Source organism: Emys orbicularis, chromosome 3, assembly GCF_028017835.1.
Source record: "Emys orbicularis isolate rEmyOrb1 chromosome 3, rEmyOrb1.hap1, whole genome shotgun sequence".
In the NCBI taxonomy this organism is placed as follows: Eukaryota; Metazoa; Chordata; order Testudines; family Emydidae; genus Emys; species Emys orbicularis.
In genome coordinates this window covers 10,216,645-10,288,733 of record NC_088685.1, presented here as the reverse complement: position 1 = coordinate 10,288,733, position 72,089 = coordinate 10,216,645, and the positions used below count along the sequence as shown (strand labels likewise).

The following is a 72,089-nucleotide window of genomic DNA, read 5'->3' as shown; positions in this document are numbered from 1 at the left end:
CAGATGAAATAAAAGCAAAACACATTTTAAACTGATCTTAACACTTTCAATGCCCTTACAAATTTAGATGCTTCTCACCACAGGCTGGCTGGTTGCTCTTCAGCCAGGCTCTCCCTTTTGATTAGTGCTTCAGTCGCTTGGTGTGGTGTCTGTAGGCGTAAGTGGGAGAGAGAGAGAGAGCAAGCATGGCAAACGTCTCCCTTTTATCATGTTCTTTCTTCCCTCTTGGCTTTGTTCCCCCCCCCCCTTCAGAGTCAGGTGAGCATTACCTCATCGTAGTCCCAAACTGATCAAAGGAAGGGGGGTGACTCACTGGAGAGTCCAACAGATCCTTTTGTTGCTGCCCAGGCCTGTGTCCTTTGTTCCTGTGAGGCTGGGCTGGGCTTGTCCCATACATGCCCTGATGAGGTGTGAACTGCCTCTCTGCTCTTGGAGAGTTTTTGCCTGGTCTTATTTTAAGCCATGAAGACACATTTTCAGCCTCATAACTATATACATGAAATTATAACCTATAACCTTACTATAACAACAATTACTATAACATCACTCTAACAACAATGCTCAGTGCATCATGAGCCTTCCGAAGACACCCAACATGACAAACTTTGCATTGGGTACCACACAACCATTTTACAAGGATGAACATGGGGGTGCTGGGTGTTCCCCCCGAGTTACAGAGCGTCACAGTAAGATCCAAACTAGTGTTGACCTGGTAATGTGGCTGGCCCTTTGGGGATGGTCTAAGTTTACTTGGTCCTGTCTCTGCAAAGGGGGCTGGACTTGATGACCTCTTGAGGTCCCTTCCAGCCCTACATTTCTATGATTCTGTGATACATTCCAGGAAGCTGGGGAAGATGAAATACTACAACAGGAATGTGTAACGGTTCCTCTCCCGCTGAAAGTGGGAGACAATGCTAATTTCAGTCTAACTGCTTGAGTAACAGTTATGCCATCCACAAAGATGTTAGGTCATAACCATCCCAGGGGTCAGTCTCACTGGGAAGAATAAAAGACATTTATTCAAAGCCAAGGGGCACACTGGCTGTTCCTTGAGGACAGCTAGAATATTACCATGCTCGGTGTGGTCAGATGTAACTCATGTCCATATGGACACGGATAATGAAAAACTACAAGGAAAGAAGCTCTGGGTAGTGGATTCGCCTCAGAAGCTGAACAGGCTACCGGAGAAGGAACTGTTCTGACCGTAGTTAATAGATCATCCAAAAAGAGGCACAATAATCATCTCATCTGTCATGAGGCTACTAGTCATCTCTCTTTCCTCGACTCCTGGGCTCTATTCCGAGATTTGGGAAAGGAGTGGTCCTAGTGATTAGAGCAAGAGATTGGATGACAGGAACTGGAGGACTCCTGGGTTCTATTCCCAACTCTGGGGAGGGAACAAAGTCAAGGACAAGTGGTTACCGCAAGGGAATGGACATCAGGACTCCTGGGTCCTATTCCTAGCTCTCCCACTGACCTGATGTGTGACTGTAAATCACTTAGCCTCAGTTCCCCATTTCTAAAACTGGGCTAACAAGGTTTACCTACCACAATAGCATGGCTAGGTGTTATTTATTGTAAAAAACTGCAAGTTGCTCAATCGGCATGTGCTAATGGGGGAAGGGATAGCTCAGTGGTTTGAGCACTGGCCTGCCTAACCCAGGGTTGTGAGTTCAATCTTTGAGGGGGCCACTTAGGGATCTGGGGCAAAATCAGTACTTGGTCCTGCTAGTGAAGGCAGGGGGCTGGACTTGCTGACCTTCCATGGTCCCTTTCAGTTCTATAAGATAGGTATATCTCCATATTTTTTTATTTATAGAAAGACAGGTATTATTTATCACATTGTGTTGCAACAGAGTGACGATACACCAACTCTAAATGTGATTTTGTGCACTCTGAATATCTGTGGCTAAATTGCTATATTCTCAGCAGGCTGGAACCCTCTGTGAAATTCACAGGGAGGAGGAATCCACTTGAATGTATCTGTGCCAGGTGTGAGCATGTCTCAAGCCTTTGTTCTTCAACACTGCCTGGGGAGGAAATGCTACTTATGCCTCTGGAATGTGAAATAGTTTAGAGTAGAAAAAATTAATGCTGATCGCTAGTGTTGTCACTCAGCCGAAGTAAAGGGAGAAAGTATTTGCCGTTGTGAAAGCTATTCGCACCGCTGCTAGTGGAAATCCTAGACGTGTGGGGCCTTGCGGGAAGGGGTGGAGTGGGGGTGGAGCAGGGGTCAAGCACCCCCTGGGAAATGATAAAGTCGGCGCCTGTGCTTCTGTTGTCCCCAGTTCACAGTCTGTTGAGGAAAACATGAAGGGGGCAGCTCACCGCATGGCACCAATTCGTAGCCCGATGTGGCATGGCAGCTCTCTCCCTCTTCGGGCGACGGCCGCTTCCTTTTGTGCCGTGGCCCTCCAGCCAGGTCAGTTCTGAATCTCTCCCCTTCTGGGGTAGGCCATAAACCAAACACAAATAAACCTGGTTAGTATGTGAGCGGGGGAAATGCCTCCCTCTCAGGGTCTATCAAAAGCAGGTTCTCCCTTCCCTCAGGGAGGGACCTTTAGGCAGTTGTGGATGGGAGAGATCCTGGCTTCCCTCAGGCGTTTTCTCAGGAGCTGCAAGGTGAAGGTCCTTTCTTTTCCCTGGCCTGCCCCCAAGCGACCTGTTCTGCTCCCTTTTACCTCCCCCTGCAGCCTGTGCATCTCTCGCAGGTGTGGTGGGGCAGGGCTGGCTGAGCCCAGAGCAGCTCCTTACCCCGTTGCCCAATGTAGGGTTTGTGTACCTCGTCACTGCAGCAGAAGGCAAAAAAAATCCCAAGGTCCCTGCCAGTCTAGCCTGGGGGAAAATTCCTTCCCAGTCCCAAATCTGGGCCCCTGAGCCTGTGAGCAAAACACACCAGTCAGACGTCTAAGAAAGAGGATTCGCTGTACCACCTCAGAGCCCTGACCTACTGTGACTCCCTGTGTGAGAAGGCAAGGAGCTCCCTGGTATCTAGCAGACAGTCTCAGCTGTCCTGGTCACCTCAGTACACCCCAACTCACTATTGTTATAAACTGCATAGGCACCGACCTATGGGTGGGTGCTCCGGGCCTCAAGCATGCACAGAAAAACACGCACGCTCAGCACCAGTGCTCTGGTTCCGGGGCCCTGGGGCTGGCCGCTGATCAGCTGTTCAGCGGGCCCCAGAACTGGCTGCCGATCAGTTGTCCGGTGGGCTCTAGGGGCAGGAAGAGGTGGCACGAGGGCGGGGCCTTGGGGGAGGAAGCAGAGTAGAGGCAGGAAGAAGTTGAGAGAGGGCAGGGCCTCAGAGGAGGGGCAGAGCAGGGGTGGAAAGCGGTGGAGTGAGGGCAGGACCTCAGGGGAAGAGGAGGAGCGGGGCCGAGTGGGGATAGAACATCCACCGGGGAAAAAAAAAGTCTGCTAAATTGAATCTAAAATGTGTCCTGTTATGTCACTGGAAAACAACTCACTGATCATTAATATTCTCGCATGATGTATGTACGGTCAGTCCACAAAGGATTACACATGTGTGCTGGAATTATAACTAAAATGTGTTTAAACTCGGCATGCCAGGAGAATTGATTCAAAAATTTTTTTTCCAGACAAAGGGATGTGGTTCCAGCTGCTTGAATGTATCAGAGGGGTAGCCGTGTTAGTCTGGATCTGTAAAAAGCGACAAAGAGTCCTGTGGCACCTTATAGACTAACAGACGTATTGGAGCATAAGCTTTCGTGGGTGAAAGTGGAAGTGGGTATTCACCCATGAAAGCTTATGCTCCAATATGTCTGTTAGTTCTATAAGGTGCCACAGGACTCTTTGCTGCTTGAATGTGTATCCAATGTAAATTGAGCAAGGTGTGACCAAAGACAAAGAAAAGCACGTTTGCATGCCAGGCGAACAAAGCCATCAGGACAGCAAGTGGGGAAAAGTGATCACTTAACAATCTCACCGGGGGATGGTGACCACACCCCTAGGAATTCTTCCTGCCTCTTGAAGCAGGGTCAATGAACTCTGAGAGAGAGACTTTTCAAAGGTTTCCTGGATTATAAAAAGAGAGGAGCAGAGAACCCTTAAGGCAGAGGTTCTCAACCTTTTTCTTTCTGAGGCCTCCGCAACGTGGTATAAAATCTCTGCGGCCCACCTGTGCCACAACAACTGTTTTTCTGCATATAAAAGCCAGGGCCAGCGTTATGGGGTAGCAAGAAGGGCAATTGCCCGGGCCCCACACCATGGGGGCCCCTCTGAAGCTAAGTTGCTTAGGCTTCGGCTTCAGCCCCGGGTGGCGGGGCTTGGAACCCCAGGCTTCAGCACATGCGGTGGGGCTTCGGCTTTCTGCCTTGGGCCCCAGCAAGTCTAATGCCGGCCCTGTTTGGCGGACCCCCTGAAACCTGCTCAGGGACCCCCGGTGGGCCCTGGACCCCTGGTTGAGAACCTCTGCCCTAAGGGATCCTTCACCTGAGCCGACAAGGAAAACCAGCGCCTATCCCTTATACCTGAACTCACTTAAAACCTCTCCCTTTTTGATTAAATAAACGTTTTACTTTTTATCGAAGCCAGCCCTGTGCTTTGATTGAATTGAAATGATTAGTAATGCTAGTCACGATAGCAAGCTGCTGTTTCTGTCTCTTTAAAGGAGCAGCAAACTTAACTTCTGGGAATGTACAGTGACAGGGGCTGTGCATCACAGAGAGACATCTCGGAGGAACTCGGCCTTGAGTTCACTGATTGTTACCTGCTAGGCAAGTTTTGGGCTGGCACAGCCCTGAGGAGTTTGCTGGCGAGGCAGACAAACTGGTATGTCAGGGAGCTGTCACACTACTTAGCTGCAGCAAAGTTCCCACTTCCCGAGGCTGAGAGGGGTAGCACAGAGCTCCCAGTTCTGGATGTCCTGAACAGCATGTCACACCCACCTCTTCCAGTGTCTCATTTCCAGCTGTGGCCAATCCCTGGTGCTTCCTGGCCACCTAGTGACAATGCTGTGCATGAGGGAAGGAGGAGGTATAATTTCTTCCTGATTCCAGTGAGAACAATGACTCACCCTTCACTCATATTGAAAACTGGCCTCCACTCAAGACTTGGAAAGTCACAGGAAAGCTTAATCTCCCTGCTCTGGTGGAACAGCCACCGCCAGCTCCCCTTCCTCTCTGCTAGCAGCGGGAAACCATTCACAAGCTCTTCATTCCCAACAGCAGCAATTTGTGATGTAACTCCTCACAAGCCCTGCCAGCCTGGAACTGGCAAGGCACCCTTGACTTTGGAACTTCGCTGTGGCGTTCACAGGGCATAGAAAGAAGGGCCAAAAGCTTCTAAAAAGCTTAAAGCTGATCCAGCTTCTCATTTTACAAGTGGTGAAGTAGATATTCAAGTCTGAAGATTATGACATCATAACAACATGAACTCCAGGCTCTGGGATCTCTCATATCTATCTGCTGACCCTGCTGCTTGCAGTTTTTACCAGTTGTCTTTGTAACCAGGACATAATCAGATAGGAGAGCCTGGACAAACAGGTGTGTCTGGCAGCTCTTTGAAATAGGAGCCTGGTTCATACTTGTGTTTCTGCATTTTAGAGATCCACGGTCACTACTGAAAAAGATCTACCCCCAGCATCCACGAGCTTCATCCTTTGAAAATGCTAAGTAATAGCATTGCTACCTTGCAGTAATATGGGTGAGCCAGATCTGAAAAGGAAAGCAACGTTTTGCCGTAACATATGTAATATGATAGGTCTATATTTCAATCACCTTCCATCATATAGTCAAATATCCTGCCATCTTTATGGGACTGACTAGAAGAGCGTCCTAGAATCAGGCGCAGTAATAATGCTCCTGGCTTAGGAGCCAGCTACCTCTGCAAGAAGGCAAACAGTGAAAGAGGCCAAGTGAAATTCCAAGAGACATTCACAGCATGGGACTGAGGGGTTTCCCTGTGCCATTGACAGACACCAGCTAGGTCAGTAGCAGCCACTCAAAATAAACTCTGTTTACCAAAGAGCTTTGAGATCTGCAGATTTGTATAGTGGCATCCGTTCCACTTAGAGGCTTGGGGAGAAAGAAATGGAAAAGTAGGGATTTGTATGCACGAGGCAAGTCTCTGATTTCCAAACACACGGAGCTTGTGAACCTTCAGGAATCCTGTCCAACTCCATTCATCTCAGAGAATTTCTGCAGAGAAAATGCCTGCGCCCTGTTCTCTTCAACAAGTTACACAGCTCAAGGAAAGCATACATGGCCAATTTCTGTAGGTCAGAGCCTTCATTTCAAACATCATAGATTAGCTAATCCATTGAGTGTTTGTCTTGAACTCTTGTTTTTTGTAACAATTTACCATCCATATTTAAAAACAACCTAAAAAAAAATTCCATTCTGAAAACTGACTCTGTAAAAGTGGCACTCCCTCATATCCATCACTGCTCATTGATGTCTGTATCAGATTTGCTTAGGTTACAGGTAAAAGTTTTTTTTTTTTTTTCTGAACTGCCAGCCCTACAGATTCACTCTGGAATCAAAGTCAAGCTGGGTACTTTCAGGCATACTCATCACCAGGCAATAAAAGTTCTGCATCTTGAACGTAAGTAACAGTTCTGTTGACAGTTACCCAGAAGAGAAGCCAGTTCACTCTCTGACACTCAGAGCTGTATTGCCTCTGCCTGGCTAACAGGAAATACAAAGTATTCAGTGGGCCCCATTTGTATAATCTGCTCCATGCAGGAAGACCTTTATGCCTGTATAGAGTCCCACTGAAATCAGACTCAACACAGGCATGTGGATTCATCTACATGGATCATATTTCAGGACTAATGCTTTAATCAGGGAAGTCAGCAGATATGGCTCTGAATATATTGGGAAGTAGGATGGATGAATAAGGAGGTGTCATGTTTACATTGTCCCTTTTTGGACTAGAACCACAATTTACACATTGCAGTGGTGCAGCGCCTAAAAAGTTAAACACTTCCACAGAACTACATGATCCGAGCAGACAGAAGGAATGCTGGAAGAGCAGAGAGAGAGCTGAATCAGACAGAGGGAATCATTTTCTTTTACAAACTGTTCATGCAGAAAGAGCCTTGTTTTATCAACATGAGGCTAGAAAGACAACCCAAAAGCTAGAACATGTGAGAATGGCTCTGAATGAGTATGGTGTAAGTAGGTATATGACTAGGTTATATACTATCATCCAGGATGGTTTGGTAGGTGGAGTTGTGGCAGATGTGGGGCTGAGGTGGTACGTAACAGCTGACATCTAATTATAATGGTATGTGTATCCAGGCTGTGATACCTTATTTACTTACAGTATAAAACGCATTGGACCAGAGCCTCAGCTGGTGCAATCTGGGATAACTCCATTGAGTTGTTGGAGCTACGCTGATTTGCACCAGCTGAGGATCTGGACATTAAGATTTTTGGTTGTTTTGTTGTTGTTGTTTTTTAATAAAGGAAAATCCAACCATTACAAAACCCTCTTTGTCAAGGCACCTCAAAATAACTTGACTCACCAGAAATTAGAGCTGGAAAATACCTATTAAATCATCTAGTCCAGAGGTTCTCAAACTGGGAGTCATGACCTCTCAGGGGGTCACAAGGTTATTACATGGGGGGTTGCGAGCTGTCAGCCTCCACCCCAAACCCCGCTTCGCCTCCAGCATTTATAATAGTGCTAAATATTTTTTAAAAGTGTTTTTAATTTATAAGGGAGGGGTCACACTCAGACACTTGCTGTGTGAAAGGGGTCACTAATACAAAAGTGTGAGAAGCACTGATCTAGTCCCATTTACTAGGAGCCATAGGAGGATTATTCCCTACAGAGCAGTCTCCAGTTCTTTGTACAGCCAAGTTTTAAAGTGTCCGAAGTGTTGGGGCTTTCATCCCTTCCCTATTATATTCAGGTTATACTGTGCTCATCACTGTAGTATCTGAGTACCTTCCAGTAGTGCATTAAGCATCTGTGTGACTATATGTCATGTGTGCTTGGGTAGTGTCTTGTTTTGAGAGGGTGTTTGGGGGGTATATTTGGTAAATATATATGTTGCTCTGTATTTATGTTAGAGAAGAGGAGGTCAAAGAAATGTGCCTTGCACATGAAATGGAAGGTGGTGAGGTTTGTGATGGTCCTTAGTTCCTGAGGGAATTCATGCCACAGTTTCAGACCAGCCCCCAAGAAAGTTCTGTCTCCTGCACATATGAGCTTTATCTTTATTGTCGAGAGTTCCACTGTTCCAGAGAAGCAGAGCTATTGACCACGGTCTTCATCCCAGAGCTTTCAGCTCTTTTAGATATCCTGGTTCCGGCCACGTAGCTCTTTGACAATAGGGACCGAGACCTTGAACTTAATTCAGAATAATATGGGAAGCCAGGTTTGAAGTGCTTGCAATAGCCTGTGTTGAGGAGATGCACTACAACGTTCTGTACTAGCTGGAGTTTCCTAAGTGCCAAAGTCTTCATAACCAGGAATACTGCATTGCTGTCATGCAGTTGAGAAGTGACAAAGGTGTGAATAACTGAGGCCAGGTTATTATTCTCCAGGATGGGATGGAGTCTCTTAGCCAGAAATAGTAGAAAGCATTACTTGTGGATGCTTCTATGATAGAGCTCAGAATCAGCGAAGAATCCAAGAGTACTCCTAGACCAGTGATTCTCAATTTTTTTTCTGCCAAAGACCCCTTTGGCATCTGACTAAATTTCCTGCACCCCTTTCATTTTTGATACATAAGTTTCCTGTTATTATTATTCTGTTAATTAGGTTAGCTTATTATTTAAAAAAAATGTAATTAAAATAAGACTCACAAAGGAAACAAAAGTAAACAGTCTGCAACAATTACAAGTTATTTATTTATTTCAACCATTAAACTGTGTATCAAAGTCTAGGTAGGTATTATCATTAGAACACTATGGAAAATGCAGTCATAAATCAAACATTACAACCAAGAAATCAGAGGTATTGGTATAAAAATATGAAAAAATAATACTATGGTTAAAACTAATTTAAATTGAAAACAAACTTTAAAAAAGTCCCGTGTTACTCAATGTGATGGGTGGACTTGCTTTTGTGAATGCAGTTTTGACACATTCGGCACAATAGTTGAAAATTTCAGCCTAAGATCTTGCTCTACATCGATCTTGTGTCTATATTTTTATTTTAGTGAGATGAGTGCCAAGAAATCACTTTCACAGAAACAGGGAGTGGCGAACAGGATTTAAAATGGCACAGCTTGGATACTCTGACTCTGTTGCAGCCAAAACTGGATCAATGAATGCTTTTTAAAGTCCATCTTCGAATCTCCATTACACAACAGTTCAATAAGTTCCTCCTGTTTTTCAAAACTCAAATCCTTTGATAGTTTCACTTCTTTGACAAAAGGATATCAAATCCAACTGTTGGCATCAGTCTTTACAGGAAAGTATTCTCAAAAACTGTCCTTCAGGTTTACCAAATGCTGAAGAATGTTAACTTTTATATTTCCACCGAGAGTCAAATCATTTTCACACAAAAATTAATCTACTAAAGGCAAATAATTGAAATTGTCATTTGTCACATGATGGCACCACAATTGCAGCTTTTTTTAATCACAGCATCTACTTTGTCTTGCACATCAGACATGGTTACTGATATTCTCTGGAGACCTAAATTTAGTTAATTTAACCAAGAAGATACACTCTGCCAAGTAGGCCATCTGTGATAGCCAAATATCATCTTTAAGACAGTTTAAAAGAAAACAGTTTCAATGGAAAACAGCAACATCTCTGGCTGAAATTGGCCTTTTTCTTCAAACACCGTTACCCGGGATCACCGATGGACTTGTGTGTGTAGAAGTAATGTTGAGTGTTAACTTCCTATGTCACTGCAAAGTGTGTTAAATATGCAAGAAGATTAGCCACACCAGCAACATCTGTCAATTTGTCAATTTGCAAGGCAATATACAGACTCAGCTACAAGCGAGACACCAGTTGTTTTTTCACATTATCGCTCATGTCACTATTCTACTCGATACCGTATTGTTTGACCTGGAAATAATTTCTAATTGCTTTCCTTGATTTTCTCCTGGCATTGTGTTTCCCATGTCCTTTACTGCTATAAGTATTAGTTCTTCAGCAATTGCATGTAGTTTTCCAGCCTTAGCAATTCTGTAGCTAACTTTAGATGAAGCCTTGAGAGCTTTACTATTGACATGGGTTGTGTTAACAACACACTGTTTTCCAGTCTTCAATTCACTTACTTTTCATTTGAAAATTTGTACAGGCTTGTTTTTATACAGGATCTGCTTTGTGACTAAATGATGGCTGAGTTTGCCTAGTGTTAAACACTCATTAGAAATCACTTAGTAACATAACAAACACTGTGGCAACTGTATATCTTCTTAGATGGCACAGGTAAAGCCAAATTTAATGTAAATCTCGTCCTGCTTCCTCGTCTTATTTGTGCTTTCATTAAGTTTGTCACCTTCTGTATTTTTATCTTTCACCTCAGTGACAATTATTGATCAAGGATTCCCAATCATTAACTACACTTTTTTGTTGTTACTGTGATCCTTGTTGGCCCAAATTTCACATTCTTTTTCAATAGTTGATATATTTATCTTTTTAAGGCTTTAACTTTTTAACCACTGATCCAGTTTTGTCACATCACCCTTATTTTCACTTTAACTAAAATGATTTTGAGTAATCTTAGCTATGGAGATGTTATGATGCCTCTAAAAATACACACACACACTCACACACACACCGTCTAGTGGTCTCAGGATTTCCTGGACTCAGTTCCCAACTCCACCATAGAGTTCTGAAACCCTATACACTTCACTTTGCCTGTATTTCTTCCCCCCCGCTAAATAGGGGTATTACTTTCCTGTCTTGTAGAACTGTTGTGAGTCTTGACATCTGTGGCAGAAAAGGTACTTCTAAAGCCTCACGGGGAGCATGTCATCCTGAATGGGCAAGCACCAGTTCTACCAGAACACCCCCACCAGTGTGGGAGCGTCCCCGCCAGCTGGACTTCTCATGCTCGGTGCTTGCGAGATCACGCTGTGCAGAGGATCTCATTTTGAGAACAAAATGGCATCCTCCAGGCAGCAAAAGTCCTGGAATACAATTCTGGCATGTGCTGGCCCTGGCTTAAGGGATGGATCCTAGTATAACATAGGGTGGGGGACCCCACTTTGGGAAGCACTGTCTTAGAACGTGGACTGAATTGACCGATGTTGGGTGTTTATCTTCAAGCAAAGGAGACTGCACCATGACTGCATAGTCCTCAAAATACTTTCCTCTGCCCACCAGCATCACCTCTGCCTTGCTCGGGTTTGGCTTCAGCCAGCTGTTCTTCATTCATGACCTGATCTCATCCAAGCCCTGGGCCATCTTGGTGGTAGTTGTGTTGTCGTATGTGATGAAGGATAAGTAGAGCTGTGTCTCATCTGCAAATTGCTTGCCCTTGAGTCCATGTCATCTCACCAGGTCACCTAGGGCTTGCATGTAAATGCTGAAAAGGACTGGAGAGAGAATCGATCCTTGGGATAGCCACACAAGTGAGGGATCTAATGGCAGAGATGCAGTTTTTCCTGAATAATCTTTTGGTGCATCCCTCTAGAATGCACTAAAACGGTTTGAGTCCTTTCTCGTGGGCCCATGGTACCTCACTGGGGTGAGACAGCAGCAGGGCCAGTGGGAAGGATGTTTTGCGCCCTAGGCGAAACTTCCACCTTGCACCCCCCCCCGTCCCCGAGCCCCCGCCCTGAGGCGCCCCCCCGTGGCAGCTCTCCACCCCCCACCCTGAGGCACCCCCCAGTCCCAGCTCACCCCTGTCCCGCCTCCTCCCCGCGCACACCGTGGCTGCTTCACTTCTCCCGCCTCCCAGGCTTGCGGTGCCTAAGCTGATTGGCGCCGCAAGCCTGGGAGGTGGGAGAAGTGAAGCAGCTCACCTCTGCTCCACCTCCTCCCCGAGCACGCCCTGCGTGCGGCCCACCCCTTGCTGCAGGTGGCCCTCCCCGCACTCCACTGCCCCAGCTCCCTCCGCCTAAATGCCGGCGGCGACCGGAGATCCGGCCGCCGCAGTCGCTGCCGAAGAAAAGGCGCCCCCCAAATCCTAGTGCCCTAGGCGACCGCCTAGGTCGCCTAAATGGTTGCACCGGCCCTGGACAGCAGTCATGGTTGACTGTATCAAATAGCTGCATAGACATCCAGAAGGATAAGAATTGATGTCTGTCCACTATCCTCTATCTTTAAGAGACTATTCCACAGTAAGATATGTCACTGGAACAGGGAGTTTTCCTTGATATTCATCCTACTTTTTTTTTTTTTTTAAATTTAATCCCTTTGTAATTTGACTTGGACCCCAACCAAAAGCCCACACTCCAACACCCCTGAATGTAGAAAAGGAAGTTTGAAGTTGGGTCCTGATTTTGAAGCTCTGTTGGGGACAGAGCTCAACTACAGCAATAGACTTCAGAAAATGCTGGAAAGTAAACAGGGGTTCTAGTAAACTCTAGGCTCTGGATCATCATTAAAATGAATTTTAACATGTTTTTGAATAAACGATAATCGAGGCCCAAATTCAGCCTTCCAGATATGTACATACAACTCCCATAAAAGGTAACAAAAAATTTGTGTATCAATCCAAGGATGGAATTTAGAAGACTTTGCTGATATGAATGAACTGTTACTAAAATGAAAACATAGACGAAGTGTCAGGAAAACTTTCCCTACAGTAAGGGCTATAAGACTGTGGAGCTGTCTCTCCAGGAAAGTAGCGTAGTCTCCCTAATGACATGAGGGTGGAAACCTCATTGTTTAGGACAATTAAAACTAAACACTAAGAAATATGTTGTAGAGAACAAATTCTGCACTGGGTGATAACTCAAGAGCTGCTCTGCAGATTAACATAAGAGAATAATAATAGAATTTAAAGAAAGAAAAGATCTGTGATATCCAACAGATTACAGTAGCCGACTAATTAGTAATTCTATTAATAACCAGTTCTAGATACTTTTGGTTTCCATGGCTTCCAAACAAGGTATTGTAGCCAGGGAGAGTCATTATTGAGAGAGAGAAATTAAGCGGTAAAATGACAATTTGGTAAACCAGAAGGTGAGGGGAAAAAAACAACTTTCCTCCAATAGCACTGAAAAGCTTTAGCTCTAATGTTCATGGTATCTGACAAAACTAACAAACGCTGTGCTCATACAGGATGAGGGATCACACTGCATTAGCAGCCAGGCAGAAATAAGTCAGTTTAATTTCCGCTTAAAGGATGATAGGCTTTGCATTCACACCAGAATGTAATGCACTATCAGAGACAAGGATCTCTTCTGAAACAACCTCTCCTCAGGAGATATTGACCTACAAATCCTTCATTTTAATTAAAGAAAAACACAGCCTAGGTATATTTAGAGGTTGCTCCCCCTATTAGCACTGCATTTACTGTTAGAATATAGATATTCAGGCCTGCCTGCAAAGGCCTATACTTTAAGAACTTAGGTGTATTTTTATCACTTAGCTAGTTACAGGGGTATAAAAACAAAGAATCAAAATCACAAGTCCACATGTGTATGGGCCTTCTCTCACTAGGATAGTCTGAGGCCTTGTTCTTATGCTAAGGCCTTTGGCTAAGTAGCAGGAGCAGCCATAAACTGGGAAGTGTACGGTCACATCCTCACACCCCAAGCCAGTCACATTGAAATCAGGCGGTATTGGGCTGTTAGTAAGGCTAGGTCTACACTACAGCGGGGGTCCGACCTAAGATACGCAACTTCAGCTACGTGAATACCGTAGCTGAAGTTGCGTATTTTAGGTCGGCTTACCTGGCGGTGAGGACGCAGGAAAGTCGACCGCTGCCGCGCTGCCGCCGACTCCGCTGCCGCCTCTTGCCGAGGTGGATTTCCGGAGTCGACGGCAGAGCGATCAGGGATCGATTTTACCGCGTCTTCACTAGACGCGGTAAGTCGATCCCCGATAGACCGATTGCTACCCGCTGGATCGGCGGGTAGTGAAGACAAAGCCTAAGATGATCCTGTCCTTATAGTGCCCATCACCACCAGATAAAGAAACAGCTCTTAAGATGGTTAAAGAAAACTTAGTTTGATAACATCCTGTCTGGCAAGAAATCACTGATCAATGGTTTTATCTTTATGGCCCCCACTTTTCTATTGTTAATCTGTCTGGTTCTCTAATTGTTTCTGTCTGCTGTATAATTAATTTTGTTAGGTGTAAGTTAATTAGGGTAGTGGGATATAATTGGTTAGAGAATGATGTTAGGATTGGTTAGTTACATTTCAGTAAAATGATTGGTTAAGGTATAGCTGAGAATATTACCACATAAACTGGGGTCAAACAGGAAGTGGGGGGAAGGGAAATTGGAATCATGTTTGCTAAGGGGGGGGGGAAACGGGAACAGGAAGTAGGGAATGGGGAGAAGTGGCACAAGCAAGGCTCTGCAGCGTCAGAGCTGGGAAGTGGGACACTGGGGAACAGACTCTATAGGCGTATAGAGAGAAGCCCGACTGGTGTGAAGGGCTTCAGAATATGCTTGCTTGGAAACTAGCCCCAATAAACATCGCATTGTCTGCACTTCGGATTTCTGGTCTTCTGCTTTCTGTCTACGTGACTAGAACCAGGGGTGAAGGGAAAGCCCTCTAACATTTACCTCAATGATCTTATTTTTAGTGAGTGCTCTCTGTGAACTAGCGTGCCTCTTTTTAAATTTAATTTCTGGGGTCATTCCAGGTCTCATGAACTTCTGCAGCGTGAAAACAGGCCTCCGCTCTATAAGTATGTCGTTTGGAGTTAGTGGGTGAGGATGGCTGTTGTTCAGCGTGTGGTTAAGATCAATCTGGCATTTCAACACCTGATGGAGGATCTTTGCCTAAGTTGCAAAGAAGGGATATTTATCTCCATTCACTCTCGGCGTCCCTGCTCAGACGTTGAGTTTTGAGCTCAGAGGGAGTTGCACCCCCTCACCTCATATTTAAAGGGAGAATTTGGCCCTGGGTGCAGCACAGTAGCATAGGTGGAGGATAAAGCCTTCATCATGACAGTGGTTTTCAAACTTCTTCATATGGCTGTCCACTTCCTACTACTAAGATCCTTTTGTGGACACCTTCCCGCTCAATGCCAACCCTGAAACAGCAGTACTGCTTGGGTACATTAATTAGCCCAGCATTAAAGAAACACGATAAAAAATAAACATCCTTTAATGCAATGATTATGGCTGATGGTTTACACCTCCTATTTCATATCTAGGCTGTATTTCTTTGCCTGACTCTAGGGCTTTACATTTAGGACTGAATATCCCTTACTGCCTGCATCTCCCCCTGCTCCAGTGTGGTTCAGTTCTCCTGCAAGTTAGCCACTCCTCTGACTTTGAAGTCATCCATCAATTTGCTCATGGTTTAATTTGCACCCAAGAAACACCTTCAGGGCCTGCCTTATGGGTGGGTGACATGGGTGACAGCCCAGGGCACCGTGGTCAAGAAGCACGGAGCAGGGCGGGCTTGGGGTGAAAGGTCACAGAAGGGAGCTTGGAGCAATGGGATGGGGAGCCCGGGAAGGCAGCGGGGACGGGCAGGGAGCCTGAGGTGGCAGCGATGGGTGAGGAGCTGAGGGAGGCAGCAGCGGCCGGGGAGATGGAGGGGTGGGTGGGGAGTCCAGGGAGGCAGTGGGGATCAGGGGCACCAAAATCCAAGTTCGCCCAGGGCACTGGTTTCCCTAAGGCTGGCCCTGATACACCTGGCAAAGAAAGTCAAAGCGGCTGCTGCACAGAGAGGCTTGTTTATTTAGCACTTGGGTCGTTCAAGCCTCTGGAAGCCCTAAGCATCCTGGACTGAGCTGCAAACTACCAAGAATCATGACTGCTTGAAAACTGACAGATTCTTTACGGTTAAGAGAGAAGGCACTTTCATGGTTCTCAGATTTTTTTGGGAACCGACTGTAGGCCTTGCATGAACAGTGAAAGAAAACAGAAGTAAGGAAACCGAGATTAACAGTGGACAAGGCATGAATTCACACATGGCCTTGCAAACAATATGTGGCTGGGACATAAAGAAATAGTAAGAAGAATAACATGTCATAAGCGTGCAGCTGCAGCTTTGCTTGCTTGCACTTTGTAGTGCATGGATGCTCGTGATCTATACAGGGATTGGGTCACAAAATTAGTAAGCCAATCATAAAGCATGTGATACAATGTAGAATGCAATGTACATGTGTTTAGTTGGGCTTCGACTATGTATAGAAACTGATTTATAATTATGTACTTTGGAGCTGTGGTGCATCCTAACCCTCCCCCCTCCTCACTCCTCCCCCACCTCTGAGCTTGAACTGGAGCTTTATGAAATGCCAGTAAAGAAACCTGAGTGATAAGTCCAGATTCGAACTGAGTTTTTGGAACCCAGAGAACTGGATGAAGTGTTCTCCCAGAACTGGATGAGGTGTTCTGGATAAGCCAAGTGGAAAACGTCTCGGAGGGAATCCCAACATTTTGGTTCCAAAACCTGGGGATCCACTCATCTGGAGCCGGTATTGGTCAAGTAATCTCAGTGACAAGCCCAGAGTAAACCTGGGATCCACTCCTCTGGAGCAGGTAACACCCATTAGTGTGAGGGTCACTACCTAGCAGTACGGGAAATGGCACTGAAAGGGTTTAAGTATGAGGAAGCCAGTACCATGCTGGAGAGTTGGGTTAAATCCAAGGATGGACTCTATGGACACCTCAGAAAAGTGGTAGGGGGAGACTGGGACCAGGTGGAAAAGAACTCCAGTAAATGGTATTAGATTAAAAATATAATAAAAGAAAAGTGAGGGAAAACAAAATAAAAAAAAAGGGGGGGGGGACGTATTGTTCTCTCCCAAAGAAAAATTCAGTAGCATAAGAGAAACAGAGGGCGGTACTTTGGATACCTGTGTCAAAGAATTACTGGCAGAGCACAGCAAAGGTCTGTTGAATGTCCCAGGGACAACCTTGGAGAGAACAGTAATCGCGGCTAAAGAAGGAGTGCTGAAAAACACAAAGATAAGCTCAGAGCTGCCAAGAAAAATTGGCTGAGAAACATGTCACCTTGGGAGATAAGTGATTTAAGGAGAAGGCATGTGCAGATAAAAGAGCTCTCTAACAAATTAACACTGCAGCGCTCAGAGGGAACTAAACAGTTGGGGGTTGTGGAAGTGTTAAAAAGTGGAAGCAGAAGTGTTCATGAGGATGGCAAAGTGTTAAAAGCTTGGTTTACTATGAAACGCAGTTCTGGCAGTACAACTCGGTACAGTCACACCCTGGTGGAACCCTGATAGTCAAACAAATTATTAGGGCTGTCAAACGATTAAATAAAAATCACAATTGTGAGATTAAAAAAAAATAGTTGTGATTAATCGCAGTTTTAATTGCACTGTTAAACAACAACAGAATACCAATTTAAATGTATTGTAAATAATTTTGGATGTTTTTCTACTTTGTCAATATATTGTTTTCAATTACAACACAGAATACACAATGTACAATATAACACTTTATATTATTATTTTTGATTACAAAGATTTGCACTGTAAAAAAGATAAACAAAAAAAATGTATTTTTCAGTTCAGCTCAAAAAAAGAACGTTAGTGCAATCTCTTTATTGTGAAAGTGCAACTTACAAATGTAGAATTTGTATCTATATCTATATAGAACTGCATTCAAAAACAAAACAACGTACAACTTTAGAGCCTACAGGTTGAAGCGTGAAGGGGCATATGAATGTTTAGCATATCTGCCACGTAAATACCTTGCAATGCCAGTTACAACAGTGCCATGTGAATGTCTGTTCTCACTTTCAGGGGACATTGTAAATAAGAAGCAGGCTGCATTATCTCCCGTAATTGTAAACAAACTTGTTTGTCTTAGCGATTGGCTGAACAAGAAGTAGGACTGAGTGGACTTGTATGAGATAAATTGAAAAACTGAAAAATACTATTTTCTTTTTTACAGTGAAAATATTTGTAATAAAAATCATCATATAAAGTGAGCACTGTACACTTTGTATTCTGTATTGTAACTGAAATCAATATATTGGAAAATGTAGAAAAACATCCAAAAATATTTATAACAATAATAGAATACCAATTTTAATTTAACAGTGTGATTAAAACTGCAATTAATCACAACTATTTTTTAATCTAGTTAATTTGTTTTGCGTTAGTCGCATGCATTAACTGCAATTAATTGACAGCCCTACCAATTATACAAGGGTGTCAGGTGGTAACTACTGCCACCACTATTTTTGCCCCCAGGAGCCTTTGCAGTTATTCTGAAGGAAAATGACCCTTTTCCAAAAGAAATGATCTGTAAATAATCAATTGCAAATGGCTGCTGCAGGCAGAGACATAATATCATTTAACTCTGGAGGATTTATTTAAAATCACTAAAAAGGAAATCGGGATTTCTGGATGGCTTGACTGCTTCCGAATGTACTAGTGGGGATGTAATGTGGGTAGAAAAATAAGAAAGAGCATTGCAAGGGGTGTTGAGACGCTCAAGTAACAGATTGCAAGAAAACAAGAGGGGAAAACCTCTAGTAGTTTAAAAAACAACTACTGCCTGTCAGAAAAAGAAAAAATTAAGTGTAACCATCCAGTTACTGAAGTCTCAGATAGGAGACTCAGAAGGAAAATAAGGGAGTAAAAATGCAGTAAAACAAAATGTTGATAGGATACAGCAATTCTCAGAGCCCAGGCCACTCACCTGTGAAAAACGTCTTCAAAGCTTGTCATAACTAGAAAGGGAAGGGTAACAGCCCTCCTGTGTTCAATACTATAAAATCCCTCCTGGCCAGAGACTCCAAAATCCTTTTACCTGTAAAGGGTTGAGAAGCTCAGGTAACCTGGCTGACAACTGACCCGAAGGACCAATAAGGGGACAAGATACTTTCAAATCTTGGTGGGGGGAAGGCTTTTGTTTGTGCTCTTTGTTTTGGTTGTTGTTTGTCCTAAGAGGGACCAGACATCAATCCATGCTCTCCAAATCTTCTGAACAAGTCTCTCATATTTCAAACTTGTAAGTAACAGCCAGGCAAGGCGTGTTAGGTTTATCTTTGTTTTCTCAACTTGTAAATGTACCTTTTGCTAGAGTGTTTACCTCTGTTTGCTGTAACTTTGAACCTAAGGCTAGAGGGGGGTCCTCTGGGCTCTTTGAATTTGATTGCCCTGTAAAGTTATTTTCCATCCTGATTTTACAGAGATGATTTTTACCTTTCTTTCTTTAATTAAAAGCCTTCTTTTTAAGAACCGGATTGATTTTAACTTGTTTTAAGATCCAAGGGGTTTTGGATCGGTGTTCACCAGGGAATTGGTGGAGGAGTCTCTCAAGGCTACCCAAGGGAGGGAGTTAGCACTTGGGAGTGGTGGCAGCAAAACCAGATCTAAGCTGGTAGTTAAGCTTAGAAGTTTTCATGCAGGCCCCCACATCTGTACCCTAAAGTTCAGAGTGGGGAAGGAACCTTGACAAAGCTTAAACAGAAAAAGAAAATTGCAGTTTAGAAATGTGTTCAAGGCTATTATAGCCTCACTTTGCACAAGTATAAATGACAATCCGAGCACAAGGGCGGCAGCAGATCCGGTTTCCAGGATTACTTTAGTCATGCAGGTTTAACAGCCTTCCGAGCGTGAGCGATTTCATTATAAATGAGAGTTTACCTGTAAGTGATGCTTCTGAACTGCAAAAGCACCAGTCAGCAACCTTTGGCTCAGTCACTCAGGTCTCAAGACTGGCGTGCAGAAGCTCCGATTAGATGGAGCAAATGATACAGTGCCAGTAACTGTCGACCCAATCGGGATGATTTCCCTGGATTCCCCAAATGATGCTTCCACAGCACTCAGAGAGGAAAGGTACATGGAAAGTTTGGATAAAAATGGGTGAATCTAAAAGGCAATGAGCCCACCCACATTATAGCAGCATTAATATTATTAGTAACCATAGACAAAAAAACTAGTTCCAAAACAAATTTGCAGGAAGAAAATTCTACATTCTGTAATCTGAAGGAAACACAGAAGACAGTGGGCTGGCTGGGGTGCTGGAAGAATTTGTATAGTGGGGGTGCTGAGAGCTATTGAACCAACCTATAAACCCTGTATATAATGGAAACTACTTCAAGACAGGGGGCACGGCAGCCCCCCAGCACCCCTAGTTCCAGCACCTATGGGGATGGTAAATGCATCTGATGGAAGTCACCGTGAGTGGAAGAAACAGCTGTGAAACCTATCAAATTTGGTGTTCGTGGATAGCACTAGTAGATCACCTCCATCTAGCCTAGAGATCAACAAATTTGCATCTGTCCAATACCAAATACCAGCCTTGAAATACCAGATGCAAATTCAAGTATTAAGATGGGTCACTCATTGTTTGATTTTAACTCAAGTTTGGGGTAAAAGATAGTCTCTCAGGTAGGATAGTCCCTGTTCATTTAGGGCTTGCTCAGGCATACAGTCTACTATAGATACTGTACAAAGCACATAAGGGAGATGATACCAGGGTAGTGTTATAGTATATTTTCTGTTGCACATATTGAACACATTTGTCAAATAGGTTTTAGAAAATAAATTCTCAGATTATAAACGCATTAAGTTGTCTTTCAACATTTTATGTGAAATTTGAGTACTGGCCAGTTCTGGACTCTCCCTGGCTATGACTATTCCCCTGCCTGATGGCTCTATCCAAGTCTGCAAAACCTATAAATATTGTAATCCCAGAAAGCTGCCAGGGCTGGGACTAGAGACACACAGTTCTGGGGATCCTACATAGCCAGTAAGCTCCAGAGAACCCCTTTTGGCTTCACTGGCCGACTAGTCCTAAAGATTCTGATTCCCAGGAAATTTGAGCAAAATGCCTTCAGTTAATGAGAGCAGATGCAGATCTATTGGATTTTAAGGCCAGTATTTTCAAAACAGCTCAAGCTCCTGTTTAGACACCTAAATAAGTGGCCAGACTTTCAAGACCTCAGCACACTAGGTGCTGATCTTTCAGAAAATCTGGCCTTTAGGTGTCACAGTGGAAGTTACAGTTTTAGAAATCTGGCCCCAAGTGCATAATTGAGTCAAAGAATTTATAAGCTCTGCAGGCAAAAATCTGCTCTGGATTTTCATTAAAAAAAAAAACCTATCGTAGGGAAATAAGAGCAGATGTAACAGCGAGGCTGCAGCGGGTGAATTACAAAGAGTCAGGAAATGAAAAGCTGGGGCTCCAACGGCAATATTACCACACATGTCTTCAAGTTGCCACACATAGTGCAGTTTCTTCTTCACTCTTTTTGAGAGGGAGAAAATAACTCTCCCCCCACAGAGGATGAGGTGTGAGATTCTGCAGCCAGCTGAAAGAAAATGAAGGAAAACCAGAGAAAGAAGGCAGGGTCTAGAATCCTCAGCACAGATTGCCACTGTTTCATTGCTGCTCTGGACTGCCACTCTTATGTGACCGCTGCTGCACTTGGTATGAGTGCTGCTGGAATACTGCATCCAGTTCTCGTGCCCACAATTCAAGAAGGATGTTGAGAAACTGGAGAGGGTTCAGAGAAAAGCCACAAAAATGTTGAAAGGATTAGAAAACCTACCTTCTAGTGCTAGACTCAAAAAGCTCCATCTATTTAGCTTAACAAAGAGAAGATAAAGGGCTGACTTAATTACAATCCATAGGTACCTACATGGGGAAAAATATTTAATAATAGGTTCTTCAGTCTAGCAGAGAAAAGTATAACATGATTGAATGGCTGGAATTGGAGGCTAGACAAATTCAGACTGGAAATAAGGCGTAACATTTTTAACGGTAAGAGTAATTAACAATTGGAACAGTTTACCAACAGTCATGCAGGAGGTTGCCACAATGGTCCTGGCAATTACAGGCTGTTAAGCATAAATTCAGTATCAAGCAAATTGCTTGAAACTACAGTAAAGAATAGAGATATCAGACATATAGATAAACATGATCTATGGGGAAGAGTCAAAGGGGCTTAAGTAAAGGGAAATCATGCCTCACCAATCTATTAGAATTCTTTGAAGGGGTCTATAAGCATGTGGACAAGGATGATCCAGTTGATATAGTGTACCTCAGTGGTCCCCAACACGGTGCCCGTGGGTGCCATGGCACCCGCCAGGGCATCTATGTGCGCCCGTGTACTGGCCGGTGGACGAGCATCCGCCGAAATGCCGCCGACAAGCAGCGTCATCCAGAGGCCTCGATTTTTGGCGGCATTTCGGCAGCGACAACTCTGGATGACGCTGCTTGTCGGCGGCATTTTGACGGATGCTCGTCCGCCGGCCACGGTCTGCGGTGGCTCGTCATCTGGCGCCCGCCAGACGAAAAAGGTTGGGGATCACTGGTGTACCTGGACTTTCAGAATTGGAAAAGGTATAGCGAAGGGTAATAAAAATGAACAGGGGTATGGAACAGCTTCCAGATGAGGGGAGTTGAAAAGACAGGGACTGTTCAGTTTAGAAAAGAGACAACAAAATGGGGGGATATGGTAGAAGTCTATACAAATTATGGTGTGGAGAAAATGAATAGGAAAATGTTATTTCCCCTTCACAAAACACAGAATCAGGGACCACCCAATGAAATTAATAGGCAGCTGGTTTAAAACAGACAGAAGGAAGTACTTCTTCATACAACACACAGTTAACCTGTGGAACTTGTTGCTAGGGGATGCCAAAAGTATAATTGGGTTCAAAAAAGGAATTAGATAAGTTCATGGAGGATAGGTCCATCAATGGCTATTAGTAGGGCTGGATTTTTCTGGAAATTGCCAATTTTTTCCAAAATGACACTCTGTTTTCAGAATCCCTGATCAGAGGGCGGGCAGGGCATGCTAGGTCTTGCCACCCAAATTTCTTCCCAGAGACACCTGACTCATCCCCAGGGCACAGGGCAGAGGCTGGGAGTTGAGACTTGCTGACAGCTTATCCCCTCCTCCTACAGGAATGGGCTCGGCAAAGCCACCACAGAGCTTCCCCGGGGTGGACAGGGCACTTGGCAGTGGGGTGCCAGGCTCCCTTGCCACGCTGCAGAGTGGACAGCGCTCGTGCCTGCTCTCAGCAGCGTCCACAGCACCTCTGCCCCCCTCACTTCCCCTGCACACAGCTGGGTCCAGTCCTCAATGTTGCAATAGAATACAATATGTTTGTATTAATATCATGCATATCCCAAAATACTGTACACAGCTTTGAAAATCCAAAATGACTCTGATTTCATTGCTGGAAAACACTAGCCCTAATTATTAGCCAAGTCAGGGATGCAGTCCCACACACTGGGTGTCTCTAAGGGCTGGGTGTCTCTACACTAATTCTGTAAGTTGATCCAAGTTACGCTAGTTCAGTTACGTAAGTGAAGTCGACTTACAGCGGTGCCTACACCGCACTGCGCTGGTGGGAGACTCTCTCCTGCCAACTGATCTTCCGCCTCTCGGGGAGGTGGATAATGATATTGAGGGGAGAGCGCGCTTCCTTCGACTTAGCGTGTCTTCACCAGACCCGCTAAATTGACACCGCTGCATCAGTCGCAGCAGCACCAATGTAGCCGGGAGTGTAGACATGGCCTTAAGCCTCTGACTGCCAGAAACTGGGACAGGACAACAGGGGATGGATCCCTTGATAATTACCCTGTTCTGTTCATTCCCTCTGCAGCACCTGGCATTGGCCACTACTGGAAGACAGGATACTGGGCTCGATGCACCATTGGTCAGACTCAGTATGGCCGTTCTTATGTTCTCGTGTATCTTCTGGCCTTGGAGTCTGTGTATTTATGAAGGGAAGGGTGGACCCAAGCTTTCCAGGATGGTGTAGAACTAGGGCTCTGTGTCGGTCATGGAGGTCACGAAAGTCACAGATTCTGTGACTTTCTGTGACCTCCGTGACTTCTACAGGGGCCAGTGTGGCGGATCCCGGGGCCAGCTGCTCAGGTGGCCCTCAGGACAGCCACACCAGCTGCTGCTGGAGTTGCCTTGGGTACAGCCACACCAGCGGCTACTCCGGCAGCCCCGGTCGCGATCTCTGGGTGGCCTGCCGGAGCAGCCGCGGTCCACTGGCACTGGTCCCCGGGTGGCCGGCAGGAGCAGCTGCAGTGAACTGGCCCCAGGCAGCGGGCCCTGGGCAGCCGGAGTCCACTGGCACCAGCAGCGGTCCAAGGCCCCCGGCAGCTGGTGCTGCTGGCCCCGGTCGACCCCCAACAGTGGCCCCCACACGGCCCCCAGCGCCCCTCCCCCCCCCATTTAATCACAAGTATTTTTAGTTTAAGTCATGGACAGGTTACGGGCTGCAAATTTTTCTTTATTGCCCATGACCTGTCCATGACTTTTACTAAAAATACTCATGACTAAATTGTAGCCTTATGTATAACAGACCCCATCAACGCCTGTTTTAGGGTGTGTATATCGCCATGGGAACAAACAGTGATGTACAGGTTCTGTTGGCTCCAAGCTGCTTGTTTGTGCGTGTGGTGGTTCGAATGAAAGTACGTTTTCTGCCTGTATAAGGGAGAGGCAAGTAGCGTTTGATATGGGTTTCAGATGGTTTTGCGGCCCTCTGGCAGAATACCTGACTTGAAGTGCGGTTAGAACCTGAAGTAGCACCTTGCTGTTGCATTTCAACATGGTTGCCGCTTCCCCTTCTCTACCCTCTAACAAGTAAAGCTTCCCCTCATCTTCAAAGCTTTGCATAACTCAGCCCCTCCTTACACCTTTGACTCAATCTCCTTCTGCCTCCCTTTCCACTCCCTGCTTTTCACCCACGCTTCTTTCATGTTCTCTCCCTAGGTCTCCTCTGCCCGCTCCCTAATTAATGCCTTCTTTAGGTTGCTGAATACCACAGGATCTTCCTTGCCTTTCAAAAGGCCTCCTTGGGACACACCTCTGTGCTAGGAACAACTCCAGCTGCAATAAACCCCAGACCTTTCTTTGTATCACATTGCACCCACTTGTGCCTTTAGATTGCAAGATCTTCAGGGCAGGGATCCATTTGTTTAGCACACTTTATCTATTAGGCAGCTCCAAGTAAGCTGACAGCTCTATTATTATTTATATTACAGGAGTGCCTAGAGGTGGCACCCATATGGAGAGTCCCATTGCGCTAGGCACTGTACAAACAAAAAGTGCGAGAGAGTCCCTGCCTCAAAGAGTTCACATTCTAACTAGGCAAGAGACACACAAAGGGCGGGAGAATAGGAAAGTATCTGTGCTTAGCTGAGAATTTCTTTTCTTAGAATAATGCAGTCTACAGATCTGGTACACTCTGGAGACAGCCTGCCAGGTCTGGTTCTGCCCTCAAGCTGCAATCAGGCTGAAGTACCAACTGTAACTGATCTGTGGCCCACAGCTTGATGAAGAATTGACCATTCTAATGCTGGGGAAATCGATGCCCAAGGTCATCCAGGAAGTTGGTGGCAGAACCAGGAATTGAATACAGATCTCTTAGTCCTAGCCCCGTACCTTAATGACAAGGCCATCCTTCCCATCTGAGAGCTCACTGCAAGTTCAGGGCCTCCAATCACAGAATATTCACAAATACACATGAGTTTAGACTTACAAACACCCCTTAAAAATGCAGTTGTTGAAAATGATAACCTCATTTCCAGCTTGGGATCCAATCCTGCAAACACTGACTCACTCAAGCAAGTCTTTACTCATGCAAGCTTTGTTAAATTCAGTAGGACCACTTGGATGAATAAGGGATTGTAGAATCAGACCCTTAGAGTTTAAGCTCTTCAAGGTAAGTTAGTTAAAGTTAGAAAATGTGCCTGGGGGAGGACCTGTGAAGTGTTCCCCACCCTACCAGCACATCAGAAATTCTTTTTCTGCCCCCGAGTGGAACCCTTGTTCCAGCACATCATGCGCACTCAGTAGTTACTGCACATCTGAATTAACCACTTGTAAATAAATAAATATTACAGCAGAATATTTCCCCCTATAATAGGATTAGCCGTTACACCCTTCCATTTTGGAGCTATTCCTTTCAAGGGGGTGTCTTACTATGTGTATGTAGAGTGCCCCAATTCTATAATACAATCAGTAAGCGATGAAAACACACCATCCCTGTCTTTTAAAACCCTCCTTCGAGCCTATTACTTTGGAGAAGCTTTTGATTTCTTGTCCGTGTGTATGTGAGGATCTGGCCCAGGATCATTTGCCTGACTTACGACACCAGCTTTTTGAAGCAGGGATCATATCTCAGCTTTGAGAAACACTAACTTAATAAAGCATGTTGTTCGGCCAAGGGCTCCTGCGTCTATAACAGTTTTGGGGAAAATAGCATCTGCGAGGGAGCCATGAAAACAGGCATTGCGAATGTCTCCCCTCTTAACTTTTACACTGATGTAACTACTGATTGCAATGGAATGACTTCTGATTTACACTGGTGTGAGCAGAGAATCAATGCTTAGTAAATACAATACATTATTCCAAACTAGTTAGGGCAAGGGAGAAAAAATGGCAGATGTTTGGAGAGAGATGCAAAGCGAGATGAGAAAATACAAACTGTACTACCTCGAGTTCAGAAAGGTTATTGTATAAGCTGGCACCAATACGCTGCTATAAGACTAAAAGGCCTGGGAGCTTAAATGCACAACAATCTGTAACCCACCACCTCTCCTTTGTCCTATAACTACAGAGGTGGTACTTGCCCACTTCCCTTTGAATGGTTTCTTGCAACATGCACTACTTCCTTATTAGTCTGGGAGCACGTGTGATTCTGTGGGAAAGTTAATGTTAAAAAGGGAAGGGAGGTGTCATTTGATTAGTAAAAATCTACAGTCTCATAATTTCAATGATGTCCTGCTCTGTGGTGGGGGCATGGGAGACACACTGCCCCTCGGGCTCTTCGTTCCAGGTCCTCCAATTGGTGGAAATTTGGTCATACATCAATGGAAATGGGTCGAGTGGGGTATCATTCAAAAGCCCTTTCTCCCACAAACACAAATGTACCAAACATGAGAAGCCTAGAAATTATACTTTGCCACGAGCGTGTCAAACCTGCAGCCCTCACAAAGTTCAGTTGTGGCTCTCAACCGACAGTACTGTGTTATCAGTTAATGCTCAGAACATGTTACCGGATTAATTTTTTTTAATACACCTCTACCCCGATATAACGCTGTCCTCGGGAGCCAAAAAAAATCTTACCACGTTATAGGCGAAACCGTGTTATATTGAACTTGCTTTGATCCGCCGGAGTGCGCAGCCCCCTCACCCCCCCACGGAGCACTGCTTTACCGCGTTATATCCGAATTCATGTTATAGCGGGTCGCGTTATATAGGGGTAGAGGTGTACTACAGATTCCTATAAATGGAAGGAGTCTTCAAGTGGATTTCCTATCACCAGAAAAAAAAAAAGGGGGGGGGTTCAGGGGTACTGATTATCAGCTTTATTATGCCAAAAGTAATGAGGCATGAGTTAAGAGGTCAGCATGTAGCCAGAAATGACTGGAAGCCATCTGCAAACGGTATGCACGTAGTTGCATAACATACATTATATAACATCTTTAATTACAATCCCAAAGTAACTTATTGCTTCATGTTTTTTACTTTCGGCTTGATCATTTTGAGGCATCAATGGAGAGACAGAGTGCCAACTAGTTGCTGAATCCCTAGAGAATGCCACCGCATAGGACCTAGTTAAACACAATGCTCAGAGGCATCTTACATGCTATGAGAAGTGAATTTGGCCAGGTTCGCGAGGAAGTACATCAAGCATCAGGAAAAGTTGAAGATGTCGGGACAAGTGCCAACTGTGAGTGAGAATCACCTTATGCTCGCTCCCATGGCATACGTTTCAAGAACACTTGTTTCTTCTGCTGGAAGCTGGAAGCCTGAAGCCATTCAAAAAGCAGTTTCAACATGCGAGACAGGTGAGAAACTGTATGAAGCAGTCACTCTTAGCAAAAACACTGCATGGAAAGTAAAGTTAAGTGAGTGCATTGATCCAAAAGACACCCACACATATGACATTGTGTAACATATCGCGTGCTACACCAAGAATGTATATCATGTGTTGCACCAAAAGGTGAAAGCAACAGAAGCAAATACTGGATTTTACTCCTGCAAACCTTATGACTGATGTTTGAAGTCATTTCTCAAAAAGTACAAGACTTGCAAGGCCAGTTCCACACATCTAGTGTGCATTCTGCTCTCAACGATCTATGCGCATGATAGAGAGGGAATATCACAGAACAGAGCAAGCAAATCGATGAGACTGAAATGACGAGAAAGCCAACGTTGGGATGGTGAGGTGATACATGAAGATGGTTGAGTCTTTGCTGCACTTTATTCGATCCATCAGGACTGCTCATTGGAATTTGCACCTCGCAGCACTAAACTTTGTGACTTTTTTTTGGTTTAACCAACTAATCTGCGAGGATTTCCTGGTACCTCGCTGAAATAAGAGGTGTAGAAAAGTCTGACCCTGATATGTGGGAGGAATTTTGAAAAGGAAAAATGTGGTCCCTTCTGTGCACTTGGTTCAGACGAAGCCCTGGAACATGAAAACAGGGCAATGTCAGGCTGCGGGAGTTGGTGGGCATCACACAGCATCCAAATGTTTTTTCCCGGTATTTCCTGACAACCCCAGAACTCCTTCAAATTTTGAAAAAAACATGAAGCATGGCTGGGATGACTTCCTCAGAAGTAACCAAACACCATCTAGACTCTTTAGGTGCTGTTCATTACCAAGGCTACTGTTCCATGAAGCCATCATCATCAGATACAGTTATAAGCAACGTACAACATTGTTTTAACAGAACAAAGGATCAACATCTCTGGCTCTGAAAACAAATACCTCCGATCTGCCTTGACGTTTAGGTAGCAGCGGGGAATGTATGGCAACCGAATGCAGCCCTTTGTTATGACTTATTCAGTCGGATTCTTTCCTGGTGATGTTCAGCATTTTGTTCTTTCTCACTGTTTTGCTTCATTCCTTTGGGAAACTGATGAGACTGTGGGGGAACTTGACAAGACAAGGCAGAGAGCTCTACAATGGCACTAAATTGGACTATATACATTTTAACTGAACAATGCATAAGGTAGCCACTACCCTCTCTGCATCAATTTCCCTCAAAACCCACTTGTGCTTGATACTTTGAAAAGGGAGCCAACTAATGCCTTTTGGGTTGAGGGACCATCAGGGGTAGCTGATATTTAGAAAGCAATAAAACTAAAATGATTGAGAACCATCAAGTTGTGCATGAAGCTAACCTGAGTTACCATGTGCTTTTACTGTGGTTACTCATCTTTCTTCCTTCTATTTGTGGCTTCAACAAGTGAACTGGCATCTTAAAATGAAAACTGCATGCTCTTTGAGCAAGGATTGTGTTTTCAGATTTGTTTGTATAAAGCTGAATAGAATCCCAATCCTGATAGGACTTCTGGGTGCAAACTCACAACAGGTAATGAAAACCAGCTGTATGTCCACTGGAGAAACCAGAAGTATCTAAACCAGACTTTGCTTTTAAATGGTACATTGCTAGGCAAACTGAGAAACATGATCCCCTCCCACCTCTAGCTCAAAGATTTAAAAGTTAAATCAGTCCCAATTTTCTTCTAGGAATGTTAATCGAAGTAGAACACTTGGATCATTTAATTAGAAAAGCTAAATCATTGCATTTTGCAGATTTGCTCAGAAGGACAAGCATGAACCAATCAGGCCATTCAGGGGGATTTATATGACTATGTTAATTAGACAATAGACCGGATTCTCCATTGACCTAGACCAGTCATTTACACCAGTGGAAAGTGGGTATAAAATGCTACCACGTCTGAATAGCAGTGTAGTGAGGCGGCCTGGCTCCCAGCCGCCCCAGAGAGGGACGAGCCCCTCCGGATGCCAAAGTGGGCGGAGGTCAAAGCGCAGGACAGGAAGTATAAAAGCCCCACCCCAGGGCTCAGAAGCTGTCTGTCCGCCGGAGAAGCCAGACACTGGGGGCCTAACTCCTGCTGGGGAGACTCCTGCAGCCTGTGACCAACCCGAGGACTGGCCATACCAGTCAAGACCTGGAGCCGACCAGACCCCAGAGAAGCTGTTAAGCCTACCTGGGAGAAGCGACCCAGAGGAGCTGCCAAGCCTACCGCTCGCCGAGTACCCTGAGGAGCCCATGGTGCTTGATTCCATGGAGGACACCGACCAGACGCAGGTACTGCTAGAGGGGGAGGTAGGAAGTAGCCCGGGGGCAGCCGACCCTAGTCTGGCTGCGGCACACCCAGAGCCGATGTCAGTGTGTTGCAGCCAGGATCCCCACTGACACAGCAGCAGGCCGCCTGCCGCTGTTAGGGCCCCGGGCTGGGACGCAGTGGAGTGGGCGGGCCTGCATCCCCCCTGCCACCCCACTCATGGGTGGCAGTCTCCCCCTCGCCCCAGACACTCAGAACCAGGATCCTGTGTTTTTGTTCCTGAACTATTTGCTCAGCCCCTGCCTGAGGGCCTGAGCTCCTGTTTGTTTGCTGCCCTGCCCTGACCCAGGATCTGGGCTTGTCCTGAACTATTTGCTCAGCCCCTGCCTGAGGGTCTGAGCTCCAGACTGCTTGTTTGCTACCCCGCCCTGACCCAGGGCCTGTTCCTGAACTATTTGCTCAGCTCCTGCCTGAGGGCCTGAGCCCTTGACTGTTTCCTGCCCCACCAGGCTAATTCCCTGACTCACCGGACCTAAGTAGTGAGGCGGCCTGGCTCCCAGCCGCCCCAGAGAGGGGTGACCCCCAACCAAACCCCTCTACAAGCAGCATTCTACACCCATTTTTTTCTGGTATAAATGACAGCACAAGGTGAAAGGACAGAGGATCAAACCTAATGTCCCTATCAATATATATTTTTGGATAGCCGACAGAATCCATTTTACAAATCTTTGCAACACCACATTAAATTCCCCTTGCCCCCAAAACACCAACAGATTTAATCAACGTTGCCACATGGAGAGAGAGACACTAACTGCCCAATAAGCCAGCAGGCAAACTCGTCAGCCAGAGGAGGTAGAATAAATCTCCCAACCACCATTCAGTTCACGTCCCTTTCCTTGAGGGCTGGTTTTATTGTTGACACACAACCCCGACCTCACCCCAAAATTCAGGGTAACAAAGGCCTGTCCTCCCACTTTCCACCAGCTAGGAAGGGAGAGGGACACCTTTCCTGGTTATCCCACAGGACTCCTGCCACATCTCTGGGAGGAATTTCCCTCAAGGTCTCTTACCTCAACCCTCACCTTTCCCTGATTGAGCTAGGAGCTTTCCTTTATGTAGTCTCCAGCCGCAGATGTGATAATTAGCTGACCCTTTATCCATCTGTGGAGACTACAACTCCCAGCATCCTTTACTAGAAGGTCAAGCCTTGGAAGAGGGCACTGGAATGCAAGGACATGCCCAAAGGCCAGCAACCAGTTACATGCCTCAAACAACTTAACTCTATTGTTTGTGCAGCCCTGCAATATGGAGCTACCTTATCTGAACCCCCACCCCACACCAAACCATTTAACAACATTCGCTCAGACTGGAATGTTAGAGACCATGTTGTGACACACACACACACACACACACACACACACACACACACACACACACACACACACACTTTATGAAGACAACGCTGACAAGAAAAGACCCAAGCTTTGTAATTCAAGGCTTTCTTTTCAAGTCTTGAAGGTTTTAATTCAGACAATTTACACTACATTCTCAACAAGTCTAAGCAAAAATTTACAGCCTTTTTGTATCTTCGTTTTTCCAAAGAGCTGAACAGAATTTCAGCCAATGTATTTTCCTCAGATTCATTAGCCTTTTGTGATATATTCTGCGTAGTGGTGGCTGGGATTCTGTTCACAAACAGCAGACATCTAACATAATAGCACACAATTCCTGTTACACGGTTCATTTTAAATTAAGTTTGATGCAGCAGCCAACTCTGATTAGAGATTCCAGGTTTTCGGACAGAACGCACTTACTACTTAGCTCATACTAGTTAATGGATACATCATGTATAGTACGTAACAAACAGTGCTATTCAATATCACAGTTACAAAAAAGGTAGAATTTCTAATATATAGACATTTTCCACTGTACAGGTTCCTGTACATGATAGCACTTTCCAAGGCTTTAACAGAAGCATACATTACAGATGTTGATATGCTATGCAGTGCAAATTATATTGTATGCAACATGGACAATAGTGCACTTTAACAGATTGCCACATTCAAACGTTAGATCAATAATACAATCAAAATATCTGTATCGAAAGTACATATTCCCTTTGTGTTGTTCACTACGCTGTGCAAGTTCATTCTATTTTTGGTAAACGGCAACATGTGTCCCCATTAAGTTTCTATACTTCCTTGAGGTTTAGGAGCACTAGGTCCAGTGTGTTAATTACATTTATAACTCTATATACACATATAGGTATGTACAAGAGAGAATTGAAGCAGGTGTCTTGGCAACAGCACAAGGCACTGCCAGGCTGGAGACCCAGGCTTGGTTCTTACCACACAATGCTTACAGCTCAGGTCCAACCTGAAGGCAAGTGACTACCTGCACCAAACAACACTTCAGGTCTCTCATGGGGCAACACAGGTAAATGTAACTGGGCCCAGCTTGTGCCACCCTCCCAAAAGAAGAGTGCTCCATTTCTGATTGTAAACATTTAATATGGGAGTAAACCTCGTGGCCCCAGAATAAAGATACAAGCGGGAGAAGAATCTGAGGACCCCAGCCTGGATTATCTGTGGTCACCCCACCCTAAAACCTGGAAGGTGATAGAGAGGTGAAGATTACTAGAGGGGAATTTTATATAGGGGATATTACACCACTTCTCAGAACACATATGCTGTTGGGGTTTGATCTTGCAAGGTATGGAGAACTCTGGACCCTGATCCAGCAATCCTGTAAAGGTGCCGAGCACGATCCCGCCCAATTCCTCAATTTAAAGGGAATGGGGAAGGTGTCCATTTGGAAGAAAAATAATTATCCACCTCCCTTGATTTTTTTTTTTCCTACTGTGAACAAAATTGAAATATAAAGGCTGAACCAATGGGAATAATAAAAGCAATCAGTGCTATCAACAGTATCATGGTTGTGATCCAAACTAATGCTAAATCGAGGTCATTTGGGGTGAATGCAATTCAGTAGCACAAGGTTAGGATGAAACGCCAGCCTCACGTGAGATTTCTCTGCCTTTTGTTAGCTGTCACGGCTGGCTACCCAAAAGATGCATGCCGTTTGCAAGAGAGACTGGAACCACCATGCATTGAGGCCAAAAAGTCTCTTTGCTGCTGTCTTATATATCATTGCTACATTTGGAAGTTACAAAACCTTTAAAAATGTGTTTTATGGATAGTCTAATATGGAGCCAAATAATCTCTTCTGAGCCATTCCAATATGGCTGGTAATTACATATTTCGGACTCATGGTATCCATAGTAACAAAATTCTGAAAATATTTGTTAAAAGTAATGTAACTGGGCAGGTACAGCGAACTCAGCCAGGGTTTTAAAGTGTAGCTAGTGTTTGGGGGGGGGGGGGGGGGGGGTCTATATTTGATACACGTGAAAGGGTCTGGACTTTTGAGGGCTGTGCTCAGAACTTCTGAAAACCCTTTTACAGGTCACCAACAGCACCAGAGATCACTAGTCACCACAGGAAAAACCTGGGCCCTGCATGTCTTAAGTTTTACGATCCAAGGTGCCCTCCCCACCCCACCCCCTCAAAAACATCCCAAAAATGTTTAACATGAGAACCTGAACATACATCTCCCTGGTAAACCATTTTAATTAAACAAGCACCTTTAAACAAATTGTATGCATTCTTATCTTTCATTACCCTGTTAGATAAAAAGCTGCCAACCTAGTGTTTGCAATAAAACGAGATCATTGTGGAACTATATTTAGATCAGCCCAGGGCAGAATGTTTTAGAAAAAGGATTTTTATAATACAAGGCAGCACAGTGATATTTAAAGGTCACTCACTGTCAAGTAATATAGAAAATATTTTAAATCCTTGATTAAGAACATATTTAGAAATCAGGATTTTCGGCAGATTACATTCTTAAAGTAGTTTAGTCTTCACCATTCAAATATGTCTATTAAGCAAGTGTTTTTTTTAAATACAAGCCAATCCACTTTAAGAATAAAAATACTGTAAAATATTGAGTTAAACACAAAGCGGGCACCCTAGAATGTGCCACATTAGTCTAATTCTACGGCTGCTGTCTTCACTACGAAGACAATTAGGCCAATGTGGAACTTAAAAAAAAGCACCCAGCCTCGTTGTCCTATTAAATTCAAACCTCTTACACCTTTGCCTTGGCCAGTAGTTGTGTTTGGTTTATTTCTTGTAATGACCATTTATGGACTTGGTAGTTTTGAAGTTTATAAGCTTTTATTTTTTAAACAATAATTTTAAGCCTCCATTTCGAACAGCCTCCAGTACCAGCTCCAAAGGGAACACATTCTACCTTACTGGGAAAAATTTTCCATCAGTACATCTCAACAGTAGTGACGGGGTAATTGTGGCTTAAAGTCACAAAACAAAAATTGGAAGTTATACATTCACTTTCGGGGCTTGTTTTCCAGCTAAGACTAACGTGAGTGGTCGCTGTCCACTCAAAATGTTCTTAAGCCTTAATTATTAAGGGACGTGTCTAGTTGCCCCATTTGATAGCACTTGCTTTAAACAGTCCAGCCTGGGAATTTTGGGGATGAATGCAGCAAAAAAGCCGGGAATAATTAAACTATTCTTGCTACAGCTCTGTTAAGGAAGCCACCTTAAAGCCAGATTTATGTCAAGTTGGGCTATAAGCAAACTGGCAAACGCATGCCACTGCCATCCCCATAGCCAATCTGACAAAAAATCGCCTTCCTTGCAGCTGATGCTCAGATGCTCCTGGGCTCTGCAGCGAGCAATACATATTACTTCCTGTAGTAAAGGCTACGACATGGCGCATAAAGCAGCCTGCAGCTGCTCCTTTGCCAGGACTGGATCTGAGATCCATCCCATCTGATTGCCATATACAACAATGTCTCTTGGGAATGACTTGAGGGAATTCTAGGAGCATCCTCAGCTAATCTCCTATATCCCAACAAGAACGTATTCAGTCAGCTGGGCCCACATACCAGGTTATCAGGCTCTACTCCCTTCTAGAGGTGCTAAGCCAGGGAGAGGAGGAAAGGATCCTTGTGGGTTGAAGAGACAGCCCTCCACTTCCCTTAGGGGAAAATAATTGTTCTACAGACACCAAGCCACTTGGAATCAAGTGGAACTGTCTATGTAAGTTAAATAATTCTCAAGGCCTAGCCTTGACCATCCCTTTAAAATGTTGATGAAAGCACAGACTAACCACCGAAATGCAGAAAGTAGCCCCAGAAATCAAACATTTTTAACATGGAGAATTGGACACTGCAAGCCGTTTTTAGCAGCTACAAATTTTAATCGATAACACATTTCTAAGACGTTGCTGGATCACATTCAACTCCAACTTTTGCCAAAGCAGATAAAAGGCCTCGCAGAAGTATGCAAGACAAAAATACATCTGGAGCAAAGTGGGTGTTTTTAAAAGTACCCATGGGGATTTTTGCACCTTAGCATCACAATGAATCAGTTCAAACCTTTAAAAAAGGCCAGTGCAATCAGAACTCCCAAAAAGGGCAGTGTGCTCTGGTTACTAGTTTAATCACTAACAAATGAATGCTTCTGCTAGCAATTTGCCCTGGTTGTTTTCCAGGTGGGATATGAATAGTTTGTTATCCCTTCGGAGATATTTGTTCATGACACACAGAGACAATGCAACTGAAAGTCAAGGCAGAGAGCCTGGCAGAACAATCCTTACAAGTTCTATACTGCATACAAACTTCTCACCCGGCTTCTGTTTCAATTAGCCCCACCAAGCCAATTCCAGTTCCTTAATTCAAACACCACATGCTTATTTGTCAAGTGTACAGGAGGTTTCATGTAACTGCCAGAAACCGGAGGCAGTTTAAACCATGTTTGCGTCCTCACTGCCTTTCTGGATAAAAGGAACATAGAATGTATGAAACGCAACATCAGAACCAACCGAAAATAAGCATCACTGAACACAACACTGCTTTAACTAATCTCAAAAAAGGCACCTTAGACAAAAATGCCTTCACCGACCACTCAGAAAAATATTTAATACTCTTACAAATAAATGTTTAGAGGTCAAAAAATGGTCCCCAACTTAAACGCAACACATCCATCTCCTGACCCATCCTGGTCTGTACAAACTCTGACAGAGGTAAGAGACAAAGCTTATGCTGAAACTGTACACAATTTATTAAAGACAGCGACGGTCAAGAGACAACACTATGCTGAATAGTGCACTTCCCCTGTAAACAAAAAACAAGAGACCCATCCCAAACGGAAGAGATGTAGATAGTGTAAAGTGAGGGTTTCAGCAGTGAAGGGTTGAGGAGCAATTGCACCAGAGGGTTCTGCAACACATGCACATTCTCTGTTTAGTCTTTAGTGTAAAGGTGATTTGAAAGGAAAGACCTGGTGTCCAAAGCCTTGCAAGATCTCAGGAGCTTTCCTGCATCCCATCATCTGTTTCCAGTTCTGCTAACTGCCTCCTCAGTGCATTGACTTTTGCCTGAAGTTCCTTGTTGTACTCTATGATGTTGTTCATTTCTTCGCAGGCTTCGTCCAGAAACTTGGAGGACCTATTCCAACGGAGAAAGACACCTAAAGCCCCAAAGAGAGGGGGAAAGTCAGAATGGACTAGTGTCACCAGGAGGAAACTGCTAGTTAGTGAAGATTCATACAGTGCTTTACAAATGCAGAGTGCTACGGACCAATATCAGAATTCTTAAGGACTTACCTAAACAATGCTTTGAACTATAGACAATAACCACAACGGGTTCACTATTTCTCTTTTTTTAAAAAGTCAGTGGTTAGAGAGATCTAGACTTTGGCTTTCCACGTAGCCTAGTCTGACAGGTCAATATTCAGTCTCCACCTTGGACTGATTCCACTTCTCACTTTAGTTTAGTGCTAACGTAAATCTTGGATGGGATCATAGATTCACATTCAGGAGTTTGTATGGCTAGAGGACTGAATCATGATTCTGTAGCCTTGAGAATGCTTGGGTGGGTGGGAAGGATAAGAGGAAAGAAGAGGGAGCATTCACCTTAGAAATATGTAAGTAAGGAACAACTTAGGTTGCACTAACTGTCCAAAAAGGCTCAGTCTGTTGCCCTTGGGTAAGAAGTTTCATAGCACCTGTAGTGCCTAAGAAGTGGTAGGAGGCGGCACCATGTCTCCTGGGGTGCTGGGTGTTAGAAGTTGTTTGTAATAATTGATTTCAATGGGAGTTGGATCATGCCCTTAGATGTCAAGTTGTAGGTATAAAGGTAGGATGAGTGGACAATTAGGAGAATTTCTGTTATCACAAAAACACAATACAAAAGAAGCCTGATTTACCTTCCCAAAGCTGCAGGCTCTGTGGCGCGACAGACGGCCAGATGACGAGACTGTTGGCCTCAAACAGAGGATTCTTGAATTTGCTCAGTTCGTAAGGCTGATTCACCCAAGACCACAAGGACATAGTCTTCTGTGGCAGCTTCAGTTTACACCTGGGACAGACCAATATTATTACTGAATTATCTTGTCTTCAAAACTGTGCAATCTCATTTGCGTTAATCAGGTAAATCCCTGGGAACTAAAATATCTGCAAGTCTTCCACATGCTGTGAATGCTGAGGGACTGTGATAACTCAGATTGTTAATGAAGAGAGATCCAAGACAGTGAAATGATACTGACAGGTCACACTAGTACGCCAAGTTATTTCATTCTGTAGGGACAATTTCATGTAATTCAAAACAAGAGGGCAGAGAAGAGAGCTCATTTATCAGTGGGGGCAGAAATCAGCCATCTTCTCTTATGAACAACCTGACCCCATGAAATAGTTTGACAACCATATTTGCTCTGTTTGCTACCAAAACGGAGGGGAGGGTGGGTCTGCAGATTCTGCCTCATAGTGCAATTCTCGGTGTAAGTGAAAGTGAGGTTACTACTAGAACTGTGTATAGGGTCCCTCTTGTGGCAGGATGCACCACAGCACGTGCTATCTGACAGGCCATTCAACAAGCGAGAGCTTTCACAATTTACTGTCAAACAGACACTGAATCAAAACCTACACAGGGCATGACGCTATCCTGGGTGGTCATATGCACCTTTGTACCAGGACTTAGCGTAGTAAAGGGGCTTGGGACAGTTTGCATGCCAAAGGCTATATAAATTAAAGCTATTGACTACATCCTCCACTTCGCAGACTGAAGAGATGGTCCAGTGGTTCAGGCACTAGCCCAGGACTTGGGAGAGCTGGGTTCAGCTACCCGCTCTATTACAGGCTGTCTGTCAAGTCACTTAGGCCTGGATGCACAGGAGTTGTCAGGCGCTGTGATTCTCAGTGTCACAGCACCTAACTTTCAGGCACCTGTAAAATCACTGGGATTCACAAAGCCCGAGTTAGGTGCCTGGCTCCTAGACACTGAGTGGGGCTAGATAGGCACCTTAGACTGCAATCCACAAAAGCCAGCACTCTGGGTGATTTCTCACTGGAGCAGGGCGACTGGATCCTGGATGAGTGCTGTAACCACCAGGCTACAGAGGTGTTCTCATGCTTGTTCTACTCTCCCAAAGAGTCCGGGGGGGAAGTGGGAGGAGAAGGAGGGGAGGGGGCAAAACAGCACGCACAAACACGAGAATGACTCTACACCCTGGGGCTTACAGCGCTCCTGTGGGAGACCCAGGATCCAGTCCCCCTGCTCAAATGACTATTTATCCACAGCACAACAGCTTCAAAAGGAGAGACCTGAGTGGGCCCCACATCAGAATTTCCTATAGCCCAATGCTTAGAGCACTGACTTGGGAGGTAGCACATCCTTATTCAAATCCCTTCTCTCCATCAAAAAGAGAGGGAGGACTTGAACCAGGCGTTTGCTGCCACTGCCCAGATGAGTATCCAACCCACTGGGCTAAAAGTTATGAGGGAAGTCCTGTTCCCCCCACCCCCACATTTGAGGGGCCAATCCAGTAGGCACCCTCTGAGCACATCGACCGGATGAGGCCCCGCATGTGACTTAGGCTGAATGCCTGTCTTCCCCTGGTTTGGGAATTGCTCTGGGGCTTAGACAGGAAACAGGCATTTGGACTTCTAGAGCGAGGCAGTAGTGTACATGCCCAGAGGCTGATACAAAGACAGCAAGGGAACTTTTAGTGCAAAAACTTAGGTGCTGAGTAAGTTTAGGGGCCTAACAGATTCAGGGGGAGTTTTGTACTTTGCAGCAGAGTCTAAAACAGACACAGGTGCCCAATTCCTTTTGTGCATGCAGGCCTCAGCCTTTCCATCCGTAAGTGGGGATAACAGCCCTGGCCTACCTCACAGGGTGCGGTGAGGAAAATCTATTAAAGATTGTGTGGTGCTCACATACCACAGTAATAGGGGCCAGATAAGTATCACAGACAGAACTTCCATTTATTTTAAGGGAAGACGACTGAAAGATCCTGGATTTTTTAAAACAGACAGGTCTTTCAAAACTAGGAGACAGCTACCGGCCACTCTCTCTTTCAAACCAACAGAACATCTGTAACGGGGTGTGGCCTGATTTCCAGGAGCACCAAACACTTCTCTTCACCAACCTTTCACTTTCGTTGTTGCCCAGAAACGTGCCAAACTGCGAGGCGTAGGCGTTTTCAAAGAGCACGATGAGGAAGTGTTCATTGAATTCAAAAGAGCAAGGGAACTGACGGAGGGTCTGCCACACGCAGTCCAAGAAAAGGAAAAACACGGGGGACTCCCATTTCTGCTTGCTGTTGGAGTAGGCAGACTGAGCACAGCGCTGCTGAAATGGGTGACCAGCCTATAAGAAATGAAGAACAATAGGTTATATACAAAGCAATAGGAGGGGTATGTTATAGGAGGAAAAGCACAAGATTTCTGCATAACTATTTCTATCTGTGATACTGTGTCCCACTGCATCATGTTAATATCATGTAACAGGTGCAATTCGGCTTCAAGCTAACAATAGTGAATTGCAGTGCCAATCCGCTGCACTTTTCAGTGATACTAGAGGTATGCAAGTAATGTCACATTTCATCAGACTACAAGAATATGCACTGAAGACTATTTAGCACAGTGGTCCCCAACGCGGTGCCCGCGGGTGCCATGGCGCCCGCCAGGGCATTTATGTGCGCCCGCTTAGTGCCCAGCAGGGGAGAGAAGCCACTGCCCCTGGCCTGATGGGGACAGAGAACTCAGGCTGCAGGCACCGGTGTTCTCTGTTCCCGGCAGGCGCGGGGCCCGCCTAGTGCCCAGCAGGGGACAGAAGCCGGGGCCCCACGCCTGCTGGGGACAGAGTACTCCGGGGCTGCGGGCGCCGGTGTTCTCTGTCCTCACGGCTTCTCTCTTGATTCATATATTACGTAATATTAAATATGATGTTTTTCGTATTATTTAATGTACAAATACAAAATAAGCCTTGAAAAATTGTTGGCGCCCGCCACACTCTTCTGAAAACATGAATGTGCTACTGGCCACAAAAAGGTTGGGGACCATTGATTTAGCAGATTATGAAATCGCTGATCATGCAAGAAAAAACACCTGGCTGAGAACACCAGCTGCAATGAACTACAAAGAGCAGAATTATTTGTTAAATTTACAACTGCAACAGTATCCTTGACATGGGAGAGGGGCTCGGAAATCCTCACATTATTGAGAGATCCCTCTCAGCGCCAACGGGGAAGGACAGCTAGCGCACAATACTCCATTGACAGAAAGCCAATGGGAGATAGCTACACTGGTGCCCCAGGTATCAAGACATGCAATAACAGCGTCCAGCACAATGGGGTTCAACATGTTTGAGGCCTGAGGCTCTATCACAATACACACATTGAACAACAACTTGTGAGCGCCTCAATCTAGTGACATCCACACATACATTTTTCTTAGCACTAACTAACTAAACAGCTTCTCTCACCTGCAGCCACTCTCTCTCAACAAGAGCCTCAAAGCCACGTATGGTCCTGCACCTTGGATCCAAGATGATCTGAGCCAATGAAGTTATCTGGAGTGTAGAATCAGTTCCTTCAGTCCCGTGAACTAACACTGATGCTCCTTCCCTGAGAGAAAATTCAAGAGGGCAAGAATAGGAACCCAAATATGCAAGATGTAGGTAAGCCCAGGCTCTCAGTACACATCAGCACACCTGCCGTGGGCTTACACAACATTAGGTGGCTTATCAACCATTCCTTCTTTCCCACTCAAACTCACCCCTATGAGGGCGAGGAAAAAAATATTGATACTCTTTCCAGCCCCAGACCATAGTGTCATCTATGCTTCACATCATTTAAGGATTCAGTAGAATTTCTGGCTCTGTGCTTTGGGAATCCAAAATATTTGTCACACACACACAGAAGAGGTCTTCCTGGATCCATCAACTTAGGATCCACCCTATTAAATAGACAGTATCCAAAGACTGATCCCAACTCCATTAGAAAAGGGATCAGGAGGCTGAGAAGCTCAGTTAGGCATCTAGGACGCCCCTGGGAAGAACAGGCTACTTGGAAACCTCTTCAGAATCTTAACGGGGCCCATGTCTTCTTGGGTGTTTGTAGAGCATCTAACACTCCTGATGCTCCTTATTAGAGTATTTAGAAGCTACAGCAATACAAAGTAGAACTACAAATGGACAGGGGTAATATGTAATAGAGGGCTTGCCCTACAAAGGCACAAGAAATATTCTGGTTGATCGCTTAGCTCTGCCTCAGAGCCAAGCGTAATGACTATCACACACCTCTCTGTACAGATGAATCAGAAGACCATAAAGCAAGTGAAAAATCTAAGGAAATTATAGTGAAAGTGGAGTAATAGTTTACATCAGTGGTCCCCAAAGTGTGGGGCTCAGCCCCCTAGGGGTGCCGCAGAAAAACTTTCGGGGGGGGGGGCCTGCACAGCGAGGCCCAGACCAGTCCACACATGGAGCCGGGAGGGAGCGTCACCCAGCCCCGCTCTGCCCCCAGCCACAGCTCCACTTTGTCTCCCGCCCCAACCCAGTTCCGGCTCAGACCCCACCTCCACTCCAGCGACAGCTCCACTCCGCCCCCTGCTCTGCCTCCAGCCCAGCTCTTCCCTCATTCCCTCTCTGTCTACTGGCCAGCTCTGTCTCTAGCCCCAGCTCCTCCTGCATCTCCAGTTCAGCCCCCAGCTCTGCCTTCAGCCCAAGCTCTTCTGCTGAGCCAACCGAACAATAATGGAGGGGGACACGGACAGATTCCATTACTGGTAAGGGGGGGAGGGGCGACAACAGGAAAAGTTTGGGCACCACTGCTTTACATACAGCTAAGATTCAATATGTTCTTCCCCCCAGCTCCCACTGACTTTTCAGAACAGCCAATCCCCCTGCATTCATTCCGATACAACACCCGGCCAAGTGCCCTAAATATCACACCAAGCTCCTCCTTCAAATTTCCTGTGGCGTTATTTACAATTGTCTTATTGCATCTCCCCCTCCTGAAACATGAGGGATAGCTCAGTGGTTTGAGCACTGGCCTGCTAAACCCAGGGTTGTGAGTTCAATCCTTGAGGGGGCCATTTAGGGATTTGGAGAAAAATCTGTCTGGGGATTGGTCCTGCTTTGAGCAGGAGGTTGGACTAGATGACCTCCTGAGGTCCCTTGCAACCCCGATATTCTATGATTCTATAACAAGATTGGCTCACTTGTGCAAATACCCTTTTAGCTTTTTTAAAAAAAAATATAAACTAAATTGTAGGTTGTATTTGTTCATGTGCAGAGGCCTAAATTGAGCTATAAACTGTTTGTAAATAAGAGCAATCCATCAAGCAAGCGCCAGTGCTGACACCAATTAATTGCTCTGCTGCTATTACTACTTGTTTTGAAGTAGAAAGCAGAGGCATAAAGATGTAGTCCATGGTAATGCTTTCGTCTAGAATTAGCATAGTGTATCCAAAAGGAACTTGGGCGATACAGCTATGAATAAATTAATCCTTATGTATATTTTTTTTCAGTTTGCTTTACAGTAGTTCCAGACGGAGAGCAACTTCACTACCATTCTCTTCCCCCCTCTCCCAGTAAATGCAAAAGCGAACAAACATGTCCATGTGCTTCCTGTAGAATGACAAACTAGGTTAATATTGTTCTGATCTTTTATCTTTCTTGTCACAGGGATGCAAGAGAACATAAGCCTGGCCATACTGGGTCAGACCAAAGATCCATCCAGCCCATTATCCTGTCTGCTGACAGTGGCCAATGCCAGGTTCACTCCCTCTGGGGCACCTAACAGGCAATGATCAAGTGATCTCTCTCCTACCGTCCATCACCACCATCTGACAAACAGAGGCTAGGGACACCATTCCTTACCCATCCTGGCTAATAGCCATTAATGGACTTAACCTCCATGAATTTATCCAGTTCTCTTTTAAACCGTGTTATAGTCCTAGCCTTCACAACCTCCTCAGGCAAGGAGTTCCACAAGTTGACTGTGCGCTGTGTGAAGAAGAACTTCATTTTATTTGTTTTAAACCTGCTGCCCATTAATTTCATTTGGTGACCCCTAGTTCTTATATTATGGGAACAAGTAAAGAACTTTTCCTTATTCACTTTCTCCACACCACTCATGATTTTATATACCTCTATCATATCCCCCCTTAGTCTCCTCTTTTCCAAGCTGAAAAGTCCTAGTCCCAGGATGTAAATCTATCTCCCACCATTCCGTCTAAGGGGATTACACAACTTCAGTGCGTTGTCTACTCAAAAGTAGTAACTAGCTTCTGAACGGGGTTGAGAGCACAGAAATTCCAGGTTGTCCCATGCCAACTCCATATAAACTCAATCTGCTTCTTTCATCTGCTAGGAGTTATAAATGCTCCATTGCACTCAATGTAAAGGAGAGTTATTGGCCTTCACCATAATAAAGTTGGAAGCAAGTAATTACCATGGTTTGATGTTTTTAGTGCAATCCTTTTGTCTCATTGCCCAAGGCTCATAGACTCAGACTTTAAGGCCAGAAGGGACCATCATGATCATCTAGTCTGACTTCCTGCACATCACAGGCCACAGAACCTCACCCACCCACTCCTGTAATAGACCCGTAACCTCCGGCTGAGTTACTGAAGTTCTCAGATCTTGATTTTAAAAAGACTTCAAGTTACAGAGAATCCCCCATTTACTCTAGTTCAAACCAGCAAGTGAACTGTGCCCCATGCTGCAGAAAGTGATGAAAATCCCCAAGAGTCTCTGCCAATCTGACCTGGAGAAAAATTCCTTCCCAACCTCAAATATGGCCATCAGTTAGACCATGTGGTCAGGCTGTTGCATCTTGGCACCTGGGAAAGAATTCTCTGTAGTAATTCAGAGCCCTCCCCATCCAGTGCCCCTTCTCCGGTGATTGGAGATATTTGCTAATAGCAATTGTGGATGGGCCATCTGCCATTGTAGGCAACCTCATCATACCATCCCCTCCATAAACTTATCGAGCTCAGTCTTGAAACAAGTTAGGTTTTTTGCCTCCACTAATCCCCTTGGAAGCCTGGTCCAGAGCTTCACTCCTCTGATGATTAGAAGCCTTCATCTAATTTAAAGCCTAAACTTGTTGATGACCAGTTTTTATCCATTTGTTCTGGTACCAACATTGGCCCGTAACTTTAAAAAAAAAAAAAAGTGCCCTCTCCCTGGTGTTTATCCCTCTGATATATTTAGAGAGAGCAATCATGTCTCCCCTCAGTCTCTCTTTTGCTAGGCTAAACAAGCCAAGCTCCTTAAGTCTCCTCTTGTAAGGCAGGCTCTCCATTACTCTGATCATTCCAATAGCCCTTCTCTGAACCTGTTCCAGTTTGAATTCCTTGCCGGTATATTTACTAAACCTAGCAGCATCAGGTCTCAATGCCAAGTCTCGGTGGTTGGCTGCCATTTTCTTAACCAAACTGAATTACATTTCAGACCACAGATTTGCAAAGAGCATGTTTTTCCTGTTTGCAAAGAGGAGACGTAGATCCTCTGAGATGGGAGGAAATAGGCCCCTTCCCGTACAACTGTGAACAGGCCACAGCTAGACTGCTACATTCACTTCTGCTCACCTAGATAACAAATACACCAGAGGAAATTTTGATAAAAGGAAAAAAACTGATTAAGGGGGTGAAAAATGTTTATGAGGAATGACTCTACAAATATATATATATATAGCTTGGTTAAGTGACAGGTTGGAGGAGTCATGATCCTTTAAAGGAAAGGAGAAAAATTGCTTAGACTGATAGAAAGAAGTATGAAGTAAATTTGGCTTGAATATCAAAAAAGCGGAGATATGTTAAACTGTGGGAAAGACTGCAAAGGAAATGATGGAAGCCCCATTGCTTTAGTCATTTAAAATTAGACTGAGTACTGGACTAGCTCAATGGAAAGGATGTTCATAGAGTAAAGAATGTGCACATGCATGGTCAAAACAGGATCAAGTTTAGCTGTCCTTAATATGTTGTCACAACAGTAGTTCAGTTGTGTAAACTCTAGTTTTATTGGCGATATAGGTTAGACTGGGCAAAACATTAGATGACACAGGAAGCAATCTTGACTAGATGACCTATTGTCCATCCCTAATTGTTATGATTCCTCACTCATGCTTGTACTAATAAAACCTAGACCTGGCCTAAACTGCTCCTTAATGGTGGTGATAAAATGGTGTCTTACATGGAAATAAGCAAGAAAGTATACTGTAGTAAAATACCATAGCTGCCTCCGAAAGGAATATTTAACAAGCAGCATCACAGATAGTAACCACGAACTGAGAGAGGATTTACCTGTCAATGCACTGAGCAGCCAGACAAGCCGCAGTTAGTATCTCTTTAATGTGAGTCAGCCAGTTGGAGGCTTCCAGTTTACTAAGCCAGCGGTCCATGTTGTGTGACTGATCGTTGCAAGCTTCCACAAGTTTGATGAGACTTTCCTGCAGAATATTATACCTTTGGGGAAAGCAAAGATTATTTAGCCCACAAGCAATATTACTGAAGCTATTAGACCATGCTCACACATCCATAAGATAACCAATCAAAATACAGATTTAAACACCAACGCTTCAAGAGAAGTTATGGTAAGAAGCATGACTTTATTAAAGTGATATTTTCTTGTTCAACAAATCTGTTCTTAGTGTGAATGAGTCACAATTTAGTATCATGGGAAAATACCAGTGCTTAAACTCGAGCAATTCCACTCCTTAAAAGGCATGTTCTGCTCTGAAATGTCCCAATGAGAAGAAAAAAAAAACCCAGCACCGTCTTCCTGAATTTATCTGCACCCTGTGTGTTTTCTGTTATATTCACTGACTAAATAAGTTTTTGCTACTTTTGATTCCAGATAACATGGCTGAATCAATACTGGGAAGAAAAAAAGCTGGATTCCAGTCTGGCACATACTGCAACACACTTGCTAACCAAGTTCCAACTGCAAAATCTTTATTATGGGTGCTGCAGAAGACAAAGAGTAGTAAGAAAACAAGTCTTTACTTGTAAATTGAGAAGATGTGATCTGAGGTCATTGAGACAAATATAGAATCCCACAGTGCCATTTTTAGAGAGTCACTTTCAGACTACAACCACACTAAGACAGACAGACTGACTATGTACACACAAAGATAAACTGAAAAAAAGTTATACTTTCTATTTACAGGATCTTATGACTTTCATTTGCAAGACTTAGCAAGCTGCAGTGCTCAGCGTGCTTTAGGTTGAACTAAATGTTTCTCTTTGATCCTCTTCCTGCTATGAGATCTTAAGGCACATTTAAAGTTACAGATCTACTGACCATCAGACATTTAAATGTCACATGGTCTAACACCTATTGAGGGAGAGGGAGAGGGAGAGGGAGAGAGAATATGAATGAATGTGGTGGTGGGGAAGTAAGAGGATGGATGGGCGTGCGGAAGAAGAGAGCATATTACGATTTGATATAAAAGATTTGGTTCCAAGAAATTAATAACCAGAGATAGCAAGATGAACTTGAACCTTTTAATTTATGTTTAGAAAGGGGCATATAAAGTAAAATGCACCAACACTCAAGCCTGTCTGTAAAATTATCATCAAGTTCAACTGCTCACAAGAGCTGTAAAAACATGGCAGCAATTCATAAAGGTTCTATTCACTCCCTTAGTTCTCTAAGGTCATGCCTACCCTGGGCTTTTGGTTTTTTGCTCTAGTGTAGCTACAATAATGGAGATGCATTAATGCAGCGTCAAGATTCTAAGCCAAGATTCTTAAGAGATCAGCCTTTTGCACTGTGCAGGTGGCACAAAAGGACTGGACTGTGGCCAAAACTGGCCAGCAAGGAATCTCCCTGCCATAGGGCAACTACACTGCTAGTGTAAAGCTACTGCAGCCAGTTCCCACACCAGCTACCTCTATACGCCCGACATAAGCTGGGGGAGGGAGTGCAGCTCTGTTATGCCTATCCTCCATTGGTGCAGGATACATTAAGAACCCTATACCAGTGGTGTGACTCAGAGCAGCTGAGTGGTCTTAAGGCTCACTGACCCTGAGAATAAGGGAACCATAATTAGCTCTTTGATGACTGCCCGCCTACCCCCAGTCTGCTGCAGGAAGCAGAGCTCAGGCACAGGTGAGAATCTGGCCCCTGGTGTTTCCAATCAGGGGAAGCCGACACTTAACACCAGCACAGCACATCTACCCTGGAGGTTAGCAGTGAGGCAGCTACGTTGGTTCAAGAAAACCCAGCTCTTCAAGGCAGCCTGAAAGCGGCTATGGGATTCCCTGATGGCCATCTTATTTCACTTACCTCTCAACAGATTTGTGAATTCGCCTCCACTGAGGATACTGCACTTCCTGCTCAAAGCCGCCTCCTTTGGCTCTGGCCTGCTGAGCAACATTCAGGGAACGGGTATCAATGATGTAGCCACGCTTGCCTGCCCTCAAGGTGGCATTAATAAGCGCTGAATCTTCCTTACACCGTCTCCCATTAGTACCTGTGAGAGGCTGGCTGCTTCGCATCATTACCTAGGAGAAGGAACAAAGCATCAGCTGTTAGAGACGGGGAGATCCATTAGATTGTCTAGCCTGGGCCCCTGCCAGTGGCACATTGTAGGGAGCAATCCATCTGCTAGTGCTTCAGCCAGTTTAGTTCTACACATTGTTAAAGGAAAGCAGAAGCCCTGTTGGTTAACAATCCCATCCTTGCAGTGAAGTTAACTGCTTACCTCAGCCTTCAAACGCCTCTCCCAGCAACTTCAGGATCCTAGTCAAAATTGCCCCTTTAGTTCCTCCATGGACTTGCACCAGCCAAGCTCAGACGTCTCTCCTCACTGTCCTTCCCACTCTCTTATCCTCTTAGCATTTACCTGGATAGTCTGGCTGTTGAAGTGGCCAAAGAGCTGTCTTCGGTAGAGTCTGCTATTTGAAAAAGCCTGCCCATAGCTCTCTACCTTTCTTCCCGTTTCAGCTGCAAACCCTTGTTTTCCTCTTGCGTGTAACTACACTTTTCAGTTCCTTCCCATCTTTCATTGCCCTTATGTCTGAACACTAGATTAAATGATTTCTCGCTTCTTAAAAAATTAAGATTTGTCAGGAGAAAGATCCTCACACAGTCTCCTCAGCTTTTAGTTTATGATTCCCTGCCCACCACCTTCACAACCTCTGACTCCAGATTCCTGCTGAAACTTCTTTAATGGGCAAACATTTGAAGGAGGGTTTTATTTTTAACCTGTAACCAATACTGTTTTAAAACATTTTAGTCAACTATGTAATGCAAACATGTTCCTTAGTAGTAGTTTTATTCGGTGGTTCTGGAAAAACCCATAAACCAGAGCTCCACGCTTGTTTAAGATAAGGCTTCATGGAAGAAAGGTTTCACAGATGATAAAGCTATGCCATAACTCTAGTACAAGAGACAACTGAAAGCATGAGGATGATGAGTCAAACATATATACTGACGCCCACAGACTAGAGCAGGGTGTAGCAATGCATGACAGAAGGCATTACTATCAGAAGTTCAAGAATTGCAACTTGGATGCTTGAAACATACATGTATTAAGAGCAAAAATCTCAAGAAATCTCTCTCCCCCGGCCCAAGCAGGGAAGAGAATGGAAGCTCCACAGTGACGGGGAACAGCATGAGCTACCTAACTCCTTCACTAGTTTGGGATTGATTTGTCAACGTGTAACTAGCTAATGATTTAACTCTAGGCCTGGGCAAAAGGAGAAATACAGGAAGTACCTATGTTGGATCAGGCCAGTGTTCATCTAATCCAATGCCTTGCTCCAACGGCGCGTAGTACTAGATGCAAGGAATCACATAACAACCCACCTTCTGGGTATATTTCTTTGTAATCACAAGCAGTTAGTGGCTGGGTCAGAGAGGTGTCAGAGTCTCAGATTTTGACAACTTAAAAGCGGAGGGGGTCGGGGAGTGAGTGAAAGAATTCGCTGCTCGTTAAAGGTGCCACATGGATAGGCCTGGAGAACTGAGTCCTCTGCTCGTTCACAGACCAGGTGCAGTGTAAGCAGAGGCAGTGCTAGCTTCACTCACACTGTGCCTCAGTCATGACTCAGATGGACCACATCTCAGGGTGAAAGGATCATGCAGTCTCTGTGGGTTGTTCAGTCCATAGCCAGTTGGCACAGGCAGCCCAAGAGGTGCCAGTTGTGGAGGTTGCAAGCATGAGGGGGACATCTCTCTGCTGAGAGATGACTCATTTCCTATCCACTACTGAACAGATGTTAGATAACCTTTCAGTCACTACCAGTCTAGACTGGTAGTCCTATATTCCTACACCTAGAGTTGCCCAGGCTCCCTTGTTTAAATATAAATGGCTATGAAAAGACAGTCTCAGAATAAGCTGGGTAGTGATTGTGAGTTAACATCTTATGAGCTGCATTGAAAGCCTTCAGGAGATGTTATTTTTCAATAAACAGGGCAAAAGAGTTCTGAAGAGACCTTTATATTTTTGTCCAGCCCAAGAAAACCCACTCCTCTTAAGTCCCTAAAGCACTCAAACAAGACTTACCATCCCATTCTTCTTATGGTAATAGCTTAGAACGGGGAAGCGGCCACCGTGGCGAAAGGTTGCAACTCTCCGAAGGGCCTCATCATCAATTGATTTTGGGACAGTGACAGCTGGTGGGTAGGAGGGACAGACGGAGAACTCCTTATTGACATAGCTCAGCCGCCATTCATTCGTCTGGAAAAGATACAAGAGAACATTTTGTTGTACTAGCAAACGAACGCTGCAATGTTAGAAGGAAACGTGGGAAAGCCAAGACATTCTAAGTTAAAAGTTAAAATTACAAAAAAAAAAAGTTATAAAATACCATCTGAAAATCTACAGATAAGGTCACTTAGATTTTTGGTTTGTCACCTGTGCCTCATCCAAAACCAGGAGACAATTCCCCCCTCCCTCCCCAAGACTATGCATCTGCACTAACGAGCGCACTTTAACAAGGCAAGCCCGTGCTGCCAAAAATTGATGTTTGCTATTATTTTTTTTTAAATCAGTGTTATTAGCTTCTCCATAGTGAGTATAGCAGTAGAATTACCTACAGATGCAGTCATCTTTAATCCCATATAAAGGGGATTTCAGCATTTATCCAACGTGAAATCTCTGGGACAAGGACTTTTATTACAAGTCTGCAAAGGGGCCTTGATCTAGGCCTCTAGATAATACTGAAACACAAATAGCATCAACTAGTGGCCCCACCACTACCACCAGCAAAGGCAACTGTGGGAAGTTTTAACAAGTTTCCCCAACATAGACCAAGCCAAAGGGACCGAAGGTCCACCTATGCTCAAAGACTGAACTGTTTGAGGTTAAATACAGTAGTTTAACATTTCTAACACTGTTTTCTCCTTCAAAGGTTTGCTATGTGCGCAAGCTCATGTAAACCAGCATGCTGACTCCACACACAGCGCTCCCTGCCACCACTGCTGTACCTGGGCACTGCGGGTCTCCCAATGGACCTAGCCCATATTTTTACACAGCTCCCTGAAACGGAGATTTGTGACAGAACCTGCGAAGTACTGAGAAGATACCGAATTCAGCCTGGAGTGAGGCATCTCTCTGCTCAGCAAGCCGGATTTTTGACAGAACTGGCAATGCAGAAACTGCTGGATATCGGGGGTCAGACACAGCAGCGGAGAATACAGTCGGCAGAGAGTAAGGGCCCCTAAGTGTACCTCGCTGAGTTACTGAAGTCTATGCTAGAACCACTGGCTCCTCAGGAGCTGGGAGGGCTCACACTGCAGCTTCATCCAAGCCCAGCTCAGGTGCCTGTTGGCTATGGACCTTTATCACTTTGAATGCCATGTTTGGACCAAGAACAGATCCAGTACTTGGTGGATCAGGGTCATGCTGGAGGCCTGGGATAAGAACCAGTGGCCACAGAACTTTCAGATGAGCAAGACCTCTCTCTCTCTGGGAGCCTGCCTGGACAGTGGAATGCCAGGCCACTCCAACCAGAGTTAATCCATGGAAATGAGGGCGGAGGATGCTCTACTGAAGCTGGTAACCCCAAGCGATAAATATTCCAATGGGGTTGGGAAACCCATACTGGGGACTGCTGTGAATGTCTTCCACTATGAAAAGTTTGGCTAGGGAGGTGCAATTAAAAGTGCAAGATGCCCCTAAACGCAATAAGAGGTTTTTTTGTTTTTTTACTGTGGTGGCAAAACAGATGGCATGTATTGTGTCCACCCAACCCAGCAGAGTATCTCAATCAAAAAGGCAACTACTATGTATTGACATAAGCCCTCGTGGATCACTGGAGTCCACCACATGGACATTTACATAAATTGTCCTGGCATTTGCTTTGACTACAACGAACGCCAAGTTTATTTTCAAAAGTAGCAGACTGGCAGCCAGATATGCCTGTGGAAGGATCCTGACAAGAAGAGGCGTCTCCTGCCTTAAAAACCTCTAAGGATGGAGATTCCACCACCTCCCTAGGTAACCCATTCCAGTGCTTCACCACCCTCCTAGTGAAATAGTGTTTCCTAATATCCAACTTAGACCTCCCCCACTGTAACTTGAGACCATTGCTCCTTGTTCGGTCATCTGCCGCCACTGAGAACAGCCGAGCTCCATCCTCTTTGGAACCCCCCTTCAGGTAGTTGAAGCCTGCTATCAAATCCCTCCTCACTCTTCTCTTCTGCAGACTAAACAAGCCCAGTTCCCTCAGCATCTCCTCATAAGTCACGAGCCCCAGCCTAATCATTTTCGTTGCCCTCCGCTCGACTCTCTGCAATTCGTCCACATCCTTTCTGTAGTGGGGAGCCCAAAACTGGAAGCAGTACTCCAGATGTGGCTTCACCAGCGCTAAATCCACTGAGCGGATCAAGAGTGACTACAGGGCTCTGGGAGTACGGGTGAAGGAGTTTGGAGCGCAGGTGGTATTCTCTTCGATTCTTCCTGTCAAAGGTAGGGGCCCGGGCAGAGACAGATGCATCATGGAGGTGAATGCCTGGCTGCGAAGATGGTGTCGCCAGGAGGGCTTTGGCTTCCTAGACCACGGGATGCTATTTGAGGAAGGACTGCTAGGCAGAGATGGCGTTCACCTTTCGAGGAGGGGAAAGGCCCTATTTGGACACAGACTGGCTAACCTAGTGAGGAGGGCTTTAAACTAGGTTCGACGGGGACAGGTGAGCAAAGCCCGCAGGTAAGTGGGGAACATGGAGACCTGGGAGATGGGTCGGAAACGAGAGGGAGTGTGGGCTATATTGGCAGAGAGAAAGGAGGGTCAGGACAAAACTGGGAGGAAAGATCAAACCAGTATCTTAGATGCCTATATACAAATGCGAGAAGTATGGGTAATAAGCAGGAAGAACTGGAAGTGCTAATAAATAAATACAACTATGACATTGTTGGCATCACTGAAACTTGGTGGGATAATACACATGATTGGAATGTTGGTGTGGATGGATACAGCTTGCTCAGGAAGGATAGACAGGGGAAAAAGGGAGGAGGTGTTGCCTTATATATTAAAAATGTACACACTTGGACTGAGGTAGAGATGGACATAGGAGATGGAAGTGTTGAGAGTCTCTGGGTTAGGCTAAAAGGGGTAAAAAACAAGGGTGATGTCATGCTAGGAGTCTACTACAGGCCACCTAACCAGGTGGAAGAGGTGGATGAGGCTTTTTTTAAACAACTAACAAAATCATCCAAAGCCCAAGATTTGGTGGTGATGGGGGACTTCAACTATCCGGATATATGTTGGGAAAATAACACAGCGGGGGCACAGACTATCCAACAAATTCTTGGACTGCATTGCAGACAACTTTTTATTTCAGAAGGTTGAAAAAGCTACTAGGGGGGAAGCTGTTCTAGATTTGATTTTAACAAATAGGGAGGAACTCGTTGAGAATTTGAAAGTAGAAGGCAGCTTGGGTGAAAGTGATCATGAAATCAGAGTTTGCAATTCTAAGGAAGGGTAGAAGGGAGAACAGCATAATAGAGACAATGGATTTCAGGAAGGCAGATTTTGGTAAGCTCAGAGAGCTGATAGGTAAGGTCCCATGGGAATCAAGACTGAGGGGAAAAACAACTGAGGAGAGTTGGCAGTTTTTCAAAGGGACACTATTAAGGGCCCAAAAGCAAGCTATTCCGCTGGTTCGGAAAGATAGAAAATGTGGCAAAAGACCACCTTGGCTTAACCACGAGATCTTGCATGATCTAAAAAATAAAAAGGAGTCATATAAAAAATGGAAACTAGGACAGATTACAAAGGATGAATATAGGCAAACAACACAGGAATGCAGGGGCAAGATTAGAAAGGCAAAGGCACAAAATGAGCTCAAACTAGCTACGGGAATAAAGGGAAACAAGAAGACTTTTTATCAATACATTAGAAGCAAGAGGAAGACCAAAGACAGGGTAGGCCCACTGCTTAGTGAAGAGGGAGAAACAGTAACAGGAAACTTGGAAATGGCAGAGATGCTTAATGACTTCTTTGTTTCGGTCTTCACCGAGAAGTCTGAAGGAATGCCTAACATAGTGAATGCTAATGGGAAGGGGGTAGGTTTAGCAGATAAAATAAAAAAAGAACAAGTTAAAAATCACTTAGAAAAGTTAGATGCCTGCAAGTCACCAGGGCCTGATGAAATGCATCCTAGAATACTCAAGGAGCTAATAGAGGAGGTATCTGAGCCTCTAGCTATTATCTTTGGAAAATCATGGGAGACGGGAGAGATTCCAGAAGACTGGAAAAGGGCAAATATAGTGCCCATCTATAAAAAGGGAAATAAAAACAACCCAGGAAACTACAGACCAGTTAGTTTAACTTCTGTGCCAGGGAAGATAATGGAGCAAGTAATTAAGGAAATCATCTGCAAACACTTGGAAGGTGGTAAGGTGATAGGGAACAGCCAGCATGGATTTGTAAAGAACAAATCACGTCAAACCAATCTGATAGCTTTCTTCGATAGGATAACGAGTCTTGTGGCTAAGGGAGAAGCTGTGGATGTGGTATACCTAGACTTTAGTAAGGCATTTGATACGGTCTCGCATGATATTCTTATCGATAAACTAGGCAAATACAATTTAGATGGGGCTACTATAAGGTGGGTGCATAGCTGGCTGGATAACCGTACTCAGAGAGTTGTTATTAATGGTTCCCAATCCTGCTGGAAAGGCATAACGAGTGGGGTTCCGCAGGGGTCTGTTTTGGGACCGGCTCTGTTCAATATCTTCATTAACTACTTAGATATTGGCATAGAAAGTATGCTTATTAAGTTTGCGGATGATACCAAACTGGGAGGGATTGCAACTGCTTTGGAGGACAGGGTCATAATTCAAAATGATCTGGACAAATTGGAGAAATGGTCTGAGTTAAACAGGATGAAGTTTAACAAAGACAAATGCAAAGTGCTCCACTTAGGAAGAAAAAATCAGTTTCACACATACAGAATGGGAAGAGACTGTCTAGGAAGGAGTACGGCAGAAAGGGATCTAGGGGTTCTAGTGGACCACAAGCTAAATATGAGTCAACAGTGTGATGCTGTTGCAAAAAAAGCAAACATGATTCTGGGATGTATTAACAGGTGTGTTGTGAGCAAGACACGAGAAGTCATTCTTCCGCTCTACTCTGCTCTGGTTAGGCCTCAGCTGGAGTATTGTGTCCAGTTCTGGGCACCGCATTTCAAGAAAGATGTGGAGAAATTGGAAAGGGTCCAGAGAAGAGCAACAAGAATGATTAAAGGTCTTGAGAACATGACCTATGAAGGAAGGCTGAAAGAATTGGGTTTGTTTAGTTTGGAAAAGAGAAGACGGAGAGGGGACATGATAGCAGTTTTCAGGTATCTAAAAGGGTGTCATAAGGAGGAGGGAGAAAACTTGTTCACCTTAGCCTCTAAGGATAGAACAAGAAGCAATGGGCTTAAACTGCAGCAAGGGAGGTCTAGGTTGGACATTAGGAAAAAGTTCCTAACTGTCAGGGTGGTTAAACACTAGAATAAATTGCCTAGGGAGGTTGTGGAATCTCCATCTCTGGAGATATTTAAGAGTAGGTTAGATAAATGTCTATCAGGGATGGTCTAGACAGTATTTGGTCCTGCCATGCGGGCAGGGGACTGGACTCGATGACCTCTCGAGGTCCCTTCCAGTCCTAGAATCTATGAATCTATGAATCGAGGGAAATAATCACTACCCTTGATCTGCTGGCAATGCTCCTACTAATGCAGCCCATTATGCCATTAGCCTTCTTGGCAACAAGGGCACACTGCTGACTCATATCCAGCTTTTCATCCACTATAATCCCCAGGTCCTTTTCTGCAGAACTGCCGCTTAGCCAGTCGGTCCCCAGCCTATAGCGGTGCATGGGATTCTTCCGTCCTAAGTGCAGACTCTGCACTTGTCCTTGTTGAACCTCATCAGATTTCTTTTGGCCCAATCCTCCAATTTGTCTAGGTCAATCTGGACCCTACCCCTACCTTCCAGCATATCTACCTCTCCCACCAACTTAGTGTCATCTGCGAACTTGCTGAGGGTGCAATCCATTGCATCATCCAGATCATTAATAAAGATGTTGAACAAAACCGGCCCCAGGAGCGACGCCTGAGGTACTCCGCTTGATACCCGCTGCCAACTAGACATGGTTACTTAATTTATTGTAATGAGGTTAATTGTTTGCATGTTCCTCTCTCTGTAAAAATGTTTGTCTCTGCCGGTTTCAATTTTTCTCAATACAAAATATTTGGGTCTTCAGCCAGTGGAAAGTGTTGTTTGTTTCCCCATGTTCACACAAAGACATCAGCTATATATTTCATTGACTTAAACCTCGTCTACACCTAAAAATTAGGCCGACCTAGCTACATCACTCCCTGTGCACCGTAGTTAGGTTGCCCTAACCCCACCGCCAACCTCCCTGTGGACAAAATTCTTCCATTGACCTAGCTACCACCTCTCAAACAGGTGAATTAACTACACGATGGAAAAACCCCTTATGCCGATGCAGGAGGCGTCTACACTGTGGTGCTACAGCAGCACTGTAGCTATGCCACAGTAGCACAGACATACCCTTAGTTCCGTAATTTAGCTGTAGAATTTGCTGTTGTGATGGATTTATTAGAACCGTCATGCATGGCAGACACTTGACAAGAGTGCTGCTCCCCGGTACATCACCCGCCCGAGACAGGATCTTTAGTGCACACACAGTCTAGGGCAGGGATCGGCAACCTTTGGCACGCAGCCTGTCAGGGAAATCCACTGGCAGGCCGGGACGGTTTGTTTACCTGCAGCGTCTGCAGGTTCGGCCGATGGCAGCTCCCACTGGCCGTGGTTCGTCATCCCCGGCCAATGGGGGCTGCGGGAAGCAGCGTGGGCCGAGGGATGTGCTGGCCACTGCTTCCTGCAGCCCCCATTGGCCTGGAACGGCAAACCCCGGCCAGTGGGAGCTGCGATCGGCCGAACCTGCGGTCGCTGCAGGTAAACAAACTGTCCCGGCCTGCCACCAGATTTCCCTGACAGGACGCGTGCCAAAGGTTGCCGATCCCTGGTCTATGGTATTAGCAAATGACAGCAACTTGTAAATTGCTACATCTTCTTTGAAGCACATTTGCATTAAATGTTCTTGCCACAGCATCCAAGAGGACTCAAAACAAGAATATGTTGCAATGTAGCATGACTAAGCAACATTTAAGCTAAATTTCTGGAGTGCTGTACTTGAAGTGTACTGTGAAATTTTATTACAAATGCAGGATGACATTCTGTCAATCAGTTTTACATGAATACAGTTACACATGGGGTACACCCTCCAGGGGCTCTACAGAATCTATGTGACAACTGAAAAAGTTGAAGCAGACCAACTTTTGTTTAGTTTCACCCCAGTATTGTAAAACTCTACGGTTCTCATACACAATTGAGTAAAATGTAAAATTAGTACAATGCTCAGAGATATACTCTGTTTGAATTAGAGAGTTCCTGAAAAACAGTGATAATTAGGGACCTACCAAATTCACTGTCCATTTTGGTCAATTTCATGGTTTTAGGATTTTAAAAATCATAAATTTCATGGTTTCAGATATTTGAATCGGAAATGTTATGATGTTGTAACTGTAGGGGTCCTGACCCAAAAGAGGATTGTGCGGAGGTCACTAGGTTATTGGGGGGGGGGGGGGCGCGGGGGTCATGGTATTGCCACCCTTACTTCTGCACTGCTGCCTTCAGAGCTGGGCCCTCGGCCAGCAGCTGCCGCTCTCCGGCCACCCAGCTCTGAAGGCAGCACAGAAGTAATGGTGGCAATACAGAGACCCCCCAAAAAAATAAGCTTGTGACCCTGCCCCGCATCCCCATTTTGGGTTGGGACCCCCAATTTGAGAAACGCTGGTCTCCCCCATGAAATCTATATAGTATAGGGTAAACGTACACTTAAGACTAGATTTCACGGTCCGTGACACATTTTTTACAGCCAAGAATTTGGTAGGGCCCTAGTTAGAATACTTAACTAGGGATAAAGGCAGAACAGTTCTAGCTTGATAATGTAACTAGAAATAGGAAGATGCCTCCTTTGATCTGAAACTCATTCAGCCCTGGGACTAAAATGTTAAAGCAGTTATTAGCTTGCTCCCTCCTGCTAACTGAAAAAAGTTGAATGAATAAGAAATATTTAGCCAACAGTCATTTCAACTGCTGTTCTTGAAAAGTACATAAGAACACAAGAACAGCCATACTGGGTCAGACCAAAGGTCCATCCAGCCCAGTATCCTATCTGTCAACAGTGACCAATGCCAGGTGTCCCAGAGGGAGTGAACCTAACAGGTAATGATCTCTCTCCTGACATCCATCTCCACCCTCTGACAAACACAGGCTAGGGACACCATAAGTAATTCTAGGTTGTTTGGAACAAGTATCATGCCACCACTTCTACAACAGCAAGTTGAGTGTAAAGGTTTGGAATAAGAGATGTCAATTGATCTTTGTTTGTTCAGAGCTCATGTTTTCATTCAGTAATCAATGGTTCCAAATGAAACCTAGCACCGTAAAGCAGCAAATTGGAAAGTGCACAGAAAGCCAAGGGAGCCACTAACGATAAGTTATCTACACCCAACGGCAGTGTGCAGAGAACAGACACTGCATGTCTAACTAGCATGGGTAAAAACAGCAGTGTAGACAGTGAGGCATGGTTTAGGTGGGTAGAGCAGAATGCCCTACATGCCTGAACTCCCAGGCTATATACCCTACGCGGCTCTCTACACGCCTAAGCTGTGCCGCTCACATCTATACTAGCATCCTGCTGCCTCCCCACCGCCAGAACCTCTCCCTGCCACAGTGACACTGGACTGCTTTAGTTGTCTAACGACCACAGCAAACAAAACGATGCGCTCTATTATCAGCCATATACAGGAAACAGCAAGCGTTACAGACATTAGACTGGGCTGCAGCTTAAAATAAAATAAATATGTAAAAATCAATGTTTGCTTTTTTGCTCTGATGATGTACTAATGGATGTGGTATATGGCACATGAAGCACTGTGGAGACTGTGCATGGTTACTGCAACTTTAAAGTCTGGAATATTCTGGCCTGGTGGAGGTTCAGCTGACCTAGCATTAGCACTGGTGGGAACCCCATGGCGCCTCTGGCCAGACTCTTTTTAAAACCACTGCATCAGTTAAACTTGCTAAAAGCAAGTTAATTGACACAATGGAAAAAATAGATCCATCCATGGGAGCCTTGTCTACACTACAGATGCCATCAATGTTAGCAGTAACTCAAATGAACTGGTGGGATTTTTTTGGGTAGATTTCCCCATTGCAAATAAGGCTTGAGACTGTTTAGAACAGGGATGGTCAAATTGTGGCTCGCAATCCACATGCGGCTCTTTTACAGTTAAAGTGCGGCTCGGGGAGCCCACCCCCTGCATTCTCCACCTGCCAGACTTAGGGGAGGGAGCTTGGGACCTCTGCCTTGCAGCAGGGTGGTAGGTTAGGGGCTTCTGTCTAGCAGGGCTGGGGGCGGGGGGAAATCTTGGGGCTTCAGCCCCACGGGTCATGCTTGCCAGGGCTTCAGCAGGAGTGTGGCTGAAGCTCCAAGCCCCGGCAGGCGTGCCCCGGCTCTTGAACTTCTGAAGATTGTCGTATGCAACTCAAAGGGTCAGTAAGCTTGGCCACCCCTTGTTAGAACTTTGTATTTATCTCCACCCATTTAACTCAAATTCCTGAACTGCGGCTAGGAGAAAGATCTTTAGAGACTAACGTTCCAGTCCCTTCAATTAAGGGCTGAACAAACTCCTACATTTGAGTTCTCCAAACCCAGGAGAACTTGATTCAATTTATTCCCAAGGTCAAACAAGCAATTTTTTAAAAGTCATCCAGGCTTCCTTTATATACAAGAAAAAAGGGAAACACCTCCTCCCACTCCACATGCAACTTTGCAGGTCACCTTTAAGCAGATACTTAAAAACCCACTTGCACATGGTAAGAATGGGGCCGAACAGCCAGTCCAATACCACACAGGTTATTTTTGGCCCATGAACAGTTTTCATTTTCCACCCACACGGGGTATAGCTAGTTTCACTAAGGGATCCGTCCTACACATTGTTGCATGAAACAGCTCAGACTACCTGCACAAATACATTCGGCAGGATCAAGCCCCAAGCGATTGATTGACCTTCTCTGTATGGCTACAAAAATTCCTGATATTCAACTTACTACTGAACTGAGAAGTTCGAACTCTCGCTCAGGCAGGAAGGAGTGCCAGCCATCTTCGACAACTTCAAACATGGGCCGGTAAAAGAAGGGATACATTAGAGTGACAGAATCCAGGGTGGACAAGGCCTGTGGAAAAAAATGAAGCATCAGTTTGTTCACTCAGGTGACCTTTCATGGCAAAAATGTCTGTACGATGTTCCCGTCTTTTAGTTTTGGCAATACAATTTGATTCAAAGTTTGTGCAGAACAGCTGGATCTAGACACACGTCTTTTATTTACCCTTACACAAGGGTCATGGTATTTTACAGTAGCTGGTCCAAAACTCTATAACTTCCAATACTGATCCTGCAGCATTCTGAGCTATTATTGTAGTATTTTTTTGGTAAGGGTTTCTGCAAAACAGGCATAGCAGCGCAAGCTTCTCTAACATGGGCCACCACCAATGTACCTCCAGCCTCATCATAGCATATTATCTCTGAGGCTAAGAAGACAATTATCTTATCAGGGAAGCAAAAGATTGAATGGACAAGGAAGTTAATTGTGGGATGGATATAGACCTCTGTATGGAATGGCCTGAGATCATCAGCTGATTTCACAGGGCACTAAACAGCCAGATGGTAACAATAATTGTCCAATACCAGGCCGGACTAACTAGTGTCCTAGTGGTGAAAAGTTCCATATTCTATTACCAATTCGGAACCACCTACTAAACTGCCATGGTTCCCATCTTTATTTTACACAGCAGTACAATAAAATGAGCAAAAATAAAGTAGGGTTTGCTGAGATCTTTTATGCTTTTAACACAAAAAGTGCAAAAACTTTTGATGAGGGTTTTTTAAAGCAACTAACAAAATCATCCAAAGCACAGGACTTGGTGGGCAACTACATGGACATCTGTGGGGAATAGATTACAGCAGGGCACAGATTATCCAACAAGTTCTTGGAATGCTCTGGAGACCGCTTTTTATTACAGAAAGTGGAGAAAGTGATTAGGGGAGAGGCTATTCTAGATTTGATTCCTACTAAAAGGGAAGAGCTGGGTTGAGAATTTGAAGATAGATGGCAGCTTGGGTGAAAGTGATCACAAAATAATGAGTTCACGATTATAAGGAACGGTAGGAGGGAAAAGCGCACACTAAAGACAATGGACTTCAAGCTAACTCAGAATTGGTAGCAGCAAGTCTAAGGGGAAAAAAGAATTCAGGAGAGTTGGCAGTTTTTTAAAGGGACACTATTAAGGGTGCAAGAGCAATCTATCCCGATGCATAGGAATGATAAGAGACCACCCTAGCTTAACCAGGAGATCTTCAATAACCTGAACCTCAAAAACGGGTCATACAAAAAGTGGAAACTAGATCAAATTACAACGGATGAATAAAAACAAAAAAAACCTACCACAAGAATGTAGGGACAAAATAAGAAAGGCCAACGCAAAAAATAAGATTAAACTAGCTATGGACATGACGAGTAACAAGAAAACATTTTATGATTACATGAGAAGCAAGACAAAGACCAAAGATAGGGTAGGCCCATTACTCAATGAAGAAGGAAAGACAAAAGCAGCAATTGCTGAAGTGTTAAATGCCTTTTTTGTTTCAGTTCTCACCAAAAAAACATTAGCGGTGATTGGACAACATAGTGAACATCTGTGTAAATGGGGTAGGATCAGAGGCTAAAATAGGGAACGAACAAGTTAAGAATTACTTATACAAGTTAGATGTCTTGAAATTGGCAGGGCCTGACAAAATATGAACTGGCTGAAGAGATCTCCGAGCTATTAGTGATTATCTTTGAGAAATAGTCACTGCAGAGTTGCCAGGTGACTGGAAAAGGGCAAATATTGTACCTATCTATAACGAGGGGAATAAAGACAACGCAGGGACTTACAGACCAGTCAGCTTAACTTCAGTACTCCAAAAGATAATGGAAAAAACAAACAATTTGTAAGCACCAAGAAGAAAATAAGGTGATAAGTAAGAGTCAACATGGAGTTGTCAAGAACAAATCATGTCAAAGCAACCTAATACCCTTCTTTGACAGGATAATAAGCTTTGTGGATGGGGAAAGCAGGACATGTGATATATCTCAACTTCAATAAGGCTTCTGATATGGTCTCATAAGACCCTCTGAAACAAACTAGAGAAATATAACCTAGACAAACTGGGTGCACAAATGGTTGGAAAAGTATATTCAGAGAGTAGTTATCAATGGTTCACAATTAAGCTGGAAGGGCATATCGAGTGGGGTCCCGCAGGGGGGAGGGTGACCTGTCCTGGTTCCAGTTCTATTCACCATGTTCATAAATTATTTGGATAATGGCTCAGAGAGGACACTTATAGTCTGAAGACAATACCAAGCTGGAGGGGTTGCAAGTGCTTTGGGGAATAGGATTAGAATTCAGAATGATATTGGCAAACTGGAGAAACAGTCTGAAATAAACAGGATGAAATTCAATAAGGATAAATGCCAAGTAGTACATTTAGGAAGGAATAATCAATTGCACAAATACAAAATGGGTAATGACTGCGTAGGAAGGAGTACAGCAGAAAAGGATCTGGGGGTTATAGTGGATCACAAACTAGTATGAGTCAAAAATGTAACACTGTTGCAAAAAAAGCAAACATCATTCTGGGATGTATTAGCATGAGCGTTATAAGCAAGTCACAAGTAGTAATTCTTCTGCTCTACTCAGCATTGACAAGGCCTTAACTGGTGTATTGTGTCCAGTTCTGAGCACCACACTCTAGGAAAGATGTGGACAAACTGGAGAAAGTCCAGAGAAGAGCAACACAAATGATTAAAGGTCTAGAAAACGATCTACGAGGAAAGATTTAAAGAACTGGGTTTGTTTAGTATGGAGAAGAGAAGATTGAGGAGGAGGACGACATCATAGTCTTCAGATAAGTAAAAGGATGTTACAGGGTGATAAACTGTTCTCCTTAACCACTGAAGACAGGATAAGAAGTAATGGGCTTAAATTGCAGCAAGGGAGATTTAGATTAGGAAGTTTTTCCTAATGTCTAACTGTAAGGGTAGTTAAGCACTCAAACAAATTACCGAGGGAGGCTGTGGAATCTCCATCACTGGATGTTTTTAAAAACAGGTTAGAGGGACGTCCTAGCCACCGCTTCCCACAGCTCCCATCGGCCGGGAACGGCAAACTGTGGCCACTGGGATCTGCAGGGGGCCGTGCCTGCGGACGGTCAAAGTAAATAAAATGTCTCACATCCCGCCAGCGGATTACCCCGATGGGCCGCATGCCAAAGATTGCCGACCCCTGGTCTAGATAATACTTAGTCTTGCCTCAATGCAGGGGACTGGACTAGATGACCTACAGGTGTCCCTTCCAGTCCTACATTTCTATGATTCTCTGGTTCATTTGATACTGTCCTGCAGAGCCAGTTACTGGAACTAGAAGACAAGGCACAGCTTGAGAATATAAACTAAATTGATATAATTAGCCCTGAAAATACACTGTATGTCAAGTTAATTGCTATAATTTAAGCACAGTGTAATTTAACTGCAGTATAATTTACCTAACACAAAGTTAGTGGGACACACAAAAGCACTCCAAGACAGATGCAGCTAGAACGCTTGTGATGCTTACTTGCTTTCTGTGGGTATTTCCCATGCAATGTTGCTCCTAAGGGTTACATTTGCAAAACGGTACAACAGAAGTATGGAAACAAGAGACTCGTTAAACAGGAACACAGTCAAGGGAACTCATTTTAAATAACATTCACCCATCTTAGTAAAAGCATTTAGTTATGCTACTTATTCTTTGCCTCTTAGCTTAGCTTAGACAAATAAAACTAGAATAGTCAGCCTCACTTTCTTATTTTCATGTACGAGCACAGTTCTGTTATGTTTGGGGAAAAACAAACACTGTGGTCAGAGGTTTAATTAAAAAGGGGAACTATATTTTTGCTAGTAGTGTGAAAAAAACCAAAAATACTTCATACAAAAATCCATTACTCTTCCAACCCAAATGAGTGGTTTTACGCTCTTTGTTCGCCTCCTAAAACAGTCTGAAGCACTCTAAGTGGCAATAAGAATTTACTGAATTACTATAACATCCACTGGGTTCAGTTATGTGATTGATTTGGGGGCCATACAAGTTCCCTAATAAGAACTCCCTCCCCTGGGCTGCTTCAATCATCTGATAAACATGACTATCAGGATCTTTCTCAGTAACTTAAAATTAAAGCTTAGTTTTTACCCTACTATAAACCTACATTCTGCTAGCCCCTTCTTCAATTACTTTGAATAGCTGTTCATAGTTAAGATCTGAACAGTGCTTTGAAAACATAAGTGCTATGGAAGTGTCATTTATTACTATGAGTAAATATTAAAAGCTCTTACCTCAATAGAGCTAGCGATGTTCAAACACTCCTCCATGCCAGGTATATCCAGTTGAATAATCCGCAGATCTTTACATTTTATAATGATGGTGCCTAACGAGCCAACAAACCTGCAGTGAAAGATACAGTATGTTGAACTATGAAGAGAAATAGTCTCTATGGAAGTCCAAATTCCTACATAAATATTATACACAGGTCTTCCAGCAGCGCATACGTGCAAAATAAATTACTACTTGTTGGAGCTTTATCTGCTATGCATTCTTTTAGAAAATACGTGCTATTCAAATCTTTCAGCAAGATATGTTCTTATGTAACTGTGTTACTTGCTAATGCTCTGGGTAGGAATCTCTTCCCAGTTCACCTCTATAAAAGACAAAGTAAGTATTTAATGGTGGCCTAGGGGAAAAAAATGGGTGTGCCCTTTTTTTGCTTCTGGTGGTGGTGCGGGGGTATGTACGTGTTGAGGGGGTCAGAGGGTTAAAGGCTTGCTTCCTGTTTTCTAATGTTTAGAAAAACAAACCACCCCCACATCTCATGTATTTCAAGTATGATATTTCCTGATGTTGCTAGAGGATGCAGACTGGGAGCTCTCCGATCCACTAACTGAATGCACACAAGTGTTGAATCGAACAGATTTTTTTATACGTTTGAGTTAATAAAGGTTAACTAAAAAGACAAAAATGTTTCAGTCTGACTAAAAACTACTTCCCCCCTCAATTAAACAGGTTTCACTGTCTTGATATCTACAAAGTCATAACTGTGCTAGGGTCTCCAGTCCTCAGTCTTCCAGGAATAAGATGTACACAAGCCCTTAATATTTAATGTAAAAACATGCAGATAAAAGGTACCTATTAAAAATGCCTCAGGTGTTCCTTATGCAGCAGAAAGAAGTGTACATTTTGAATAAATAAAGGGTTTGTTTCCTTCATGTCAACTAGCAAAAAAAAAAAAAAAAAAAGGCTGTTGCTGTTAAAAATACAAAGGATGGAAGGAAGTGAGTAGGAAAATAAGGGCAGGGAAATAAATATTCAAATATCTCACAGAGCACGAGGGTGTTAGCAGAAGCTGAAAGAGTTTAGCAAGACAGACAAGGAGCTCAGTTGGGGCCATGTTTAGACTGAACTGGAGTTGTACCATATCAGAGTAGAGAGAGTTATACATGTGGCACTCAGCATAAGTGGTCTGGGTAGATTTGGTAGCATGGCTTAGTGAGAGACTGGGAATCACAACTCTGGGGGTTCTACTACTAGTTCTACCCAGCTGGGTGTGGCTTTGACCACTTCACTTCACTTCTATTCCTCGGTTTCCCCATCTGTAAAATGGGCATATAGTGAGTATCTTCCTCAGAGATTGCTTAGAGAATGCGTCCCAAGCTATGTTTACAAAGATGATTGATTTTTAGAAGAAAGGTGGTACAGAAATATGAACTATAATACAGTCAGACTGATATTCAAACCAGGTCAGTTTTGTTTTGTCATTCCTTTATGTTTCATCCTCACAGTTCACGATGGGTACAATTTGTTGATAGCACAAAGCGGTCCTCAATGAAACACAGGCCATTGTAAGCAGCACAGGCAGTATAGCTGTAATTGCCTGGATACAGCACAGCTGTCTGTGTGGGATGAGTAATAGTTTTTTGGCCAACACCACATCACTATATAAAACCTGAATTGTAACCAAACAAGACAAAATTCAGTGGGCCTGTAATTTGGTTTCAGAATTATTTCTGCTAAGCCACTATTTCAGCTAAAAAAAATTATTTTCTTCACTCAGTAGTCATGACTGTTTCTCCAGCACTGAAGAACTGTAAGCATTGGGATAAATGGATGGAACAGCTGTCCAGTTTCAGTGATGATCCAATACATGTATCTATCTATATGCCCTCCTGCACTGCTATTTCATAACTTCCTGTAGTAACAGTTAATACACTAGTGGGGCTGTTTTTCCTCTCTGAATTTCCTGAAGCATACGGACATCACCAGTGTCATTAAAGATGGCTCTTCTCCACAATGAGACCAATAGGCCGTACACTTAAAGAGAGTTGCTCAAGAATGGCAAAAAGCCACCACAAAAAAAAGCAGCAGCTTTGGAGCTCATGCCACAAAATGATTATGAAAAACTACCAGCCCAATCCTTATCACAATGATACAAAATACCGTATTTTACTTGCTCATCAAAGAGAGATTCACATCAGCAAGGTGGGAGGATGGAATTTTGTAAGCCTGCTCTAATGCCACATTGGTTTGTCTTAGAGTCATCACTACACATGAACTAAAACAATGCATGGCTGGGGCTATTTACCAAGCCCTACAGAAGGGCATATGTTGTAATCCTGTTTTTCTTCCCTCTCCAGCAGGGAACAAGGATATTTAAGAGGTAATCTCTAAATGGATCAGGTGGAATGGGATGGAACAGTTCAGTGATGGAGTCTATACTCAAGTACAGTAGCCAACATTCCTCAACTTTATCAAGCCACATGATGAGGAAGCTGTAGGTATAGTACCATTGCACTGGTCCATGTAGGGCACTGTGGCCTCATGCAGAGAGTGCTGCACAGGGTCTCCAAAGATATGGGTTATATTCCTGGCTCTGCCATTGGCTTTGCTGTGCATCTTGGGCAAATCATTTCTCCTGATACTTACAGCCTTTCTAAAGTGCTTTGAGATCCACAGATGGAAAGCATTGTACAAAAGCTAAATATTATTATTAAACTATAGCCCCTTCCATTCATGAAAATGTCAGTCATCCCAGGAAGGTAGGCAATTATCACCCCCATTTTACAGAAGAGGGAAACCTGTAAAGACAGAAGTGAAGTAACTCAACCAATGTCCCAAACAGGACTAGAATCCAGCTATCTTGATGCTCACTCCTCTATTTTAATCATTGGACTGCACTCTCCTCCAGACCTAGAACTAAACCCTTGGATTCCTGACACCCAATTCTTCACAGTGCTCCTTCCCATCCCTTATGAAGAGGGAGGCGTTAGATAGGGCAAAGAAGGGAAAAAATACCTTTTTTCAATTGAGTCAATGTTTGAGTGCAGCAGCCACAGCTCCTCAGCATTGTCCTGGCGCCGAGATGAGAGGATGAGGTGGTGGCCAGTCAAGCATAGTGTCCCTTCCACTGCTGGGTAAAAGGGACGGTGCAGGACCACATTATCTGCTCGCGGTGTCTTGATTAGCTCTGCAAACTCCATGTTTCTCTGGGGCTGGTAAAGGCCTGGGAATGACCCTGTCAACTAACCAGCTTTGGGGGTGTGGAGGGGGAAGCAAGCCCAACTCTCAGCAGCACCAGTACCTCCTGTTGAGGCCAAAATGGGGGATCCACACAATCCCAGGGATCTTCCAAAATAGCTGGTGCTAGCAGCTACCAGGGAGCCAAAGGGTTGGGGAGGGTCATAACTGTAAGGGTGATCCCCAGCTCCCACCTTAGGAGTGAGGGAGTCAGGGGCCTCACTCCTGAGGGGGTCTCCAGGGAGGAGGTGGGGGGAGTGGTTGGGGGTGTCACAATCCCACCTCTCTGTGGAGGGAGGGGGAACAGGAGCCCAGGGGTGTGGGGGGGGGGGAGGATGAGGGTGTCACAATGTGCTACGGTCCCAGCTCCCAGGGCAGCTCGGGGGTGGGGGGGAGGGGCAAGCACGACCCCTGCTCCCGGGCGGGGAGGTGACCCCAGTTCCTAACACGCTAGGGGGAGGGAGTCACAATCCCAGCTACTCGGGGATGGGGGGGCCCTGCCCGCGGGGGGGGGGGGAGTTGCTCCAGCCCCGCCCTGGGAACGGGGAGCCTGGCCCGGCTGCGGCCCCTCAGCCCCTTCCCGACCGGCCGGCTCCGCAGCAGTAACAACAGCAGGAAGGAAGCCCAGTCCGCTTGGCCCATTCCCCGGATGGTGGGACACAGAAAGGGCGGGGCAGCTGGACCCCACGTGCCCTCGCAGGACCAATCCCCGGCCACCTCCCACTCGTGAGGGCGGAAGAGATTCAGACACCCGCTTGGCCGAGTCGCTGCCCCTACCGGAAGTAGTTCCCTACAGGAAAGGATGCGGCGCGCCCCACGCCCCCCAGCACATCCGTTCCGCATCCGAACCGGCTCTGCCGTATTTCAGTACCCCGGGGCGCGGGGGCTGCTGTAAACCCACGGGAGGAGGGCGGGGGCCGGGGAAGCGGCGGGACCGGGGGTCCGTGCGGGCGGGGTGCAGGACAATAGAGGGAGAGGGGGGCTGGGGGAACGAGGGCGGGACTGGGAAATAGCAGGCACTTGGGGACGGGGGCTGAAGGGAAAGGAGGGAGGAGCTGAAGGGGTCGAGCTCAAGGTTGGGATTGGCTGAAGGGGAGGGGGCGGGGCTGAAGAGGGAGAAACTCATGGGAGGGGCCAAAGGGGGGAGCTCATGGGGGAGGGGCCAAGGGGGCGGGGCTGAAGGGGAAGGAGGGAGGGGCTGAAGGGGTGGAGATCAGCAGTGGGCTTGGCTGAAGGGGAGGGGGCGGGCCCGAAGGGGGAGGAACTCATGGGCGGGGCCAAAGGGGGAGGAGCTCATGAGGGAGGGACCAAGGGAGGAGGAGCTCATGGGGGAGGAGCTGAAGGATGAGGAGTTTAGGGAGGAGGAGCTGGGGGGGGCTGAAAGGGAAGGAGGGAGGAGCTGAAGGGGTGGAGCTCAGGGGTGGGATTGACTGAAGGGGGAGGAGCTCATGGGGAAGGGGCTGAAGAGGATGAGCTGGGGTGAGTCTGGCACTAACTCTGTTTGAGGTGGGGCAAGACCCTTCACTTCCTTGTGCCCCAGTTTCCCCACTGGTAAATGGGGAAATAGGGGTTATTATTATCTCTGTAGAGGGTTAAAAGATGTCTTGACGCAGACTTAAATCTCTGCTCTAGGACACCAGTCTCCTAAAGAAGACTGGAAGAAACAGAATGGATAAAGGCCTCACGTCTTATGAGGCAGAACTTCCCATTAAGCAAACTAACACAACAACACAGGTTCCTGTTGATCCCCAGCCTTCTCATGTCGTTCCTTCCACCCTCGCTCGGGTGAGAGAGGCTGACAACATCTCACCAGCCTATTCTTGCAAGAGCCAACTTCCCTTTCAGCACTGTCATCACTTCTTGGGAGTTCCCACCGTTGTTTATTTGTGAGTGTCATAGAAATTTCTGTCCGTTCCAGCTGAGGAATAAGGAGAGACGGACACAGCTAGCCAAGCAAGGAGCCCCGGGAGGGGTGATCCGTTTATTTCAATTGCAATTGGGTTCGAGCTCAAAAGTCAGCAAGAACAAAGAAAACACTTACACCAAAGCATTATATGCAGTTGCTTATGATAATCTATCGCTCTATAATTGGCCAAAATTTGCCATCATTACCATACATAATTAGCAAGTTACATGTATCTGCCCCTCTTATGACCCCTTATTGTCCATCTACTTGCTCCCTCCTCCTTGCTTATTTTGCAAACTAAGCAGTTTATCTACAGGACGCAGGCACAGAAAGGTCCATTGTCTCCAGGTTTGGAGTTTGGCTACATTTCCTCTTGAAGGAACTTCCTGACTACCTATAGCTGACCCTGCATTTTGTCCTTCTTGTTTCTCCCATGTGTACGTGACAAATTTGCCCCCGGCAGTTAAGTAGAATAATTTTATATCATGAGCAAAATGAAGGAAGACAGAAATGTTGATTATAGTCAGTGCATAGAAGCATACATGTGATATTGCTCACCCATCAGCTCATCTACAGTCAGGGCTGGCCCTAGACCAAATGGTGCCCCACGCACGGAGCATCTTCGGTGCGCCCCTCCTTCCTTTGGTAAATGTTTGAATACCTTATTTTTATTTCATTTGTAGCCCATTTCACGACTTTGATGCACAGTTTGCATGCATGATTTATCCCTATTGTATAAGATGATACATTTGAATGCTAGTGTAACGCTGACAGAGCCTGGTCGGCAGAGGGCAACCTCTGTAACTTAGTGCATGAGCCTTTACCGTATGAACTAAAAGCCAACTGGCTGTTAGTTAAGGCTGTAGAGCAGACTCATTTTATCTCTTTCTCTAAGTGGTCTCGGTGCCACTAGATGGGACACAAACACCACACCCAGAAGGTGTGTGGGTTACACTAGGATCTGTAAATCTGTATTTATTCGTGCCATATATAAGCAAATAAAAATGCATTTCTTCTTAGCTTATAGAAACTTTTGAATTTTAAGAATAACTGAAATGTAATAACATGAAGAAATTGAACTGTGCACCACCAGTATTAAAATAGTGTTACAATAGGTGACTGCAGATATACTGGTGAGGGCACGGCTGACAAAATTCTAGGAGGTTCGAGGAAAATGTAATTCTCAGAAAATCTGGAAGGTTCCATGAGATTCTACAAAGGTCCAGAACATTCTAGGAGGTTAGTGAAAAATGAATCCACATATGGAATACCTAAAACATTTTACTTCAAACATTCTATTTTTCCTTTTGTTGCTAACAACAAAAACAGCACCCCGAGCCTGACATGCCTACCCCCCTCCCCCCAAGCCTGACACCCCAGGCGGTCGCCTGCCCCTAAAGCCAGCCCTGTCTACAGTGGACAAAATTCTGCTTAGTTACACCAGCATATATCTCTATTTTCCTTTCCCAACAGGTAAAATACACATAATTACTTGGCAACATTTTCTTAACCTTCACCCCTCCCCTGGAATCTGTCATAAATTCTACAGAGTAGCAATAGTTCTATTTGTACTACACAAAAAATCTCTGAAGTCACACAGAAAGGAATTAAAATGTTTAGACTCCTCCTGGAGCAACCATACCTAAATGGCATCCCAGAAGGCATGCACAGGAGAGGCAAGTAGGGAGGCAAGGGGATTGAATAATGTGGTTCCAAAGGCTGTTGGAGCCAAAGGGTTTCCTTTTTAGAAAAATGGAAACCCAGCCCAAGGGAAGCCATATAGACAGGAGCATGAACTTTAACCAGTAAAAAGGAAGATGGAAATTCAAAGCACCAGGAGGAAATCTGGAAAAGAGCAAATAGCCAAATATGCAGATCAGAAGCTGATGCCTGCAAGAGAATGGGTAGCACCACTGGGCTGCCAGGGTGGAAAGGGACATTTCAGGGAGGATAAAGACATTAAAGTGACATTACATTATTACTTTGGCTCAGTTTTGTTCACTGCAGAAGATGTTGGGGAGGTAACTACCCTAACCCTACTCTCTTCTCATAATAAGATACAGTCAGAGGTTGAGCTGGCTAAAAGGGAGGTTTTGAAACAAATCCAATAAGCAGCAACAGGTCTCCAGGCCCAGGTGGATATAGCCAAGATTCCTGAAGGAGGTTAAGAATGAAGTGGCTGAGCTGCCACCACAAATGTGCAATCTCATTCGATTTACCTACCATTCTGGAGAACTAGAGGGTATGTTGTAGGGCAATGGTTCCCAAACTGGGGTTCGTGAGCCCCTGGGGGTTCGCGAAATGTTACAGGGGGTTCTTGGGAAAAAATTCCCTAATGGCGGACAGAGCTGTCTCTAGGGACCCCGGCACAGGGCCAGCAGCCCGGAGCCCCTGGACTTCCAAGAGCTAAGCACATCAAAGCAAGCATCTCTATCACACTGAGGAGATTTAAACTTCAAGACTCCTTATAAGAAATGGAAAGGGAGGTGG

The 72,089-nt window shown here is 44.9% G+C and overlaps 1 protein-coding gene across 1 annotated transcript; it reads right to left on the bottom strand.

Annotated features, from left to right (window-relative positions):
* Positions 1-36,156: 36,156 nt before the first annotated feature.
* On the bottom strand, positions 36,157-67,656 carry MTMR9 (myotubularin related protein 9). Its single transcript, XM_065401009.1, has 10 exons — positions 67,472-67,656; positions 64,462-64,570; positions 60,100-60,225; positions 49,969-50,142; positions 47,745-47,962; positions 45,758-45,919; positions 40,929-41,070; positions 39,592-39,812; positions 37,372-37,523; positions 36,157-36,633 (listed from the first exon to the last, which is right to left on the bottom strand). Exons 1-10 carry the CDS (start codon positions 67,654-67,656, stop codon positions 36,470-36,472), a joined length of 1,653 nt encoding a protein of 550 aa, XP_065257081.1. The 3' UTR covers positions 36,157-36,469.
* Between the last annotated feature and the right edge of the window lie 4,433 nt (positions 67,657-72,089).

Excerpts from the sequence above, each read along its gene's own strand:
- MTMR9 (XM_065401009.1), bottom strand. The coding sequence starts at position 67,656 with ATGGAGTTTGCAGAGCTAATCAAGACACCGCGAGCAGATAATGTGGTC. Across the intron at positions 60,226-64,461 it reads ACATCGCTAGCTCTATTGAG|GCCTTGTCCACCCTGGATTC; the intron begins GTAAGAGCTTTT and ends TTTTTTCCACAG. Across the intron at positions 39,813-40,928 it reads TTGAGAGAGAGTGGCTGCAG|GCTGGTCACCCATTTCAGCA; the intron begins GTGAGAGAAGCT and ends CATTTCTTATAG.